The 71031-nt window shown below is 46.0% G+C and overlaps 1 protein-coding gene and 2 long non-coding RNA genes across 3 annotated transcripts; all 3 read left to right on the forward strand.

Moving 5' to 3' along the window:
- Window positions 1–1012: 1012 nt before the first annotated feature.
- On the forward strand, window positions 1013–33325 carry CASTOR1 (cytosolic arginine sensor for mTORC1 subunit 1). Its single transcript, XM_072983682.2, has 9 exons — window positions 1013–1242; window positions 5719–5789; window positions 20833–21026; window positions 23247–23379; window positions 24986–25109; window positions 26503–26616; window positions 27671–27753; window positions 28521–28615; window positions 30305–33325. The coding sequence occupies exons 1-9, from the start codon at window positions 1130–1132 to the stop codon at window positions 30368–30370; spliced, it is 993 nt and encodes a 330-aa protein (XP_072839783.1). The 5' UTR covers window positions 1013–1129; the 3' UTR covers window positions 30371–33325.
- Window positions 11369–17946, forward strand: LOC144584741 (uncharacterized). Its single transcript, XR_013539168.1, has 2 exons — window positions 11369–12044; window positions 12082–17946. It is a non-coding gene; the product is annotated as an uncharacterized LOC144584741 (long non-coding RNA).
- An 18725-nt stretch (window positions 33326–52050) lies between the features above and the next one.
- Window positions 52051–59446, forward strand: LOC110069935 (uncharacterized). Its single transcript, XR_012081893.2, has 3 exons — window positions 52051–52177; window positions 55031–55185; window positions 57146–59446. It is a non-coding gene; the product is annotated as an uncharacterized LOC110069935 (long non-coding RNA).
- Window positions 59447–71031: the final 11585 nt, after the last annotated feature.

Here is a 71031-nt window from a genome sequence, read left to right on the forward strand (position 1 = left end):
CAGTCGTTTGCTTATTACAATATCAAGAAACAAATATCTTAGGGCAACTTATACAGACTAACAAATTATACTCAGGATCAGCCTTTTGATGGATTAGAATCCAGTTCATCACATAAATGGATGGCTCTTTGTCTCATTGGGTAACTGTATTTCTACTCAACTTGGCAAGTATCCCTCTTTTTTTTGACTACATCTCCCAGGCTGCCCCAGGAAAGCATGACCCGTAACCATGGTGGCTGCAGGATTCTGGATGCTGTAGTCCAAAATGGCAATGTTTCCAAGCCGTATTTTAATAAACATTGTCAGCAGGAAAAAAGCAGATGGAAACAGGATCCATGCAAAATAGTGGCCCATAAATAGTGCTGACTTTGCCCTCATTTTATTTAAAAACAAGCCAACTATTTATTTCTTTGAAAAATTTTATTTGTTGTTGTTCTGCAAGGGCTGGGGTAGCCGGAGATGCCAAAAACAATAACAAACATTGTTTGAAAGTGGCACATCTCTTTTAAAAAAATAAAAACAAAGACTTTAAACATTTTTGAAAAGTCAAGCGTAAAAATCGGTTCTTGTAAGCAACACAGGCTGCCCTGCGGGAAAGAAAGGGGGCAAAAGAAAACAAAACAGGGGTTCTCTCCCCCTGCTGCATAGGGACGGCGCCAACACGGGTAGGCCCGCGAAGGGCGCTCTGCACACGCTCAGAGGTGCCAGGATTAAAAGAAAAGACAAATTGGGAAGGCGATGCACCCCGACTTTCGCCCCGTGGAGAGGGAGACGAAGGAGGGGAGGTTTATCCAAAGTCCTTGGGGAGGGGGGGGAGAGAGACTGCCTTGCCCAGAATCCGCAGCCCACAGGGGCCGCGGTGGGGACGATGGGCTTTGTAGTGACGGCGCTTTCCAGAAGGGAGGAACCTGGCCATGGCCCGGGAGGTGGATCCCGGGGCCGGGCGCTCCTCCTCTCCGGGGGCCGGGCCCGGGCCGAGGCGGGGAGGGAGGGAGGGCGGTCCCGCTCCGGGCCCCGCCGGCCTGCCTGCCTGCCTGCCTTCTCTCTCGCCGGGGCCTTGCTTGCTTGCGGGCGCGCCGCCGAGGAGCCAGGGCAGCCCGAGGCCGGGCCGGGCCGGGGCAGGCGCGCCATGGACCTCCGGATCCTGGAGCACCGGGTGCGGGTCCTGAGCCTGTCCCGCGACGGCCTCTGGCTCTACACCCACCCGCTCCTCAAGATGCTGCTCCTGCCCCAGCGCAGCAGGTGCCGTCCCGGTGGATTGGGCCCCTCACCCCCCACGAGGGGGGAAGGGGGGAATGGGGTGGAGGTGGGGACGCTCAGACGCGTGTTCCCGGGGGGGGTGGCCGCAGAAGGGGCGCCGCGGCCTGCGCTGGGTCGGCCCTCTTTGTGTGTGTGTGCATGCGCATACACGTGTCCTGGGCGTTCCGAGGGGTTGGGCCAAGGAACAGTTCATGGACCCGATCTTTGGGGCGCGGGGGTGGGTGGGCGTTTGGACCAGAAATTGGGGTGGAGGCCCAGTTGCTGGCGTGTGTGTGTGTGTGTGTGTGTGTGTACACGTGTATTAGGCTGGGGCATGCAAATATCCTGGCCCAGGTGTTCCCCCCCCCGTCTCCCCGCTCAGGTGAGCGCTGTTGGTTATGCGCCTTAGGTCCCAGGTTGCGGGCACACATGCGTGTCGACGTGCACCCGGGTCTTGGGAAGTGGGTTGTGGGGAGAAATGCAGAGCAGTTTGGGAGGTCAGAGCTTCTGGAAAAGGGGCAGGATCCGACCCGAGGTTCTGTCCCCCCCAAACCAGACCTGGCCTATTTTAACCAACCTGGGGGTCAAAGACATCAGGTGTGCCCCAGAATGTGTGTAGAAATTGGGTATTTCCCCCCTTCTTTTAAAGGAATACTTTTCCTTCTGGTTGTTGCATTTTTTATTGTCAGTTCTTTGATTATTATTTTTTTTCATGGTTTGGTGTGGAATCCGGCTAATGTTTTGATTGCAGCTTGATACTTTTTACCCGGGAGTTTAGTAAATAAACAAACCAATGTTTCTAATTGCTGGCCAGGGTGTTCCTAAATCCTGGCTTCACCCTCCTTCCACTCAAGCTGGCAAAACAGCAATCGGGTGAAAGAATTCTCTGATCTGCTTTTTTTTAATTGCAGAAAAGAGATGCAAATTTTTCCCCCTTTAAAAAAAGAGAGATTTGCTCTTTATAACCCTGGGGATGAGTCTCCACCCTTTCTTAAGAGTTTGATTCAATGACTCACCATCCCTTTTGTGGCCGTCTGCCGTAATTATTAATTAGCAGGGTTTTCCGGATTTATTTGGTTGAAGGTTCTGTCCAGTTTTTGAAATTCTACACATGCAAAATGTTTGCATGGAATCTGATCCCGGCGAGCAAAAATTCGGTTCTTTCCCTTCCCTAGAAATACCTTTGAAACGTGTAGGACGAAAAGATGGAAGAGTTTTGAATTTGCTTAGTTTGTGATGTGAAAGCTACCAAAAGTAAATCGACTTACATTTTAATTTTTTTAAAATCAAAATTTCAGTTCATTTTTTTCCCCCAGAACTGGCCACTCGCTCTGTAACTCCTACAGAGAGATACACCAATTTGCACAGTTTAAAAGAAGGGAGGGGAAACTTTGAAAACCTCCATATATTTGGAACTACAGACCCCACCAGTCCAAACCAATATGACCAGTTGTTAAGGATTCTGGGAATAAATATTCCCGAAATCCGGAAGGCCAAAGGTTTTGCCACCCCCAGTTTCTAGAGCATGAAGTGAGGATGATGCTGTAATTACAGAACTTGCTTTTTTATGGTGTGGAGTCACACTGTGGCCTTTTTCATAAAGTAAAAATATCTGAAAATGGTGCCATAATACAGAGTAAGATTTGCAATCAATGTGATCTTCTATGAAATCTCCAAATTCCAGGGTTCACGTCAAACAGTGTTTTAGATAGAAAATCGTGTTTTGCTGGGACAATGCATGTCTGTTCGAGGAGCTTGCTTTCCTTTTAAGAACTGGATCCTGGCAGAGTAATAAAGAGCCGCTTAACTACACCCAAAGAATTCCAGTCTTTCAGAAACGTGGGGCCTAACTCATCTTTTAGCCTCTTCCAAACAGTTTGGGCTGCGTGGGACGTGGGTGGCGCTGCGGGTTAAACCGCAGAAGCCTCTGTGCTACAAGGTCAGAAGACCGGCAGTCATGAGATCGAATCCACGCGATGGAGTGAGCTCCCGTCGCTTGTCCCATCTCCTGTCAACCTAGCGGTTCGAAAGCATGTAAAAATGCGAGTAGATAAATAGGGACCACCTCGGTGGGAAGGTAAACAGCGTTCCATGTATAGCCGCAGTGGCCACGTGACCACGGAAAGTGTCTTCGGACGAACGCTGGCTCTATGGCTTGGAGACGGGGATGAGCACCGCGCTCTAGAGTTGGACACGACTGGACTCAATGTCAAGGGGATACTTTACCTTTTGGGCAGTGTTTCTCTGTCGGAGTCTAGAGCAGGGCTGGGGTGTGTATGTCTCTGACCTTCTAGAGATCAATGGCAGCAATTAAAGGATTATGGGGATTGTAGTCCTAAGCCTCTAGAGAGCCTTGGGCAGACTTTGCTTTATAGGTGTAGCCACCAGACAATCTGTTGACCACCCCCTTCTTACCAGCCTCTTAACCCTGCTTTCCAGTGTTGGCCCAATCTGTTATTTTTTTAACAATTGCTTTTCCCTTCCCTCCAATTTCTCTCCTTTTTCAACCCCCCCTCCTCCTCGTCGGCCCTTCCTTGATGTTGTTGGGTGAAGTTGGACAACTGAAGTGTGATGGTTTGCAGGAATCAAGCAGGGAGCAACTGTGGGCAGATGGGCTGATTATTAAGATCTTCTTTTGGTGGGGATAATTTTGAATTCCCCCCAAAAAAGAGTGAAGTTTCCTCAGTTTCATTTTTTTAAAAGTTTAGAAATTTGTTCTGCTTTTGTTGTCGAAGGAACAAGAAGCAAAGCCCACAAACAAATTCTGCAACCAGACTATTTCTAGAGAAGCCTATATGTAGATTGCTAGGGAATTTCTGAGAAGCTAGAATGCCAGGTGTAAGCATGCATTTTTTGGACTACAGACCCCATTATTCTCCACTTTCAGAGTCCTTCTTGCCCAATCCAATTCTTACACACACCTAAGTTTGTGCTCACCTGGAGAAAAAGCCCCTCTAGCTAGTCTCACACCTTGGATGGGCTTAACTTCCTGTTTGAAAAGGAAATTGTGCCAATGGTTGCAGCAAAACATCCTTTTCAAACAGGAAGTTAGGCCTACCCAAACCTGGGTCATCTCTCCAGGCGAGCACAAATTACGTGTCTGGGAGATGGAACCTCTGGCATGGAGAATTATGGGATTTGTGGGCCACCTCCACCACCACCCACACCCCAGCCCCCCAAAATATGCATCCCTAGCTGGGTTTGAGAGCTGTTAGAAATTGTTTGGCAAAGACAATTTTAAATCATCCAGTGAATTTTACAATTCATTGAGGACTGGAACCTTGGTTTCTTCCTTGTCCCAATTAATGCTCTAAAAATAGTAGGCCACCCTGACATTTTATGCAGAGCTATATCCATGAATATTTCTAAATGATGGGAGTCGTAGTCCAAAGATTCTCCACTCGTGTTCTTTACGGCCAGCATGGCAATGCAGAGGAGTAGCATCTTATCAGAACAATCGTTTTTTGGGGGGGGGGGAACGCTTTTTCCTGAGCTGATGTTAAAATTAAGCTCTCATTTTTCCTTTCCCACCCTGCTTCGAATTCCTAGTCGCCTGTGGAGACAAGGCGAGTCGCCAGATGTGTCCACCAACAATATATTTCTTGGTCCGTTGCCTGCTCTTTCTTTCTGCCTCTTGTATTTTTCTCAGGCTTTGGGTGCGATTTTAAATGTGAATCTATGAACCTTGGCTTTTCGGTAGGAGTTTTGGCACTTTACGTGGTCCTGATTGTCCTTACAACAGCCCTGCAAGGCGGACCAGCCTTATCCCCAGATAAGGAGCTGAAGGGGAAGGGAAGGAGTCCTATTAAGTGTCAAGGCTGTCGGTGCAAAGAGGTTGTCCTGATTTGCCCACTTTCTTGGCAGGGGTGGCTCCCCAGCTGTCAAAGCTGTGAATGGTCTTGGCTTAAGTCCCATTTCCCTCTGCCTCCCGTCCCCGCCTTCCTGCTAGGATTGCAGGATCGGATCCACACTGTTTCCTACGAATAAGTGAGTGTGCTGTGGGAACGCAGAAGGGAATAAACGTGAGGTTTAAACGTCATTGACATGCGGCTGTTTTGTGCTCTCCGGGAACACTGGGAGTTGTAGTTGAACAATACCTAGAGGGCCACCAGGTGCCCATCCATGCAAAGGGAAATAACCCATCCTTTGGAACTGTAGGTAGGATGATAGTGCAGTTGCTCACCCCACCTGGCTAGTCTTGGTTTAAATGTTGGGCTAAACATCTTAGCAGCCTTAGTCAGAAAAAAAAGGGTGTGATGATCGCAGTCCTGTAGCATCTGTCGGCCTCGTATGGTGCTCATCTCTGATCTAAAACTGAATCATCCCAATTTTAGATCGAACCGAAGCCTCCAGACGCTCCTCCCTTGAATCGTGGGTGGTCCTAGCCGGCAAGACATTTACCTGGCTGGTTTGGTGGCTGGTGAGCCTTCCCACAATTAACCTCCGAAGGGTAATTGGGATTCTTTTTTGTCTCCCTAGGTGCAAATTCTTCAGCTTAATTGAGACGCCTGAAGACTATACCATTATGGTGGACGAGGAAGGCTTCAAAGGTACAGGACTGTCTCGGGCATTGATGGTCGTGGGCTGGTCTCTCTGTTTCCTCCCCTGGGCAGGCCCAAGATTTCTCTGCCCTCTGCTGTCTTCATTTTGTTGCATAGTGATAAGAGCTTTTCTCCATGGTTCCTCAGTTAAAATTTCCAAGGGGGGGGTGTAATGCAATTGAATTAATAGTCGTTGTGAGTTAATGACCTCTGAAAAGTCCTGTTGCAAACAGCTCTGCTCAGCGCTTGCAAATTTTAGGCTGTGGTTTCCTGTATAGAGCTGATCCATCTCATGTCTTCCTCTTTTCCTGTTGCCTTTCATTTCTCTCCCCTCCCCCACACAATTATCTTTTCTAATGATTCTTACCTTTTTATGATATGGCCAAAGTATGATAATCTAGTTTAGACATTTTTGCTTCTAGAGGGAATACAGCCTGGATTTGATCTAACACCATTGTGTGCTATCAAATTGATTCTGACGTAGATCAAGCCTTCTTGGTGTTTTTTTCTTTCTTTCTACGAAGTATTTAGCTGTGGCTTCCCCCTTCCCTTCTTCGGGGGGCGGGGGTTGCCCTGGGACTGTGTGAAGCTCGCCCAAGGCCACCCAGGCTGGCTCTCTTCCTGGGAGGTCCAGTGGGGGGAATCGAACTCACAACCTCTGGCTCCACAGCTAAGCGCTCCAACCCAGAAAGTTGGATCTACAACCTACATACCTCTTTTTCTGGTCATCTGTGATATTTGTAAAATTAACTTTTTCCCCTTTTGGCTTTCCTTACTATCCAGCTTCCTCTTCAGTACATAGTAACGGATAAAAAAAAATAACAAAAATAGAAAAGTGGACAAAGCATTTAAACCGATGCTTAAAGGTGGGCCTCTGTATGGACTTTAAAAGTGGCTTCTCTGGTCTGTCCCCACTTAACCTCTGACTGCATCAAGAACTGGTGGATCATAGCCTGAGATGATGACAAGAATTCAGGTAGTTAAAAAAGAGGGGTAATCTTGTCCTAAACTGTTTAAGGGTCTTTGCTGGTAGACCTGTGGTTAATGACCCCCCTTGAGGTTACCCAGCATCCCTTTAATAGCCTCTGGATTTAAGGGTGAGGAAGGCAGAGGAGACTTTTGACACGGTGGTTAAACTGCAGGACTGCAGCCGAAACTCTGCTCACGACCCGGGGTTCAATCCCAGCCAGCCGGCTCAAGGTTCACTCAGCCTTCCATCCTTCTGAGTTCAGTAACTTGAGTACCCAGCTTGCTGGTGGTGGTGAGGGGCAATGTGTCGCCTGCAGAATGAAGTTGCAAACCGCCCAGAGAGTGCTTGAAGCACTACGGAGCGGTATATAAGCAGCACACTTGGCTTTCATTTAAATAGGGACTTGGCCGCATCTTGGAAAAGTCCTTATTCTGGACAATAGGGCTTCAAATCCTTCTAGCCGATGTGTCCTTTTCTTCCTTCCTGTTCTTATTTTTTATCTTCTGTGGTGGAGTTTTGAGATTTGTGAGCCTGTGGAGTCTAAATTCTGCTTTTAGAAAACAAGAACAACAAGAGGTTATTTAATGTTGGTGCAAATCTGTAAACATGGGCTGTTTGGCTTGGCAGGACCCCCCGGTTGGGTCTGTCAGCAGTAGACATCTGTCCCTCCGGTGCAGGCTTGGCTGGGCTTGTTTTGGAGGCGAACCTTACTGGCGGATCTCTGTAGGGTATCTGAACATCTGTGAAAGCCTGGGCTTATGCCCAGAAGGGTGAGAGCGATATGAAAATGATCCCAGCTTGGCACCGGGTCCAAATGTAGAGTTGCTCCCGTTTTGGGGTATTTCTGCCTTCCCTTGTCTGCAGCTTCCTGTTGCAGCGTACACTGTCACGAGATAAAGGTCAAACAGTGCATCTTATGGGGCCCGGCACCCACTTGTTGCTCTGTGATCAGTCCCTCTTTTCTGCTCCTGGATCCTTCCTCTTACCTTTGAGGTACCTCCCTCTGGCCCCTCTAAAAATACAAAAGACCTGCAAACACAACTGGAAAGATTTTTTGATTGTACAGTGGTGTCTCGCTTAACGGGTGCCTCGTTTAACGACGAATCCGCATAGCGATGAATTTTTGCGATCGCATTGCGATGATTTAGATAGGGAAAAATCGCTTCATGATTATCGGTACCCTGTTTCACATACCGATCATCGCATAGCGATGATTTTCCAACAGCTGATCGGCAGTTCCAAAATGGCTGCCGGGTAAAGAAAATGGCCGCCTACTGTGTTTCTGCCCGGATTCCTCGCTTACCGGGCAGCGAAAATGGTGGCCGTATGGAGGATTTTCGCTTAAAGGTGAGTTTGACGCCCATAGGAACGCATTGAAGGGGTTTCAATGCACTCCTATGGGCTTTTAAAAACCGCACAGTGACGAAATCGCTTTGCAGCGATTTTTGCTGCACGGATTATCATTGCTATGCGAGGCACCACTGTACTAATGCAAAGAGTCTCCTGAGTTGGGTCCAGCGCTCGGGCGTCACTCAGACGTTTTGCCTTGGGAGCAAGAAGAAATGTCTTCTTTGGATGGAGAAGCGAGAGGCTTTTTCCTGGATTGGACGGTTGATTTGCGGGAAGGCTTCCTAAAATCCCGGCGTTCTGTGCGAATCATTGGTTCTCAGTCGCTGTTCGTCGGTGACACCCAGAATCAATCCAGGCGGGATGGAAAGTTTTTGTAAGCTCGGCAAAGAATTTATTCTGTTTCACTCCCTTGCAGTTCCTGTCGCAGTAAAAGTCACATCGGCCAGCAGCGTTGCTGGTTTTCACTCTGATTTATTTTTGTTTTATCCTGCCGCAGTTTTTATATCCTTGCAGCTTAGTAAAATGATAAAAGTAAGAACGGAAGGGCTTTAAATCTATTCATATCCGCTCGGGGGTGAGGGGAGCCTCTTGTTTTTGGCACGGAGACACCCACAATCTTTTATTATAGTGCCTTGTAGTGTCTAAGATGTAAAAGGGTGGGAATGATTGATTGGTAGAAACTTCTTAGCACCTTCCGGCCAGGTTTTTACCAGTCTCGCCCGGAGATGCTAGACCTTCAATCTTCTGCTTGAAAGCTAGCCTCTCAGAAGAGTTCCTTCATTCTGCCATCTCTTTTATTTATTTATATTTATTTATTTACAATATTTTTTAGCTGCACCATTGCCAGTGAGTTCCAAACATCCGTGAGCCTTGTTTTCAGGGTTTATGAGAGCAGGATTCTCCAGAATATGATACCCACCCCAAACGTGGTCCTAGAGAAATGTTTTTAATCATCTTTAGACATACAAGAAATGGTTAGGACTATCAGTTGGGCATTAAAAAGCGATTTCCAGTGCCTTGCCGATGTAGTAAATCACTAGAATACATAAAACAAAAGGATGATCATGGTAACCTTGGGTTCAAGGTTGTGATCAAGGAGTTTTTTCCCCCAATCCCCCGCAAGTCTGAAAGGGAAGAGATGGACAGCAGATCTTGGCATTGTAAATCTGTTTTATTTACCCCGCTCGGGGAAGGGAACAAGGAAGGGAGAGAGGAAGCGGCCCCGGGCGGCCTGGCCAGTGCTGACAACAGCAGCTTCGGTGTGACCGGCTCCTGGATTTTCTCCAGGATCGGGTTTGGCAGCACATTTTCAAAGCAGCTGGAAGGCGCGGCTCTTCCAACACGGTGGGATATATTGTTTTTTGCACCGTTCCCATGGAAGAGGATTTTCGCCCTCGGGAGAAAAGGGATGGGGGGTGGGGAAGCTACCTGGCTAGCACTGCCCGGTGGCCGAAGCCGAAGGCTGACAGGGAACTTCTCTCCTCTTCCTCTTGCTAGGGATGGGGGTGGCAGAAAAGGAGAGCCCCCCACCCCAATGTTCATGTTGGCTCCCAGAAATACAGTGGTGCCTCGCTAGACGATGATAATCTGTTCCACTGAAATAGCTGTTTAGCGAAATCATCGTCTATCAAAAAGCACTTCCCCATTGGAATGCATTGAAACCTGTTTAATGTGTTCCAATGGGGAAAATCGTCGTTGTCTAGTGAAGATCGGCCATACGAAAGCCGTTTTGCAAACCGCCTATCAGCTGTTTAAATAGCTGTCTTGCGAAGCTTAGGTCCTGAAAACACCTGTTTTGTGAGCGCGGAGGGAGCTGTCAAAATCGTTGTCTAGCAAAAATCGGTTTGTGAAGCAGGGACCAAACATTGTCCAGCGAAATTCCCCCATAGGAATCACTGTTTTGCGAATCGCTATAGCGATCGCAAAAAGTTAATGTCTAGCGAAAAAACTGTCATGCGGGGTAACTGTCTAGTGAGGCACCACTGTATCTCATCTCGGCATGGTAAACAGAGACTGAATCTGCATTGAATGACTCCAAAGTCATTATCCAGCCCAGAACGCTTGGGCAACTTTCTCTGTGTTCTAAGGCCTGGGACAAACCCCCAGTGAGCCAATTTTCCATCCTTAGCAGTTTTACCCATCGGATCCCTCTGGGTAGAAGCAGATGTTGGGGGGGAGGAAGGGAGAAGAGTCATCATTACAATCTTGTGCATTTCTTGTTTCAGATTAGCAATTCTGTGACACTGCTTTTGTGTGTGTGTATATGCGTGTTGGATTGTGTCACTCTTTGCTGTTTGTATGCAAATGCTAGTGCCTTCCTTAGCTGCCATTACAATAGGACCTCCTTATCCACGGGATCCGTATCTGCTGATTCACTTACCCACGCTCTGAAAATATTAAAATTACTAAGAATATATATAGCAAAGTCATTACCATAACTGTCCACTAGAGGGAAGCAGAGACCATGATACCGTATTTTTCCGTGTATAAGACCCCCCTATGTATAAAACGTCTCCCACTTTTCTAATCCAAAATTAAGAAATCTAAGTGGGGCTTAGCAAGTGTAGGGGGAAAGGGATAAAATGGCTTTGATCCCTGCTTTCCCCTCCACTTGTTTTTGTTCTCTCCTCAGCTTGCTTCTATGTATAAGGCGACCCTCAATTTTTAGTCTAAAGATTTTAGACAAAAGTATAGTCTTATACACAGAAAAATACGGTATGTATAGTGTTCACTGCGTTTTCAGCATCTGTAGGAGGGTTTGGAACCGATCCCCCCGTGGATATGGGAGTCTTGCTGTAGTTCCGTGCGGCAAGGGGATGATATTTCTGTTTAACTTTAGTTCCTACATGCCTTAGCAATAATTGGTACTAAGTAAGCTGTTCAGAGAAAGTGCATGGAAGGAAGGATAGGGGCTTGTAAAGTTATTTTTAAAGTAATTAGTTACTATAAGTAATTAGTTACCATCTCAAGGCCCCCTGTTTGTATTTACTGTAATAGTTACATTCTGCTAAAAGGAACCCTTGACTTTCCAACTAAGTACAGTGGTGCCCCGCATAGCGAGGTTAATCCGTTCCGGATTAACCATCGCTATAAGAAAACATCGCTAAACAGGATGGAAAATGCCATTGGAACGCATTAAACTTAGTTCAATGCATTCCAATGGCTTCTGTACTCACCGTTAAGCGAAGTTTTCCCCATCCGCAGCCATTTTCGCGCCCTCGGTAAGCGAGGGCAGGGCGCGAAAACACTGCGCGCGGCCATTTTAAGCGAGGCACCACTGTAATATAAGGCTAATGCAGATGGAACAGAAGTTTGCCCCCTTTACTCTGCCATCTTACAAAGAAGTGTGGGGTTTATTGGAATTTACTTTCAAATGTTTCTTTAAAAAGCCACTTTTCTAAGAACTGCATCTCTTCAAGAAATCTTAGATATACAGTACTTTTAAAAATAGGTTAAAACCCCCACTTCCTCGTTGGACCCTTTCTCTGTGTGTGCACGCATCGACATTAATTAAAAGCATCTAACCTGGAGGTTCTGGCTGTGGAAAAAAACCCAAATGGGAAACAGCGTACGGCTAAAATATCTCGCCTGCAACCATCACCACAAGAGATAATCCATGCTCTCAGAAGGCGGAGCCCACTGTTGTGTCAGTGTGTAGTTTAAGGTGTTCAATTTATGTATATTGTTTTTGCAAATCTTTTTTTGTTTGTTTTATTAGACATTTTTTTATTTTGCATTTTTGTTTCTTAAATGAAAAAAAATCAGAAAGAGGAAGGGTTGAAAACCAGGGAAAATGTCTCTTTATGGAGACAAGGCAGACCTGGTTTGCATGGCAGGAAAAATGCAACATCATGAGTGCAGAATCAGGTAAATTAAGAAATGTTTTGTCAGGAAGAGACAAATAATTATTTAAAAATATGAAGGCTACATAGCACTGAACTGTAGTACAAACGTGCTCTCTGTCTGTTCACCTTTTCTCAGTCGACAACAGTGTAGAGTTAAAGCATTAACCATTATTCGAATGGGGGAAGTGTTTATCCTCCACCCTTTTTAAAGGCTGCAGCGCTGAAATCATAAAAGGAGCTGCAATAATTCCATTACTCTGGAAAAGGAATGGGGTTTTCCCTCCTTCGATGGCAATCCAAAAGCAAGGCGGATAACAATCAATGATGTTTTTAAAAGAATCAAATTGACTTAAATCACAATTTAATTTTTTTTAAATCAATTTTTTAATTTGAATCATCAAAAAATCATTTTTTTTCTGCATTTATATTGTGATCACTTTGATTTAAATCAGATCCGCCTTGCCGTAAATTCATTTGCAGAAAGAGTTAATTTCGAAATAACGAGTTGATTGAAACACAATGCCATTTCAAATAACTGGCTACATATAACGTCTTGCCTCCAACTTCTGAGAGAAGGATCTCACACCTTCTCTCGGAATATTTTTCCAAAGTAGGAAAGGAAAATATTTTATAAGATCCACACAGAAAATAGTTGCATGAAAACAATGGCCAGTGAGTTCATTCCAAAAAAAATTTGTTTGAAGATCCTTTCTCCTAGGTCACCACTTCCAGACTCTGCTGGAAATTAAGGCCAACAAAAATCTCTCCCGGCTCTTTTGCTGCGAGATGCAATTGTTGGGTTTTAATTCTCCGAATCTAAATGCTTTCCTGCTTTCTTGCTTTTTTTGCTAGCCAGTGGATTCCTTCCAGGTCCCAGGCTTCCTACGGGCCCAGAGACTCCGCCTGGAGATGATTGTTCTTGTGTATGGCTCCATCCTGTTTCCTTGGAACGGAGCGCCGGACAGACTGTGCAAAAGTAACTCTTTTGTCTGCATTGGGAAATGCTGATTTGAGCAAAAGACGGAATACGTTGCTTTCAGTTGGTATGCTTCCCACCCACCCACCCATGCACGTGCACGCACTCAAACGCAAACATTGGGAAAGTGGCTTAGAAATGTAGACCACAAACGGAGACCTCAGCACGTTCTGCCAGGCACACATGTATCCGTTGTTTTGTTCAGTTGTGTCACCTGAGGCTGGACGCCCTCTTTATTTATTTAGAAGCTCCTGAACCTGCTTTCGCATCCCTTTATACAGCGGTGCCTCACTTAACGCCGATAATCCATTCCAGTAAAATCGCTGTTAAGCGAAAACATCATAAAGTGAAAATAAAAAGCCCATTGAAATGCATTGAAAACCGGTTCAATGCGTTCCAGTGGGCTAAAAACTCACCGTCCAGCGAAGATCCTCCATACGGCGGCCATTTTCAGTGCCTGTATAGTGAGGAATCCGTCCCTAAACACAGTGGGGAGCCATTTTAATCACCTGGTGGCCATTTTGAAAACCCGACAATCAGCTGTGAAGATCATCGTAATACGAAGAATTGGTTCCCAAAGCAGGGAACCGATCATCGCAAAGCGAAATTCTCCCATTTAGACCATTGTTTTGCAATCGCAAAACCGATTGCAAAAACATCATCATGAAGCGGATTCATTGTAATGTGGGGGTAATCGTAAAGCAGGGCACAACTGTATTTGTGCCGAGGAACAAAACAACCCCATGGAACAAGGCAGAACGTGTGAAAACCAAAGGAGTCCCGGCAGCAGAAAACATCTGAAAAATCAAGACATGCCGTGCACAAGCGATCTTGCGTGTCAGAACCGGGACATTTTAGTGCGTTGGTCAGACAGTATGAATGAGGGTCACATGGAGAGGACGCCCCTCACGGTCTTCTTGAGGTCTCCATCTCTCTTCTGGCCGATTTTCCCTCAACGCCAGACAGGACGTGGCGTCTTTCAAATGGGTCATGGGCGTTGGGTCTACCAGGTTGGTCCCGAAGGAGACACTCTCTCGAAGATCTGGACCAGCGCTGATAGGTACCTCTGTGTGCAGAGTGGGGATTCTGGGTATTGTAGTCCCCCCAAAAGTAAGGCTTCCTAAGCTCTGATGGAGACCGTCTGCCTTTGATCTGGTGAGAAATGTTATCGCCGTTGGGATGGGTGACCCGTAGATAGCCTTGTTTTGCATGAATGTTGTTTTTTTTTTAAAAGGACTCTCAAAGATGGTGGCCCTCACCACATCCTGTAGTAGGTGACCCCGTATTTTGTGGGGTACTGTATACAAAGGCGCCTGAAGCACTGTGAAGAAGTTCTTTCTTGGTCCTCCTGCATGCCCCGTCCTTCAACTGTGTCGGTTCCAGGAATGGTCAAGTCGGACTCAAGTCATACTGGCAACTCCCCCCCCCAATGACTCTGTCTTGACTCACAACCCCGAACTCATCCACCCTTCCCTTTTTCTTGGAGGGGGGGGAGACTTGTTTTTAATAGGGATTTGGGTTTGGGGCTGGAGGATTCAGGCTTGCCAACGTCCCTGGTCGGTTCTAGGCATCGGTGTGACCTGCAACTTGGTTCTGTCTGGGACTTGGTGTAGTTCAATGACAAATTACTAAGGGGTAAGGCGATGCTCTTCAAATTGGCAAAAGACCCACCCCTAAGAAAAAATCAGGGTGGCGGAGGCTAATACTTTGGAATACGGGAGGTTTCAAGATGGCCTTTACAGATTAGAAAATGGGGCCAAAACAAACCGAATGAATTTCAATAGGAATAAATGCAAAAAAATGGCATTTGGGTGAGAAAAAAAGGGGTGCACCTATATGAGTGGCATCTCCCTTGGCAGGAATCGGTGTGGAAAGGGTCGAGGGTCTTACCATGAGGCAAGCACGGGTCAGCTGTGTGTGTGTGTGGGGGGGGCAGCAGAGAAAAGGCTGATACCTTGCTAGGCTGCTTCAGTGGACAGAGTGTGTCCAGATTTAAGGAAAGCGTCATGCCTCTGTATTCTGCTTTTCGTCACGCGTCACTTGCCCACTTCGGGACAGTACAGTTTTAAAAGAATATGGACAAGAAGCAAGTCATCCAGAAGGAGGTGAGCGACGTGGTGATGGATACGGAAACCCACAGCTATGAGAAACGGTTGAGAGAACTGAGTATTTTTCGTCTGCCGAATAGAAAAATAAGAGAGGGTGCAAAAAAAAAAAAAAATCAAGCCTTCTCTGCTGGTCTCCAAGGCTGCCTCACGGAAGAGGAAGCAGTCTTGTTATCTCTACTGTTCCAGAAAGTAGGACATTCAAACGACAAGAAAGGACGCTTCCGGAAGAACTGAGGGTGAAAGGGAGGAGGATTTTGGACAAGGCTTCTGGGGTTTGTTAAGAGAGTGGAACCTTTTCCAAACTGGACATTTTCAAGCAGAGGTGGGACAGCCCTTTGCCAGGAACGCTTCGACTTGGATTTCCTGCACTGGCCGGCGGCTGGATGAAATGATCTGCGGGGATCCTTTCCAGACCTCCAGCCCTAATTCTGAGAATTCCTCCTCTGTATTTTCTCCAAACGACACATGTTTTTACAGAGCTCTGCTGTGTCCTCAAGTAAAAATCCCTGCATGTTTTCTTTTTCTTTTCCTTATAGGGCACAGTTTTCCTGCTCCTTTATCCCTCGCCTGCAACCTTTCCGCGCTCGACACCTTCCTTTCCCAGGTGTGGTGTTCTGTACAAGGTGTTCTGAGTCCTCTTGCGGCATGCATTGGCCTAAAGACATAAGGATATATTGGGAAATGGTATTTAATGTTCATAGGTCTATGTTTACAGGGGAGCAGATTCCTTTACTGGAGGACAGGGAGCAGGGTGTGGTCTTTGGCTTGCTGGTGGAGGTGGGGAGATGATGGATCGGGAACCAGAGCCTCCCTCAAGGTCACCCGGCAAATTCCTGCTGAACTGAGATTTGTGTTGGTCGAGAATTGGCTGCTTGTGGCCCCTGGCCTGTTTTCACGGCTCGGGGACATGGGCTGATTTCAACTCTTAAGACTCTACCCGATCTAAATCCAAATAGGAGAGCCACTCATTTTTAACTGGGGGGGGGAGCAGTCTTGGGAGAAAAGCAAGACAGATCTTAAAGAAACAGATGAACTGGTTTTGAATGCAGCTGGATCCCGAGAAACGGCTGCCTTTATTTGGGCCATGGACGTGCTCGACCCATAAGCCGGGTTACAGCTAAAGGAGGCTGCTTTGTAAACCCCTTTCCCCCGTGTGAATCTCAACAGGTTTGGAGAGAGCTTGTAAATCCACATGAATGTGTTTTTGGGAAGCCTGTAGCTGAACGGTAGAATGTTGGTTTTGCTTGTAGAAAGCTCCTTGGACCCATTTATGGCATCATTTTCTTACCAGTGTGATGTACTGGATAGAGTGATGAACGAGGATGCAGGAGATGTGGTATGGAATCTCTGCTTGGCTGTAAAAGCTGATGGGGATGAAACGCCTTAAATATTTCACTTACTTTGAAAGCCATATTAAGGTTGCTGTAAGTTGGTTCAGAATTGACGGCACATCATACACCAGCTATTAATGATAATTACCATATTTTTCTGTGTATAAGACACCCCCATATATAAGACGCCCCCCACTTTTCTAATCGAAAATTAAATCTAAGTGGGGCTTAGCAAGTGTAGGGGGAAAGGGATCAAAGCTCTGCAGAATCACTTTGATCCCTGCTTTTCCCCTCCACTTGTTTTTGTTCTCTCCTCAGCTTACTTCCATGTATAAGACGACCCTCAATTTTTAGTCTAAAGGCTTTAGACAAAAGTATAGTCTTATACACTGAAAAATATGGTACATACCATCCAGCTCATTTTGAAAGTGACCCTTTCCAGGTTTTCTAGGTTGAGGGTCCTTAGAAGTAGTTTACTGTTATTTTCTTGGGGTGGGGGCTCTCTGGAACTGTACAGCTTTCGCAAGGCTACACAGGCTGACTGTTTTTACAAAGCGCAGTGCCCCAGAGCCAGATGCCTAACCCTAGGGCTGAAATAGGTTCTGCCTGAAACTCAGGGTCACTGGGATCTCTCTCTAGAGAGGTCAGGGATCTTACTGGATATAAGGCACATTCTTTCCAATGTATGTGTGCTGTCTTTTCTAAGAAATCTAAGACCTCGGAGAGAATATTGGACCACCCTCTGCCAGATCTTCTTTGACTGGGATTCCTGCCTCGAGCAGGGAATTGGACTCAATGGCCACAAGAGTCTTTTCCGACTCCATGATTCTGTGAGATCCTTGGTCCCGGGTCTCACTTGTGGGCTTTTGAGGATTAATGGACAGCCCATTCTGGAGGGGAAAAGTTGTACTTATTGGGTGGCTCTTTCGCTTCTGATTCCAAGAGGCGCTTCTCTTGGAGGTTCTAAATTAGCCTCTTTGGTGGGAATGGGCAGAGTTCTTTCCTCCAGATCATGTTGGGAGAGCAGCTGATCACATTGGCTCTGCTGGTGAAGGCTGATGGGAACTGTAGTCCGGCCACTCCTTCAGGGGGTCAGTTTGCCCACCCCTGCTTTAAAGCCTAAAGCTCTTTAGGGACCGGGTTGCTCCTGGAATCTTCTCCATCTGCATGAGCAGAGCTTGTAAATCTTTTTTTTTTGAACGGAATGGGGGGGGCGATAACAGGATTCTGGCTCTTGTAGTTACAAAAACAGGATCCTGCCCAAGCACTCCTCCAGCCTGTAAACGAGCCCTTTCGTCCGAGAACTTCATGTATCTCTTCCTTTCCTTTCCTCCCTGTTTTCTAGCCAAGGATTTTTTCCCAAGTCCATTTTGGCTTGGGTTCATTCTGGAGGGGTGTTTTTCCCCCCTCAACTAGCCAACAGTTTATCGTGGGTGGGAGCAGGCGTGTCAAAGGCGTCTGAAGCTGATTGGTCCGGACACAGGCTTGGAGCCAAAAGGCTGCGATTTTTTAACAAACGGAGGCTCTGGATTTCAGGGGTTTGGTGGAAATCTCTGTTCTGTTAACCTTCCTTGCTTATTAAAACTTTTTTTTTTTAAAAAAAAATAAAAGCCGCTAGAGAGATGCTGCACCGTGCCTCTTGGCGGTGTGTTAAAAGAATGCAATTAAAAAAATATATACAGCTATGTTTGGTTTGTGAAACAAGCAGAGAGTGCCAGCAGTGGAAAGTTGTGCCATCTAACCCAGCGCTTGGAGAAGTTACTTTTTTTTCTAGGACTACAGCTCTCAGATGTAAGAGCTAAGCTGGCTAGAAGGTTCTTGGAACTGGAGACCCCAACAAAGCAATTTTCCAGCCAAGTTTGATGTCAAATGCGGGGGTAAGGCATAGTTACCATATTTTTCCATGTATAAGACTATACTTTTCTCTAAAATCTTTAGACTAAAAATTGAGGGTTGTCTTATACATGGAAGTAAGCTGAGGAGAGAACAAAAACAAGTGGAGGGGAAAGCAGGGATCAAAGTGATCCTGCAGCGCTTTGATCCCTTTCCCCCTACACTTGCTAAGCCCCACTTAGATTTCTTAATTTTGGGTTAGAAAAGTGGGGGTGTCTTATATATGGGGGTGTCTTATACATGGAAAAATACGGTACTTTTGGACCATGAAAGGAGTGCACTCTGTAAATGCTCAGAGGTTATCTTCCATTGGAAGGCAGAGACGGATGTCCTGGCCTCCCTTTCCTGTGTTCCTTTGCCACAGAAGCTGCCAGATCACTCCTCTGGCCTTGTAGAGGGTGATTATTTGCCCAGAGCAAAGTAAGAGCCAAATGCTTAGGCTGCTGGTGAAAAAAATATTTCATAAAAGTGTTTTTTTTCCCCAGTTTCTTTTTCCCTCTAAGCCACAGCAGACCAAGGGCCAGGCTGAACCAGGGGGTGTTCAAGGCATTGAAACATAGCTCCCCTGATTATATTTTTAGAAGTTAGGGACCCGTTTTGGGAAGCAGAGTCCAAATGATCCCCCTGACAGTGGGGTACGCGGGTGGGGGCTTTTGCTCCTTGCTCCCTGCTGCTGTCCTGCTCTGGACGAGGGGGGTCTCTGAGCTGCTTCCCCAAATGTTTTGGGGAACTTTGCTGGAATGCTGCCATGTTGAGTTTGGCCCTAGAGCATAGACAGCGTCTCTCTCCCCCCCCAAAAAAAATCTGGTGGTGCTTTCTAGGCACGTGGGATTACAACTCCCTTCATCCTCAGCCGCCACAGCTAGTGGAGATGATGGGATGTGTCATCTGGCACATCTGGAGAGCACCAGATTGGGGAAGCCTCTGTGCCTTGATTTGGATTCCTGCCTTGGGCAGAGAATTGGACTCAACGGCCTTATAGGCTCCTTCCAACTTAGTTATTCTGTGATTTTCCACTCTGGGAGTTCTGCCTACGTTGCAGATACCTTACAAGCACTTAATGCGGTGCGCCAGGGGAAAAGGTTAGAAGGGTTTGAGGTTTAGCTCAAGTTAAGGCTCAAAAACACCAGGAGTGGAGAATTACAGTATTCATAGTCCAGAAAAATCAAAAAATCCAATCCCGAATAGTAACGCCATCTGTCATGTTTCAGTCATCTCCCATTGGCATTGGCTGGAATCCTCCTCTCTTCTCCCAAACGTTCTGTTGGCCAAGAATAGATTTCTCCTGGATTTCACCTTTTTACTTTCAACTTCCTGGATATTTGAACAGTGTCAGTGGCCCATCTTTTGGTGTTCGCATATTTGGGCAGGTCTCTGCCTGTGGTGTTGAGTTCAAGCCCCTGTGGCTTTTGCAAACCCACATCTGGCAACACCCCATCCCTTGATTTTGCAGTTTAAAAAAAACAGGTTATTTTCTGTCTGTCAAAATTTGTCATCTCCTTACATTTCTCCTCTTTAAGAATTGGTCTTTTTGAATTACAGGGTGAAATCCAGTTGTTTGATACAGCCAGAGTAGGCCTATTGAGTCAGAGGGACTTGCATAAATGTTGTGCTTTAACAAGTCCCAGTCAGTGAAGGCCAGGGCAGTGGAGGGGTAGGACTCCGGAGACCTGAGTTCAAATCCACACTCAGCCACGAAAACTTGTTGGAGGGTGGTGATGGGAAAGGTTGGTAAACGGAGTCCCCTGCTCACTGGGGGTGGAGGAGATGAGTAGCCTTCATAATTAAATTGTAAACCACCCAGAGAGTGCTTTAAGTGCTATTGGGCAGAAATATAAGCATCATGCTTTGCTTTGAGAACCTCGTTAGGGTCACCATGATTTGGAAGTGACGGCATATAACAACTGTTGCAGAGTTATGAATTTCAGCTGAACTCTTCTAGCTCACAGTAGAAGTATGGGAAGATACAGAGCAGAATTATTTTCTAGAGTATAGCAGTCTTTAAGGGAGGCACCATGCCTATCATCCCAGCTTCCTTTTCCACTGAAGCTGCTAGCTTGCGGTTTTGCTCAAGCAACATTATTTTTCAATCATTATCATTATCCATGAGAGGCTGAAGCCCGTGTCCCCCCCCCCCATTTTTGGGGGCCAGGGGCCTTGGCTTGATTTGGGTGCAATAAGAATGTGATATTTATGAAGCTTAGGATGAGATTGGACAGCAGGTCTCCGAGGTCAGTTTAAGGAGGTTTATGGTCTTGGGCAGACCTTCTACGGATATGCTGGAGACCTATAGGGACAGTAGCTAACCAGTTTTATAAAAAGCATTGGTTTGAAGCTTAATTCCATTTATACTCCCAAGGTTAGACTTTGACACCTGCATTCTAATGGGAGGTGGAGATGAGTTTCCTTTCAGGTCATGTGAATGCCCTTTGAAATGGCAATTTTAATGGGTTAAAATTCTCCGTCTGCTTTAACGTTGATCCTAACGAGTCAACTTTCCAGTTTCTAACGTTTTAACGTCAACACATCCATTTTGAAGCCAGAAATTCTGAGTTCTTGTCCCACACTTGCCTTTCCAGACCTGCCTCCGTCCGAATTCCTGCAGGTGGTCGATTCGACGTGGTTGGTGCTCAACGTCTCGTCCAGCGGAAGCTCTTCGGCCACCGTTCAACCCATCGGAGTCACCAAAATCGCCAAGTCGGTCATTGGGCCCCTGGCGGAGCACAATGTCTCGGTCCTGATGCTCTCCACCTACCAGACTGACTTCATCCTGGTGAGCACAGAGGTGCCTTTGCCTGGGGGGGAGCAGCTGTGGCACCCCTTGAAGGCCACCCCTTTGAGGAAGGGAGCTCCTGCCCATTGGGAGGCTGCTAAGGTTTTCATGGCCTTCTTGAACAATCACGTACCCAGGAATCTTGTGGACTAAGAGCTGTTGGTAGATTCGCTTGCAGGTTTGCTGGTCTCATGGGTACGATCCCTGGCTGTGGTTATAATGGTTGGGAGGAGGGCCAAACACCCACGCAGACTCTGAAATCTGAGGTGGAAGCTTCTCCCCTTCCAACAGGCATCAGTAGGATAGAGCAATATCCCGCTTACCCTGTTTCCCCGAAAATAAGACTTAGCCTGAAAATAAGCCCTAGTAGGATTTTTCAGGATGTTTGTAATATAAGCCCTACTCCAAAATAAGCCCCAGTTAAGTGAAACCTCGCCCTCCACCCTTGTGCAGCAACCAGAAGAAGATGACAGGACTGTATCTGAATAAACGTAGATGGTTATACTTACTATGCAAAAACTTTTGACTGGACCACAGCAAACTATGACAAGTCCTTAAAGAAATGGGAGTGCTTGACCACCTTATCCATCTCCTGAGAAATCTACATGTGGGACAGGAAGCAACAGCTAGAACTGGATATGGAACAACTGATTGGTTCAAAATTGGGAGAAGAGTACGACAAGGCTGTATGTTGTCTCCCTGCATATTTAACTTATATGCAGAATAATACATCATGCAAAAGGCTGGACTGGAGGAATCCCAAACTGGTATTAAGATTGCTGGAAGAAATATCAACAACCTCCGATATGCAGATGATACCACTCTGCTGGCAGAAAGTGAGGAGGAATTAAGGAACTTCGTAATGAGGGTGAAAGAGGAGAGTGCCAAAAATGGGCTGAAGCTCAACATCAAAAAAAACTAAGATCATGGCCACTGGTCCCATCACCTCCTGGCAAATAGAGGGGAAGATATGGAGGCAGTGACAGATTTTACTTTCTTGGGCTCCATGATCACTACAAATGGTGACAGCAGCCATGAAATTAAAAAACGCCTGCTTCTTGGAAGGAAAGCGATGACAAACCTAGCATCTTAAAAAGCAGAGAATCACCTTGCCGACAAAAGTACGTATAGTCAAAGCTATGTTTTTTCCAGTAGCGATGTATGGAAGTGAGAGCTGGACCATAATGAAGGCTGACTGCTGAAGAATTGATCCTTTTGAAATGTGGGGCTGGAGGAGGCTCTTGAAAGTCCCCTGGACTGCAAGGAGAACAAACCTATCCGTTTTGAAGGAAATCAACCCTGAGTGCTCACTGGAAGGACAGATCCTGAAACTGAGGATCCAATACTTTGGCCATCTGATGAGAAGAGAGGACTCCCTGGAAAAGACCCTGATGTTGGGAAAGGGTGAAGGCAAGAGGAGAAGGGGACGACAGAGGATGAGATGGTTGGACAGGGTCACCGAAGTGACCAACATGAATATGACCCAACTCCGGGAGGCAGTGGAGGACAGGAGGGCCTGGCGTGCTCTGGTCTGTGGGGTCACAAAGAGCCGGACACGGCTTAACGACTAAACAGCAACAGATAGTTGTACATAAAAAATAAGACATCCCCTGAAAATAAGCTGTAATGTGTTTTTTGGAACAAAAATTAATATAAGACCTTGTCTTATTTTCGGGGAAACATGGTAACGATCAAGATGCCTTCTAAGGAAATGGAGCGCTAGCTGAACCAGTGCTTAACAGGGGTCTTGGGGGACGGGGGCCCAGATCTCCTGGAGGTTTTGTCCTCCTTTTTTGGCACTGGGGAGAATGGGCTAGGCTGTTTCCCTGTAGGCGTGGTCTACTTCTAGTACAGGGCAGGTAGACGGGGCGGCAGCTGGGATCCTGGACTGTTGGCTCCTGTTCGGCCTTGTAAACTCTTAAGGGTCCCCCTTTCATCGGAGGAACCTCGTAAGGTGGACTTCACTGCGCGGCCAGTCTGATTGCACAAGTTCAGAGTGTTCCACCTGCTTTTTTCCTGATGTGACTCTTGGGAAAGATTTGGCCTGGTCTACGACTAAATTTATCCCTGTATTCTGGTGTGGGGATTGCTGGATACGGAGTTGCGGAAGGACATCAGAGGAGTTCATGGCGGACGACAGTTTTGAGAATTTCGCAGCTGACGCGACCCTTTGTATCTCGGCTTCAAGACCGGTGCTGACTTTGGGGGCTTCCGTTCCAGGTGCGGGAGAGAGACCTGCCCGTCGTGATTCACACCCTGGCCACAGAGTTCGAGATTTACAAAGAGGTGAACGGGGAGACGGTCCCTGCCAACTGTGAAGATGTGAGCAACGGGTTCCTCAAGCCGAAACCAAGTGAGTGTATTACCTGGGGTGGGGAAGTGGAGAGTCAAAGCAGTATATGTGTGTGTACAGAGCAGAGAGATACATACACTCTGTACGAGAGATGGGCCCCCATCTCCTCCTTCCAATCGCTCCCGGGTGCCATTCTCTTCCCAATCGACTAGCCACTCCTGGCAGAGGGAAGACAAGTCTCGCCTGCAAGGCTGTGGCACTCCGCAGCGACTGGAAGGGAGAGAGGGGCCGCTGGCAGATGTGTAAGTGGAAGATCTGGCCCCAGGGAGTGGGCCCTCGTTAACTCCACCTGTGCGGGGATATTCGTATACAAATACGAATTAAACACACACACCCAATGTCTAGTACAGAGTGTATCTCTTGGCAATATATAAATTAAAAAATGCAACCATGAACTGCAGTGGGGACAATAAATAAATAGATAAAGAAAGAAAGAAATAATAATGTGCCATCAGGTCAGTTCCGACTTATAGTGACCCCTTTCAGGGTTTCCTAGATACAGGATACTCAAAAGAAGCTTACCCTTCCCTTCTTTTGGGGGTTGTCCCTGGACTGTGCAGCTGGCCCAAGGCCACCCAGGCTGGCTCTACGTGCAGGAAGCCCAGTGGGGGAATTGAACTCCCAGCCTCTGGCTCTGAAGCCAGAGACTTAACTCACTGAGCTATCCAGCGAGCATTTCTGTCATGCCCAGATCTACAGTCTTTAAGCAGTCCACCCCCACCCACCCCCTTTTACAGTGGTGGCTATGGGACGAGGCAGAATTCTCCTTTCTCTGGGCAGTGTACAGACTTTTTAAAATTACAAATAGAAACTACAGTATGAAAATAAGTCTAAATCTACATATTTTAAGGCACTATTTTTTTTTCTTTTAGGGAAAGACAGAGAGAACAGGCAGGATAAATAAAATGAGGCAGATTAACCCCAACAATAGAATAAAACCTCAGTACAAACATAAAAGAGTTTTCCTGGGGGGGAAATCATCTTTTGGTTGAGGGAAATGGATAAGCCCCCCCCCCCCAACAGCCTTGTGAAGGGCAGCATGCCCAGCGGACGTTTGCCCACCCTTCTGCTGAAAAATTATTTTGAAAAGATCCAAAAACCTTCAGAAGCCATTTAAAAAGATTGTTGTGGGTTTTTCGGGCTCTTTGGCCGTGTTCTGAAGGTTGTTCTTCCTGACGTTTCGCCAGTCTCTGTGGCCGGCGTCTTCAGAGGACAGGAGTCGGAACTCTGTCCATGCTCTGTTGCTGTTTGTTGGATAGTTGAGGGCATTAGCATGCACACTGGGAACTATCCAGTATGCATGCTAATGCGCTTATGCACACTATCCAACAAACAGCAACAGAGCATGGACAGAGTTCCGACTCCCGTCCTCTGAAGATGCCGGCCACAGAGCCTGGTGAAACGTCAGGAAGAACAACCTTCAGAACATGGCCAAAGAGCCTGGAAAACCCACAATAACCATTAGATCCTGGCCATGAAAGCCTTCATGAATACATTTTAAAAGGCTTTGCTTGAAACTGAAAAGATCCTGAGGGTCAGCGTGAGGTGCCCGAACAGAAGCCGGTGGCCGTGTGGGGTTTCTGATGCTTCCCTCTCTTCTTCCCAGTGGGGAGTGCCACCGTCCACCCAGTGCAGAGCCCCCCCAACAGGTTCTGCATCCTGAGCATCGCCCCCGACACCTTGCCCGCCATTGCTACCATCCTCATGGACGTCCTGTTCTACTCGCCCAGGTAAGAGGTCTGTCGTGATGGGGCCAGGTTGAGTTTTCACTCCCTCCTTTACGGAATGGATTTGGAAAGGATTTTTCATTTATGCTTAAATGAGTAATCATATTTCTTATATCTGTTGGCACTTTTGAGACTAATTTGCTCTCTCTTTTTCTGTGGACCGTGGGCTGCTTCTGGAGATGCATGGAGAGTGGCCTTAGTAGACATTTACACCTCAGAGATTTATGACATTCATGTCTTATTCACAGAGGCTACATCTCCATGCATCTGAAAAGATGGCCACCCGTCCATTAAGGCTTCTGCCAGATAAAACTAGTTAGTCTTCAAGGTGACACAGAGTTCCTGGTTGGTTTTGCTGCAGTAGACTTAAATGGCCGCCTTCTTTTCAACAGTGTTATTAGGGATGTGCGTTTCGACTTTTTGGACAACAGATCCCATAATTCTCCTTCCTGGGGATCCCACTTATAGACTATCTAAGTTATGGTCATGTGGCGAGAAGGCCCAGCTTGGCAGGCTTCTTGCTTCGGATAGGCCTGTCTTCCTGTTTGAAAAAGAAGCGTCTCAGCCACTGTCATGGCAGCTTCCTCTTCGAAGAGGAAGTCAGGCCCGTCCAGGACAGGAAGCCCGCCAGCTAGGCCTTCTCTCCAGGTGAGTGCAATTTAGGTGTCCGTAACATCTGGGTCCTGGTAGGTGGGACTCCCAGAAAGGAGAATTAAGGGATTGATCTGTAGTCCCAAAGAAGCCCAAAATCCAGATCCTTGAGTGTTACTCTCGGTGGTGTCACTCTTATCCCTTTGTTCTTCTTGCAACGCAGGAACTGCCAAAATCGCACCACTTCCCAGCAAACCCAGCCAGAAAGTCTGCTCCGCTTCGCTTTTAGATACTGATTTCCATGACTTTTGGGGCCAAATATTTTCTTACGTACATTTCTGTCCTGTGGCAGGCGTGGGTCTCTGCTTCCTCCACCATTTTCTCACAACCATCCTGGGAGGTGAGGCAGGACTTTTTAGAGAGAGTGGCTGGCTCAAGTTCACCTCCTGAGATTCCTGGCTTCCTTGTAGGAAATGGGATTGCAGTTCTGCCAGGCACCAGGATCTCCACCACAGAGGCTCTATATTGGTTCTCTTACAGAACTCCCCCTTTTCTAATAGCTGCATGTACTTTATAGTTAGGTGCTATGTAGAGGGTCTACCTAGCAGGTAGCTATTTACCTGATCACCTATGGTGAATTAAGAGTCTTCTCCAGGCGAGCAGGCGAGGAAATCTTGGGAAAACGTGGCTCTTTCTCTTTTCTTCTCCCTTTAAACTTCTTGCCTGTGAGGCTATGTGCAGGACGGTGAGAGACAGATGCCCATCAGAAGCGTCAATGGTTGTGTGTCTTTCTCCACATTTTCAGCCTTCCGAAGGAAACCACTCCAACTGGGCAAGACCTTGACTCCATCACGTTCTTCGCCTTCTCGCTGATTGAGGGGTACATCTCCATTGTCATGGATGCTGAGACCAAAAAGAAGTAAGTTGTTCCACCTCCAGGTTAGATCTGGGGCTGGGAGGGATTGGGTTTACTGCTCCAGGGAAATCTTAATCCTGCAACATCTCTGCAGGTTGAAAAAAAAAAAAACAGGGCATCTTATAGGCCACACATTTAATGTTCAATTATTGGACATAACCCGATGAGCCTGATTTTTTCCCTCCTTCCTATGTGTATCACATTTTTAGGAGCAGACAGTGGTTACTGGGGGTGTGGTGCTTAATCAATTGATACTTCAGGCGGCTGAAAAGTTAGGAGGGACCAAGAGTCAAGGATTGAGGTTCAGGGCTAGAGCATCAGCCCGCTTTCTGTGCGAAAGGTTTTAAGTTCAGTTCGTAACATTGCCTGTTAAAACTATATAAGTCTCATCCTTATATAGTTCATCACCAACACTTCGTGGGTGTTTGCATTTAGGCTTACGCACAGCAAAAAGAGTACAACTCATAAGAGTTGGTTTGGTGGATCTTTTGCTGATCAAGTGGAAGTCTTGACTTTAGCATAAACTCATGTATCCAGGTGAGAGTCGGCTCAAGCGTACCAGACAAGACAAATTACGCAATTGCAGCCAGATCAAGGTGTGCCCAATCAAGCAGTAGTTGGAATCCTGTTGTGTAAATCTACAGTTGTGGAGAGGTGATGATGTGACAGGCTGGCGGTGCGGTTTGGTAGTTACCTACCCCTGTCCTGCAGCTTTTCCAGCTTTCATGTAATCCATTTCATGGTGTGGAAGGTGTGGGAGCCGTGGGACAGATGGAGGAAGTCGATTGTTATCAAAAATTGCCTTTGCAAGGGAGGATGTTCAGTCCCTAGGGGAAACCAGACACTGCTGCCTTGAGCTTCATTTTATGGCAGAGCAGGATTGCACCCCAAACCCCGACACTACAGTTCCCAGAATTCCCCCTGCCAGCATTCGAGGAATGGTAATGAAAATGGAACATGTCTTTTTCCTCCTTGGGACAGCCAGGTGTCTTGGGGTTAGCCCCGTTTCTGAGAAGGCACCCAGAGGTGGCAATTAAATCCTCCTGTCCTTTACCAGGTTCCCCAGCGACCTTCTGCTGACCAGCTCCTCGGGGGAGCTTTGGAGGATGGTGAGGATTGGTGGGCAGCCTCTGGGTTTTGGTAAGTGGATGCCTGCAACCCTAACCCTTACCTTTCACGGCCCAAACTCCCCTTTTTCTAATAGCTTCATGTGCTTTATAGTCAGGTCCTATATACAGGGTCTACCTAGCAGGTAGCTATTTACCTGATCGCCTATGGTGAATTAAGAGTCTTCTCCAGGCGAGCAGGCAAGGAAATTGTGGGAAAAGGTGGCTCTTTCTCGTTTCTTCTCCCTTTAAACTTTACATGTGAGGCTGCGTGCAGGACAGTGAGAGACAGATGCCCATCAGAAGGTTGTGCGGTGGGCAAAGCAGTGGGGTCATGCCACTTGCAGGGGAGAATTCCAGACGCATATACAGCCACCAGGGCAAGGAGCAGAGTCAGATCAGCCCAGAGTTAAGCTAACATCGTGCAGAGAAAAGCAAAATCAAGCCAGGCTTTTCTGTGTTTGGGAAGGCATAACACAAAGTGGCTGATGTTGAATATCTCCCCATTATTAGCTCTGCAGGCCCTAGGGGGCACATTTGACCCACTAGGGCCTGCAGGAAGCCTGGGGGCTATATGTTGCCCACCTTGGGTGTAGCCTTATCTTTGTTTTGGATCTGGTGCCCCAGACCGAGGAGACCCTCCGACCGAAATAACTTTGTAACGGGAGACCACTAGCAGTGGGAAGCAACGGCGGGAAATGGAAATTCCTTACGGACCTCCTCCATGTTTTTGGAAAAGAAGGGGGTTGCGTCCTGCAGAGATCTGATGCTAACTTCCCCCCTTCCCGCTTGCTTCCTCAGATGAATGCGGGATTGTGGCTCAAATTGCCGAGCCCCTGGCTGACGCAGACATATCCGCCTATTACATCAGCACCTTCAACTTTGACCATGCCTTGGTAAGTCAGCCCTGTGGCCCTCGAAATGGCTCCCTGCTCGGGGATGAAGAGGCAGGACGCCACAGACGGCAGCCACAGACGGCTTTGCCTTGTGGCACTCCTCGAAAGCCCCATTTGGAATGTCCCCACCAAATGCGCCGGTGAGGTTGTGGGACTGAGAGAAGGGCTTCCCCTGATGATCTTAACACTGATCTGCTAATCAGGCAGATTTTAAAGAAGGACTTCTTGTAATGTAGTCATTCCCAACACATGTCCTTTGTTAAGGTGATCTGCACTTTTGAAATTGCAAGAGAAAGATTAAAAGGGCTTTCTGTTCTAGACATCGCCAGTCCTTTAGGCTTTCTGTTCTAGACATCTCCTGGCCCTACAATGAAGGGACTCCCACGGATCTTACCAAAAATGATCAGTTTATTCCACCGTTGGGCAGAATACTCTAGTCATTGCTCCCCGCTGTTTCCGAAGCTTCCCAATGTCTTATGATGGCCACCCTACCGAGCAGGGTAAACGTCAACAGAATTCTGGCCAGTGGGTCTTCATCGGCCCAATAAAGACCAAGCCGTCCGCAAATTCTAAGCATTGAAACAGAGGTACGAGTTGTTACATCTCGTGAAGTTGTCTCCAACTTAGAGTGGTCCTATGAATTAATTAAAGGCCTTCTCATTAACAGCCCCGCTCAGGTCTTTCAGACTAAAGGCTGAGTCATTGAGTCAACTTGTGTCCATCTTTGGTCTTCCTCTTTTCCTGCTGTCTTCTGCTTTCCTTACGCTACTGTCTTTTTCCAGCGAAACTTACCTCCATGTGAGATGTCCAAAATACGGTAGTCTCATGATACGGTAGCCAACATGAATTTGACCCAACTCCGCGAGGCAGTGGAAGAGAGGAGGGCCTGGCGTGCTCTGGTCCATGGGGTCGGACACGACTAAACGACTAAACACACACAACATGTTAGTCTAGTTTCTAGTGAAGGTGTTGTTGTTATTAATATGAGCTTCTGGTCTCTAGAAGTGGAGATAGTGTGAAACCTGAGGTTAAGGCAGATATCTGGAAAATGAGTCTATTCAACTGGACGTCTTGTTTGGCTGAAACGTTTCGCTGCTCCAAGTAGCTTCTTCTGTCTGAGGAGAGTGGTAGGAGATTCCTGATAGATCCTCCACATTGGCCTTCAGCCCATTCAGACCAGGGGGAAGTGAAACCAAGGAGGAAATGGTTATAGGAATCTATACAGTGGTGCCTCGCTTGATGATGATAATGCGTTCTGTTAAAATCACTGTTAAGAGAAATCGTCAAGCGAAATTGAAAAACCCATTGAAATGCATTGAAAACCATTCATTGCATTCCAATGGGTGAAATATTTCATTGTGCAGCGAAGATCCTCCATAGGGCGGCCACTTTCTGGTGCCTGTATAGCGAGGAATCCGTCCTTAACACAGCGGGAAGCCATTTTGCACAGCAGGCGGCCATTTTGAAACCCAACAATTAACTGTTTTTAGATCGTTGTAATGCGAAGAATCAGTTCCCGAAGCAGGGAACCAATTGTCGTGAAGCAAATTTTCCCCATAGGAACATCGTTTTGCGATTGCAATAGTGATTGCAAAAAACCCATCGTAAAGCGGATTCATCGTTTAACGAGGTAATTGTTAAGCAAGGCACCACTGTATTTCTGAACGCTTCATCCCTTGATCTCAACAGGTTCCGGAAGAAGGCATCGATCATGTCACCGAAGTGCTCCAGAAACGGCAGGAGAGCGGGAGATAGCTGCGGGAATCGCTACTGGCCTATTGGAGAAAAGCGACCTAGTGGATCCTCTTGGCTCGTTAGTGCCCGGCACGAGCATTCCTTGAACGAGGAGAGCACTCCGTACATGATTTGTTCTGGGGAGGGGGGCCTGGTGGTTTTTCCGTGTTCCTTGGCGAGTGGCCCATTTTGCGTGGAGAAAACGGCGCAGTCTCCGGCAGGAGGGACTCCTGTCCTTTGCCTTCCAGAAAGGAAGCTGGTGCCTTGTTTAGATATTTCCTGGAACCCAATGGAGGGGGTGCTGTTGCCCAGGGCAAATCTCAGTATTATCAAAAGTCTGGTCTGGCCTCCTGACCTCGTTCAGTCTTTTAATCTAGAACCGAGGAGGGGGCGTCCCTGTTCACCGCAGCTTCTGCCCGGTGGAGATTTTCAGTTTTTTTTCTTTCTTTCTCTGCACATTTCCTGAGGTGCTTGGGTTGGAATTCCAAGCCTAGAACTTTTAGGGTTTTAGAAAAGGGTTCCTAAAGATGTCCCCTTTGATTTGCAGGTAGTCGCTCATTGTGTTGGAGTTGCACACCGTTCCCTATACGCTGTGGGGGTTGTTTTGTTTTTTATTGTTTCTTTTGTTTCTTTTTTGAAAATGCACAACACTTATGATAGGAAACACTGGAACCATTTCAGGGTGGGAGGCATCGGAACATTAGATGTGAAGACGGTGTGATCTGCCGTCTGCATCCGTCATCATTTTTCTCGTGGAGCGGACCGCTTGCCCCACAGGACGGCCGCCGAGCCTTCTCACGTTCTAATTCATCGGCTTGCCTGTCGGGCATGTGCCATTCGGAGGGTGAAGACTTATGGTTTTGAACTACAACTCCCAGAAGAGTGTGGGAGTTGTAGTTCAAAGCCACCAAGCTGCCCTCCTGAGGTGCCATCCATTAACAGTATTAAGAGGATGCATTGATGGAGCGGAAACATTTTTTGTCAGATGTTCTAAGCTGCGTGGCCGGGGGAGATCTGGGGCAGAAAAGGCTCCCCCCATACACAGACACACCTTTTCATCTTATGTACACTTAAAATGCCTCAGAGTGCCTTATTGTGTTTGGCTATTAAGCTTCAAAACGATATTATGTAAGATAAAGTTCTTTTTCCTGGTTTCTGTTGCGCTAAGGAAGAGAAACCAGCTTTGTGAGGTAGGTGCATGAAGACATTGGCCAACCTTCCCACCTGATTTTTTTCCCCTATACTGGTGGGGTGGATGATAGTTTTTTGAGGCCGTGTCTTCTCAGATCTCCTCAGCGGTGCGGTTAAAAGGGGCCCTTGATGGAAAAAAAAAATAACATCTAAAGAAGTTCTCTGGAGCAATGAAAGATCAGTGGAAAAGTTGGGTGAGGTCCTATCTGATGAATGAATGATAATAAATGAATAAGTCAATAAATAAGTAAGTAAACCAGCCAGTACTATGTAGACAGAAGCCGTACATTTTCTGGAGCTTTATAAAGGCCACCTGAGGCCTCCAGACGTTGGTGGACTACAACTCCCATGATCTGCCACCAGGCTGTCTGGAGTGGGGCTGATAGGAGCTGTGGTCTCAGAACGCCTGGAAAGCCACAAGCCTTGGATCCTTTGGATTCACTCGTTGGTTCTTTCTTGATCAGGGATCCCAAATCTCCCGGCTTCTGTTTTGAGCACCTCTGAGGGTTGTCTGCTGCTAAACCTGCGCCTTGATTAGAACGAGGGGTCGGGAGAGCGACTCTTGTCATTTGGGCCCTCCGGTGGCCTGGGGTGTCCCCCCCCCACAGTTGTGAAGCAGTGTAATGCCTCCTTTTTTTCCCTTCCTAATCCAGGAAAAGTTTCTCTCATTTTAAAAGCAAATGTCTGGATATTTTCCAGAATAGGTGCTTTGTTGTTCTTTTTTGTGATAGCCAGGATTAAGCGATCATTGCCCAGGGGTAGAGAAATCACTGGCCATCCAGATGTCTTAGTGGCTTGTGGTAGAGGATTGAGGGGGGTGTGTGTGTGTGTCATAATCCAGAATACCTGGAGAGGGACAAAAGTTACTACTCGGTATGTGATTTTTCTGAGCTGTGTCCGAGCCTGTTTGGGGAAGGAAATCTCTGCTAATCCTTGTCCAAGCCGTGTGCGACACCAGCTTCCCCATCGCCTGTTACCTGCTCCTGGTTACTCTTCCTTGCTGACGTCCAGCAGTCTTACCTGTTACAGGTCAAGGGAAAAGCAGCGTGGTGGCCCAGACACCACCACATCTCAGACAGCTGAATGGTGGCACCATCGTGTCAGAAGGACGGAGCTGCGTCAAGGGAAGAGCGGATCCGTTCAGAGCCGGGAGGCTCGTTCCCTTTGCCCAGTGGGTGGATCGGCCCAACCCTTACGACGGTAGATCCTTTCATCCACGAATCAGTGTCTCTTCTAGCTTAAGCCAAAAATAATTGTTTCATTCTCTTTAGCGGAGCTGGAAATGATTCTCATTGCCTTTTCTTTCATGGCGAACGTTCTACTCTTTGCCAAGTTTAGAGCAGGGAGGCTTCTGAAGGCGCTGAGCCAATTTTGAGAGCGACCACACTCCCCAGCCATAGGTGATTGTCATGATGACCATCTTTGGTAGAGAAAAGTGGGCAGATAACAACCGTGGGAGATCAGAAATGCAAGGATGGGAATCGGAGCACCCCGTCAGGCAAAGCACGGGAGTGAACCTGCTTTATCAGACAGGGAGCATCATAAGGGGGCAACTTATGGCTACCGAAAAAAACATTTTTTTGGGGGGGGGGCTGCTTATTCAAGTTCCCATTCGGTGGTGAGTGCTCTGTTAAGCTTCTTCTCAATACCTGAATGTAAGCTTCTTTGGGCCCAGCTAGAATTCAGATTCCTTGATAAAGTTCTTTCCCCCTCCCTGTGGTTCTTTTTTTTGGGGGGGGGACGCACAGTTTTAAAGTTTGTCAATAAAGGTCATTTTTTTCAAAATCATCTTCAGGTTTTTTTTTCCCTCCCCCCCTCCCTTCCATGCAAAACTAGAGCGAACTCTGTCCTTATGGAGCCTCTTGCTTGGAGGGTGTTCAGTTCTGAAGGTCCAACGTCCTGCTAGCACATATTTGAAACTTGAATTTGATGCCCCCCTCCGAATTTAAACCATGTCTTGTATTTCTGTAGCTAGCAAGATTTATTTACAGTGGTGCCTCGCTAGACGATGATAATCCGTTCCACTGAAATAGCTGTTTAGCGAAATCATTGTCTAGCGAAAAGCATTTCCCCATTGGAATGCATTGAAACCTGTTTAATGCGTTCCAATGGGGAAGAATCGTCATTGTCTAGCAAAGATCGGCCATAGGAAAGCCGCTTTGCGAACCGCCGATCAGCTGTTTAAATCGCTGTCTTGCGAAGCTTAAGTCCCGAAAACACCCGTTTTGCGAGCATGGAGGAAGCTGTCAAAATAGATGTCTAGTGAAAATCGGTTTGCGAAGCAGGGACCAAACATTGTCCAGCGAAATTCCCCCATAGGAATCACTGTTTTGCGAATCGCTATAGCGATCGCAAAAAGTCAATGTCAGCGAAAAAACTGTCATGCGGGGTAACTGTCTAGCGAGGCACCACTGTATTTACAGTTCACCCAAGCTGTGACCCATCTTTTTCTCCATTAAGCTCTCAAGATGTAGTGCAGGATCTCATCCTCGCCATCCTGTGAAGGAGGCATTTGGGGAAAGGACCGGCTAAGCTTCAGAAGAGCGAGTTTCACGTCTCTGTGAGGACCTGATGCTCAATTTCCACACGACCAGCCATGGGCCTTCCTTATTTTTTTTGCTCTGCAAGCCCCAGCATTCAACAGGAATTCTCCCAGCTGGAATACTGGGAGCTACAGTCAAGAATTTTTTTTTTTAAGGCACCCAATGTCGAGTCTTAATTTTCCAGGGAAACCACCGTTTCTGTAACTCTGTCTCCCCCTCAGCGTAGGCTCGCCTGGCCTTCTTGTGCCCTCAAAATGGAGGTTGCTAAGGAGGCTTGTGAGGGAGTGAAAACACTTCAGAGGATTTTAATTTCCTGCCTGTAGTGGGAAGAATTACTGGTGAATTCTAGGGGTCTGCAGTCCAAAAAATCGTGACAGCCCCATGCCTAAACTGCTAGCCACCCTCGTTCTGCATTTCGCTAAAAGCGTGAATGATTGCTGTTAAAAAAAATGGGACATCGTCGTGTTGGAACGTTTTAACTCAAGAACCCGGGCATGCACGAGGCACTTGAGACTCAACTAACTTAAATGCATCCTGGCATCCTTTCATTAAGGTAAAGGTAAAGGTTCCTCTTGACATTTAGTCCAGTCGTGTCCGACTCTAGAGCACAGTGCTCATCCCCGTCTCCAAGCCGTAGAGCCAGCGTTTGTCCAAAGACAGTTTTCGTGGTCACGTGGCCAGCGCGACTAGACACGGGACGCCGTGACCTTCCCACCGAGGTGGTCCCTATTTATTTACTCTCATTTATTTGCTTTTGAACAGCTAGGTTGGCAGGAGCTGGGACAAGCGACGGGAGCTCCCTCCGTTACGTGGATTCAATCTCAGGTCTTCTGACCCTGCAGCACAGAGGCTTCTGCAGTTTAGCCCGCAGTGCCACCACATCCCCTTCATTACTCATGTTCAACTCTAAGGAGATCCATGTACCGATCTTCCTGACATTCATGGGATGGTATAGAATAATATTTTGGACCAAACTGCCCTTCTGGTACTCCTAATCAGAAACACTGAAAGGCCAGCCCTCCTGAAACAAGAACTAACATGGAAGGTCTAAAAACTACAGGAATTCACATTTATGATGCCTGTGAATCCCCCCTCTGTTTCTTTCTCTTGCTTGCTTTCTTCTCTCCTGCAAAGCTTATTGTTTCCAAAAATTGTGTTTTGTAGAAGTTTGTCGATATTCTAAATATCGTGGCGTCGTTTTTTAATGGAACCATTTCAAATTGCAGGCCAAGAGTCTGTTGGCATGGGATTTTTTTAAAATAATAACCTTTCTGGAAGATCATTAAAGGTTGAGATGGCCAAGAGGCAGGTTCTCTGAGGAACCTGAAGCGTCAAATGCAGCTTTTGGAGTCCTCTTCGAGAGCTTCAACGTAGTGACACCAAAATTTTGTGTTGACAACACAGTTGTTGAGGACCACCACCCCCACCCCCCAAAAATTACAAAACGAAACTGCAAAAAACCTGGGAAGTAAAAAAAAAAAAAACGGATGAGTTGAGGAGGAAAAAGAGAGGAGGAAAAAGAGAATGAAACCAGGAGGGAAAGAGAGAAAAGGAACCTGTCGTAATGGGGGGGAGGAAAGTCAAAGGGGAGGGTGAGAAGAAACCTCTGTCGTCCCCGTCCCCCCGCTAGCCATATCCCGGGAAAGCTGATGAAGAACAGCTTCTGCCCAAGTTAAAAAATACTCTGTAAAATAGGATCCCTGTACAGTGGTGCCTCGCAAGACGAAAGTAATTCATTCCGCAAGTAGCACCGTCTTGCGAAATTTTCATCTTACGAAAAGCAGTTTCCCGTAGGAATCCATTGCAATGCATTGGATTGGAAACCTCCAAGATGAATGAATTATTTTCGTCTTGCAAGGCATCGGTCTTGTGGGGGGGGGGAAATCATCTTGGGAAGCATGGCCATAGAAGAAGCTGTCTTACGAGCCACTAACATCATTGCAAAATGCTTTCATCTTGCGAGTTTTTCGTTCAGTGAGACATTCGTCTTGCGAGGTACCACTGGTATACCCAGCATAGCGAGACAGAATTTCAGTAAGCCCTTTCCCCCCCCCCAACTCTAGAAGCAGACGTTGTTAGTGTTCGATTCAGCTTTAGAATTATCAGAGAAGATTGCTTGGTTGATTTATTTAAAATATTGATAATGATCATCATGTGCCACCAATTCAGTTCTTATGCCTACCCTTTTCAGGGTTTTCCAGGTAGAGAGTACTCAGAAGCGGCTTCCCCTTCTTTTCTTCTGGGGGGATGTTCTGGGAACTGTACAGCTTGCCCAAGGCCACCCAGGCTGGCTCTTTTCCATAGAGGTGAATCAAACTCTCAACCTCTGGCTCCACAGCCAGAGACTGAAAACCACTGAACTATCTACCCAGCACAAAACATTGATAGCCCGTCCTATATCACAAGATACCAGAGTGGGTTACAGAGCTATAGCAAACAATTTGAAAACAACATCTTTAGAACAGTTTAAACACGTTGAAACATTAATTTTGGCCATAAGGCTGAATCCAAAATGGTAATGTTAGTTAGGCTGACTTTAGGAAGTGCAAAGGCCTGCCAGCCTTGCAACCATACCCGGTCTCTGTTGCATTTGATGCCTGCAGCCTCTTTATCGGATGAGACTCTAGGATGCTCTGGCTAGTGTCTTCCTCATCCCAACCAGAGTCAACCTAGTGATTCAAACAAATGGATGTAAGCCTTGTCTGGCCATTCCACAATGATGCATTAAGCATTTGCTCAGCTTCTTCTGCAGCCGTGATGCTAGCACTGCACCCACATGATATAATACAGAACCTAGTGTCAACAGAGTCAAAATGGGTAAAAAACAACAACCCACAAACCCTTGCTTTCCAGGGTTTTTGTTCCGCCTTGTTCCAATTTGATCCAGTGTTCAGTTGTCTCATGTAGATCCTTGCAACGTATTAAATTAAAAATATAAAACTGAAGCTTTGCAGTGAAACTATGGAGGATCGAGAGCCGCAGGCAGGTAAAATAAAGGAAGAAAAAGTGAAGTTATTATATACAGTCAACCTGCCTCCAATCTATTGGCGACCCTAGGAGTGAGTGATTTCCAACACATCCTGTTCTCAGCTGCCCTGCTCCAGCTGTTGTAAGCTCAAGCCTGTGGCTTCCTCAAGGGAGTCCGTCCATCTTGTATTGGGTCTTCCTCCTTTCCTGCTACCTTCCAGCTTTCCCAGCATGATGGCCTTTTCCCTTCTCACAAGGTGCCCAAAGAATGAAGCTGGTAAGAAGAAAGCAGAGAAAATAGGCAAAAAGGGAGGGCGGTTTTGGGGGTAATTCCAGGTGCATGTGAACAGGCGAGACCTGAACAACACAGTACATCCGAATACCTCATGCAGCAATTACGCCACTCTCTGTGTTGACGGCCAAGACTCGGACAATCCGTTCAAATTTTCAAGGAAAATGCCAGAGTGACCGAAGATAACAAGGAATGGGGATACTTGGCCTCAGAGTTGCTTTATGGAATTGGCAGGGATTGGTCAGTAGAGGGCGCCGGGCGCTTGATTTTGGAAGGACCAATTGTGGTTGCTTTGCTACTATCTCTGATCTAGGAACCCTGGTCCTTTTGCAGGCTTGCTGTCTTGCTGGGGGGGGGGGGCAGGTTGTAATTGGGGCCAGCAGGCATCTAAAGTATTTGGCAGCCTGTGACCGCCCTGCTCTTTTCCCAGTAGGTGGTACTTACCTTGCTTAGCTCTTAAGAGGCCTTCCCATAAAATGGAACATAAAATGGATCCGCATTAAACAGGGGAGCTGAATCTACGGCCGGAGTTCCACAGACCCGGTGTCTACCTCCAAACATAGAGACGAGCCCGTCTGACCAGAGGTCGGGTCCATCTCCCACACCACGTGGGGAAATGGGCCCCATGGATAGACTGGGGGGCCCAGGTCTGTTACCTCCTTTGGTGGGCTGGGCCCCTGATGAGAACGCAACCCATTCGAATTCCTCGGTACGGACAGCTCTTGTCTTCCAACAGAAGAGAGCGGGGTGCTCAAGAGGGGAGGCAGTTACTCACCAACCCCTGATGTGGACGGTCACCCCATGGTACAGATGCTCACCCCACTCATGGCCTCTCTGAGGGGAGGGGATCTCGACAATCATTGCACCTGGCGGCCACTGCTTTCCTTTCCATTATAGGAACATTCCTGCAGTTAGCACAAAGCAGGAGAAGAAATCATATATATTCTTCATATACACTATATAGATTTCTTCAAATCATATAGATTTCTTCATATCTGTATCTAGCTATCTAGCTATCTATCTGATTTCTGCTGCTTTGTGATAACTGCAGGAATGTTCTTATAATGGATATATAATGTATATATTAAAATAGAGTGCTTTAAATATACTTTCACAATAAACAACAACAACAACAATAACAACAACAACAACAGATGCTTAGGTTTTTAGTTAAAACTTGTATCTGTTATATAATACCAGTCAGTGCTTTTATAATTTTGATTGCCTGGATTTTTTTTAATCATCATAATCAGATATTTAGGTTGTTGGTTAAAACTTATCTGCTATATAAAACCAGTCAATGCTTTTCGATTGACTGTGCCTGATATTTTTGAAGAAGAAGAAATCATCTAGTCAACTCTGACTTAACGAGAACGTTTTTTTTTCAGGATTCACCAAGCCGAGAGGACTCAGATGTGCTTTACCTTTTCCTCCCTCTAGGGGGAGCCCTGGGACTATTGTGCAGCTGGCCCAAGGCCACCCAGGCTGGCTCCACTCCCAGGAGGCACCGTGGGGGAATCGAACCTCCAATCTCCTAACTCTCTGAGCTATCCAGCCAGCATCTTCACCATGCCCAGAGATGTTTAAAAAACCTATTGCTACTGAAATGGTAATGGTGCCCCCTTGAACTGCCACTGCGGATTGGGGCCACTGGCTTTTTCCCCATTGGAGCAGCTGCTTTTAATCCATGAGGACACATTAAGGGCCTAACAAGTGTGTGTGTGTGTTACAAATCACTATTGTGTTACTTGGAGGCACAGTGAATCTAAGAGCTCTGTGAACTGGACTGATGCTTTCTGTAGGTGGTACGTTTTGGGGGAACGGACACGTCCTGCCTCATGCTCCTGTAAGATTTGTTGAGTTACCTCCCAAGAAAATGGGGGCGATGACGGAAATTCCAGCTCTGTCGCCCGGTGTTGTTCATTCAAGGACTTTGCCCTGTGCACAGAGTTGTCTGCGGGCCAACGGAGCGGCTGGAGAGTGACCTCATTCCGCGTGTCAGTGGCCGGGCTTGGAAAATGCTTTCTCATATTTTGGCAGGTCCCTTCCCTGACGCTGATCGCGTTCAACCCCGTCTCTCTCTCTCCCTCCCCCCCAGCTTGAATGGGACAGGATGTGACTCCATTGTGGGGGAATCTCTCGTGATCTCGACGCAAGGCCTGCTCGGAGTCCCCCCCGGAATCTCAGCCACTGCTTCCCACTCCTGTCTTGCTGGCTGAGGGCGCTCACAACGATGAATTCTGCAAGCTGCTGGGATGCTAACGAGTCTGATCCCTGATTACATTAGATTCCAAGCCCACTCACGGAATGCATTAAAGAGGCCGGGCCTGATCCCTCGCCATCTCAACCTGATTGCTGCTGTTTCAATGTATTTGTTTATGTACAAATGGAAACAACAGCAAAAGAGATATAATACGTATATATAACATATATCTGTTCAGGAAACAGATCCATAGAGGAGGAAGTTGTCTTGCCTTCATCCTTTCTTCAGTCTGCTGCCCTCCAGACTACAGGCCCCATGATCCCCATTTACCTTTATAATGAATGACAAACTTGATAGCCCAACACACCAGGTTAGGGGAGCTGGCAATATGCTTCCCCACTTCTTTTGATTGACTTACTTACATTTTTATCCCACCCAAATAGTGGCGAAGTCACTGCTCTGGACGGCTAAGAAATCAAAATCAAACACAATATAATAATAGAAGCACCAATACCTTTCTCTTCAAAAGGGATGCACAGTCAACTTTCATGATTGCACGATTCTTTTCTGTTTGAAACAAGATCCGGCCCAACATGTTTGGAGGAGTTTTGGTTCTGAATGAGCGATGAAGCACCATTAACTGTACAAAAGACCCACTTCCCTCATTCGCTGAGACAGGCTGGCCCAGCTACTTGCATTTCCGGATTCTCCTTATGGAAAATCCAGAAGTGGCTATGCAGGAACCGCCACGAGGAGTGGCCACATTTCAAAAAATCGTGACAACGCTGTTTACTGTTTTATACAAAAATGTACAGAATAATTAAAAAGACATGTCCTTGCAGAAGACTGGCTTCTTGGTGGTTACAGTCCACATTCCAGGGCAGGACAAGAAAAAACCACTTGAGAGGGAAAGCTGAGCATTGGGGGCATAGTAATTAACGTTGATTATGAGAAAACATTTGCAATTTTATTTCTGTACAGTTGAGGTTTGCTGACCCTGAAGTCATCTCATGGATTCGGAAAGACTGATGGAAAACATAGGAGAAGCTATAGAGATCCTGCTTCCCAAGATGGGTTCCTTCCATGCATGGAGTCCACCCTGTCTAGGAATTGAACTGACTTACCTTTGAAATCAACAGCCGCCTCCCCAGGCTTCCCTTTTCCTTCTGAGCTTAGCTACCGCCCCAGAGATCAGCTCCAAAATACAGGCCTTCAAAATAAGGCTAACACTTACAGGAGCTGGGTGGAAGGCATTTCCCCAAATGCTTTGTCGCAACACAAAGGCTAAGATCCTCCTGATCATGGGAGGGGTGTTGGAGGAGTGTTACTCCAGCTTTGAGATACTTCCCTTGGCAGCTCTGTTCTCACATGGGGTTGTGTATCATTACACAGCAGGGATGCGCGGGGGGGGGGTTGCTATCAGAGTGTGGGAATATTTATACAATCCCTTTCTGCTTGAACTAGAACGTGGTCAAATGTATTTGAAGGTACTTTGTTCTGAACAAGTAATTAAGAGCTGACCATCATTTTTTGTTTAGTCGTTAAGTCGTGTCCGACTCTTCGTGACCCCATGGACCAGAGCACGCCAGGCCCTCCTGTCTTCCACGGCCTCCCGGAGTTGGGTCAAATTCATGTTGGTCACTTCGATGACCCTGTCCAACCATCTCGTCCTCTGTCGTCTCCTTCTCCTCATGCCCTCTCACTTTCCCAACATCAGGGTCTTTTCCAGGGAGTCCTCTCTTCTCATGAGATGGCCAAAGTATTGGAGCCTCAGCTTTGGGATCTGTCCTTCCAGTGAGCACTCAGGGTTGATTTCCTTCAGAACGGATAGGTTTGTTCTCCTTGCATTCCGGGGGACTCTCAAGAGTCTCCTCCAGCACCACAATTCAAAAGCATCCATTCTTCGGCGGTCAGCTTTCTTTATGGTCCAGCTCTCACTCCCGTCATTAGTGCACGGGAGAAAGAATTGTGTCTGATCACACTGGAGAGGGTTGCTTTGTTGAGAGCGATAACCCTTCAAGCGGCTCTTCTGTCCAGGCAGGAATTGCTCCAGTCCGCCCCCTCCCAAATGAATAACCATGCTCCCTAGACAAAAAAAGGTCCAAGCTGGGCACGGATCAGGGTTGGGCTGTTTCGTAGTCTATGTGTTGTGTGTGATGGCTTTGACTGTGCCATAAGGGGACCAAAACACAAACCACATCCCTGTCTAATTGCAACCTTCCAGTATGTGTCAAAGCCTGGGAAGTGTGCCCTCTTTGGGGCTTGTGTTGGGCTGTTTCACAACTTTAAGGTTGGTGCTGTAGTTCGTGGAAAGCTAAATTCTGGTCTCTGGTGCCGTCTAAGAGTTGTGAATAGGGTGAAATCATACAAGAGTTCAGAAAAATGAATGAATGTTTTCAGGGGTGTGTGTGTGTCAAGTGTCACCTTATATGTGCCCTTGTTAAATACTTTTTCCTTGACCTTTCGGAGCAGTATATGAAAGTGACTTTCATTTCTGTCCACTTTCTCTCATAATGAATCAAATTTTGCCCATTCTTTGGGATTGAAAAAAAAAACCTTCAGATTTTAGTGGGAGAAGGCAGGGAAGTAAATCTAGGAGAAACTAAAACAGATAGATTTGTTCAACCGAGACCCAGAATTTGGAGTGTTTATTTTGTCACAAAATCTAGGGTTTCGCTGCGGTGTATTGTATTCAAACTTGTGATTAAAGCTTGATTATGGTTATCGCCCTTTTCCCCCCTGAAAGGCTCCTCTACGCCAAGCTGGTCCACAGGGAATCCTCTGAGAAGAGCCATTCCTCTCAAATCTGGTTGGTGACAATGAGGAAGACTATGGTTCGTTTTTGAAGAATGAATTCCAAATCAGGATGGGCTTCCCCCCACCCCCGAAGAGTGTTGAATAAATTGAAAGAGAGACTCGTGTCTGACTATATTTGGCTGCTCGGTTGTGAGATATTCCTAAGAAGTTTCCTGTCGCTCCCCCCTCTGCCCTTCCTTCTGCTGCTTTCTGCCTTTTTCCCCAGTTGTGAGGCAGCTGTGATATCAGGCCAAGACTTAAACCTAAAGGATGGATAAACCACAGATTCTGATACACGAGGCTATTTTAAACCCAAGTTATGCACAGAAAGTGCTTCCTTCCTTCCTTGATCTGCTTCCAACGAATGTGCCAAGGCTCAAGACGGTCAGCGTGGCAGTGGTGGCACTTCTGCCCACATGGATGCCCGGGGCGTCCCTGTGCGCCACTGTGCCCAAACTCACACACCCACCCCTGATGACAGGAAGGCCGTTTTCTCCTTTCTCACGGCGACTCGAGAAGAGAGCGTAAGAACGAGCATGACGTGGGAGATGAGCTTTCTTGACATCCTTTTCGTTTCTCAAAACCAGCCGCTCTGGAAGGGATTTGGATCGGGGCCAAGGGGCTGAGGAAAGGGAGGCTGTGTGTGTCAGAGAGAGTCACAACCCTCTACTCATTCCTTCTGCCTCTCACCTACACCTCTGTGGGTGTCTGGGGAATTTTCATTAGGGAAAAGGTTCGGGTTGGAAATATTTAACACCTCGTCCTTTTCTTCCAGCCATTATGTGGGCGAAGTGCCTCCTCCAGACATCAGCCGTGAGGTGTTTTGAAAAGACAGCTAACCCTTATCTATTCAGTCGGTTCTTTTATTTTATTTATTTTTATTTATTTGATTCTCGTGGTATTTTGTAGAACACTTGGTTTTAAATTTCATTTTACTCCTTGTTTTTCACTTTGTCGTTAATCAGGTGAACCCCTGCTGATGAAACACAGCGTAAAGCGCTCGTGCGTGTAGGTTGCGCCTTTTGAAGCTTCCACGTGGGCAGCGAGGGTGGTGAATATATCCCCTTGTGCGAATGCTTATTTAGCAACCTGTTGCTTCTCGTTGTTACCCCTTGGGAAGTGGCCTCCGACTTATGGCGACACCAATGAGGAAAACTCAACAGTGGCCAGAGGATTGGAAAAGATCAGTCTACATCCCAATCCCAAAGAAAGGCAGTGCCAAAGAATGCTCCAACTACCGTACAATTGCACTCATTTCGCACGCTAGCAAGGTTATGCTCAAAATCCTACAAGGTAGGCTTCAGCAGTATGTGGACCGAGAACTCCCAGAAGTACAAGCTGGATTCCGAAGAGGCAGAGGAACTCGAGACCAAATTGCTAACTTGCGCTGGATTATGGAGAAAGCCAGAGAGTTCCAGAAAAATATCTACTTCTGCTTCATTGACTATGCGAAAGCCTTTGACTGTGTGGACCACAGCAAACTATGGCAAGTTCTTAAAGAAATGGGAGTGCCTGACCACTTTATCTGTCTCCTGAGAAACCTATATGTGGGACAGGAAGCAACAGTTAGAACTGGTCATGGAACAACTGAGTGGTTCAAAATTGGGAAAGGAGTACGGCAAGGCTGTATATTGTCCCCCAGCTTATTTAACTTATATGCGGAATACATCATGCGGAAGGCTGGACTGGAGGAATCCCAAGCTGGAATTAAGATTGCAGGAAGAAATATCAACAACCTCCGATATGCAGATGATACCACTCTGATGGCAGAAAGTGAGGAGGAATTAAAGAACCTTGTAATGAGAGTGAAAGAGGAAAGTGCAAAAAACGGTCTGAAACTCAACATCAAAAAAACTAAGATCATGGCCACTGGTCCCATCACCTCCTGGGAAATAGAAGGGGAAGATATGGAGGCAGTGTCAAATTTTATCTTCCTGGGCTCCATGATCACTGCAGATGGAGACAGCAGCCCTGAAATTAAAAGACGCCTTCTTCTTGGGAGGAAAGCGATGACAAATCTTGACAGCATCTTGAAAAGCAGAGACATCACCTTGCCAACAAAAGTCCGAATAGTCAAAGCTATGGTTTTTCCTGTCGTGATGTATGGAAGTGAGAGCTGGACCATAAAGAAGGCAGACCGCCAAAGAATTGATGCCTTTGAATTGTGGTGCTGGAGGAGGCTCTTGAGAATCCCCTGGACTGCAAGGAGAACAAACCTATCAGTTCTAAAGGAAATCAACCCTGAATGCTCACTTGAAGGACAGATCCTGAAGCTGAGGCTCCAGTACTTTGGCCATCTCATGAGAAGAAAAGAGTCCTTGGAAAAAACCTTGATGTTAGGAAGGTGTGATGGCAAGAGGAGAAGGGGACGACCGAGGATGAGATGGCTGGACAGTGTCTGCGAAGCAACCAACATGAACCTGACCCAACTCCGGGAGGCAGTAGAAGACAGGAGGGCCTGGCGTGCTCTGGTCCATGGGGTCACGAAGAGTCGGACACGACTAAACGACTAAACACACACAATGAGGGATCTCCACAATCTCTTGCATTGCTCAGGTCTTGCAAACTCAACACTGTGGCTTCATTTAAGGAGTCAATCCATCTAGCATTCCTCTTTTCCTTTCCCAGCATTAATGCCTTTTCCAGAGAATCTGTACAATGTGTAAAACGGATAGGGTGTTCTCCCTTGTATTCCATGATGTTTTTCTGCTTCGTGTGCCAAGACTGCGGCTCAGGAGACCTGCGTTCAAGCCACCCACCTAGCCACGAAATTCTCGGAGTAACCTTGGGCTGGTCGCATCCTTGAAGCCTGAGCTAACCCAGGGGGCCGATGTGAGGATAAAGGGAGGACAGGAGAGCGATGTACATTGCCTTTTGCTCTACAGGAGACCCAGGTGAGATATAAAAGTATTAAACAAAGAAAAGAAAGAGGGAAAAGCAAATAAGGGCGCTCTGCCTCAGGGATTAAAATGCCTTCGGTCAGCCCTGTTCTTTGGCAACCATGATCCCAATCCGAAGGGTGCACGTTTGTGTGTATCTGGTGCTTTTCAAGGATGAAAAACGTTTTAGGAGATCTCCCGTCCCAAGTAGCTCATCTCGAAGAACGAAGCCAGCGGTCCTATCCTGTCCGTCTCTGCTTCCCTCTTCATCTTCTGAAATGAAGCAGCAGTTTGGAGGGTAAAAATTCTGGGGCTGGTTTGCATTTCCTTTAAAACCATGTGGTCAGTGGGGGAAAAAATGTAAATCAAACCTTCCAAAATCCTGGAGCATTTATAGTATTTTTTTTTTACCCATGTAGTTGCATCCTTCGTTTGAAACTTAGATGCCCAACAGATATTTCAAGGATTCTCCAGAAATGCTGATAGCTTGATGCATTTTGAGCAGCAGCTTGAATGTAACTAGTTACAAGTCATATAGTTATTTGTAATTAGTTATATTAGAGGTAACAATAAACAAGTTTCATTTCAAAAACAACATAATGAGCAATTACCAAGTTCCTTCCTTTGTTATAATTTTTGTGTTTCTGTTTTTAAGAGCTACTTTTAAAGGGTATTTAAATAGTATTTTAGAGGCATTGTGCCAAGCTTTTTTTTTTTTAAAAAAATTGGACCATTATCTTATGAATCAAAAATGCCAAGGGAAATCTGCTTTATTTAATCTCTTGTATTTCTTTATTTTGATCGTGTGATATGAGGATGGGCCACTAAAACCTCAAAAGTATTTCCGTGTGTTTTTGTGACAGTACGCCTTAATAATATACAATGCACCAAATTACATTTTCCTGATGGAGCAAGGATAACTACCCCAATCTGCCTGTCTAACCTCATGAGCGATGCAATGATTTTGTTTAAAAAAAGATGGCCTGAGGTCTAGTTTGAACACTTTAAAGTACGCATTTAAAACATGTATTTTTGAGAGAAAGCAGTAAGTACGCATTTCAAGAGGATGTTTTCCCCAAAAGTTACAGATTAAGCAGTGATGGGGCAGCTGCGAACTACATATGAAAGTGACACAGACAGGAAATATGCCAGTTTATCTCTCCTAGTTTAAAGACCATTTCGCCTATGTTTAGGTTTCTCTGGAAGTAGAGCATGGCCTGAATCTAGATGCTGGATTTATTTAAAAGGTTTCAGTAACGCTCCAACATCTAGCATTTTGATGCACGTAATCTCTGACCTCCGGTGGTCGAGCCCATTTTGCAATGCGGAATTTGTTATGATGCATGAAAAATGTCACATATACACAAGTCTCCCTCTGTTTTCGAAGAACAACTTTACACATCTGGAAATAATCGGTGAAATAACATCATCCACTCCATCCCCCAAATTAGTCATCAAACCAGCATCCTCTAAAAGCAAGCCCACATATCCCACACGCCCCCCCCACAGGCCAAGCCGTTGTCCCTTCTGAATAGTTATCAGAAAGTTGTCTCTGTTGAACCTGAAAAAAAGAACTGTCATGACATGACAACTTTGGTCCTGAGAAAGCAAGACTGGGAAAGACAATAATGCCGGGAAAAGCCGAAGGCAGCAGGAAAAGAGGAAGACTTAACATGAGATGGATTGAATCAATCAAGGAAGCCAGCAGGCTTGAGTTTGCAAGAGCTGGGCTGTTTCATAGGGTCACAAAAATCAAAGGCACATAACAGCAACAAACTTTGATCCAAACCATTACCTGGAAGGGAGCTGGTTACATGTAAAGTGGCATGATTATTTCTCCTTTCTCTGTCTCTTTTCTTTGTTTATTTGCTGTGTGTAAGACACACCGGACACTTCATGACCTCCCAAGAAGATTTTCCAGGTATATGAGATCGCACTTAAGGAATGGTTTTCCCAGTGCCATCCTCCAAATGAATTTCTACGACATCTAATATTCTACATGAAGAGGAATCAAATATATCTTTCTGTGCTCCAGAATGATTCCCAAACTGTTGCTGGGCTGAACCGGAAAAGAACTGAAATAACTTGAGTTGCTGCCGGACTTTAATTGAAGCAGTAAAAAAAAAAACAGACAGGGAAAAAAAAGGGACGACAACAATATTTTCACTTTCTACTTTAAATTTGCTACCTGAAAGTGGGCCACTGAATTGGTGATACTCATTTTTAACCCCACAGTCCGGTGTTAAAGACCTCAAGTTTTGTGTCCCAAATATGAAGAATTTTTCCACTTTCGATAAATCCTTGAAAAGTAGACAGAAATGAAATGCTTCCTGATTTGCTGAGACCCATCGCAGTAGAGGACTCTGTTTTCAACACAGAAAGGACCTGAAACAGGATTGAATGGCCAGCATATAAGCCTAGATTTTTAAGCACTAAACACTCAAAACCTTGGATAGAAGGATCAGTTTTATTTTGTTGTTGTTGTTCAAGTCGTGTCCGACTCTTCTTGACCCCATGGACCAGAGCACGCCAGGCCCTCCTGTCTTCCACTGCCTCCCGGAGTTGGGTCAAATTCATGTTGGTTGCTTCGATGACACTGTCCAACCATCTTGTACACTGTCGTCCCCTTCTCCTTTTTATTTTTTTACTGTCTTATTTTACTGCCTCCCATATTTTATTTACAATATTTATTTTATTTATTTACAATATTTTTTAGCCTCACCATTGCCAGTGGCAATTGCTAAGGTTCTTTTTTCCTTTAAATTTCAAGTTCTTTGCACTCTGTTTATGAAGACATTGGGAAAACATTCTTTTCAAGAGTAAACTAAAAGGATATTCTTGGCCATCCCAAATAGCAAGCCACGATGTCTAAGCAGAACTGCTTCCATTCAAATCAGTGGGAAGAAAGGCACCTCCTAAAGGTTTTGGATCCGGAAAGACAGAGCGGTCACACATGTCAAGGTGAGAAGGCACAGCTCCTGGAAAGGGCAGGTAAGTTAACCACTATGCCAGTGGCCATTTCTGGCAAACCAAGAGCCCCTTAAAGTGAGGTGTCACACAGAATAAGTAAGCAAAGTCAATGCAGTCCATGAAGCAGAAGAATATTTGTTTGCTACACAGATAGAGCTAAGAAAAAGGCAAAAAGCGGTGTGCTTCCTGTACACAATCTGAAGACAAGAGTGGATGATGCCTTTATTGGGCCATGAATGTTTTGCAAATAGAAGCCATCTTTCAGTTCTACTCCTCTCAATCCATTTCAACACATCTGGCCATGAATTTGGGCCGGGGGATTTAGAAGGACAGATCCTGAAGCTGAGGCTCCAATACTTTGGCCATCTCATGAGAAGAGAAGACTCCCTGGAAAAGACCCTGATGTTAGGATAGTGTGACGGCAAGAGGAAAAGGGGATGACAGAGGATGAGATGGTTGGACAGGGTCATCAAAGCGACCAACATAAATTTGACCCAACTCCGGGAGGCAGCGGAAGACGGGAGGGCCTGGCGTGCCCTGGTCCATGGGGTGACCAAAAAGTGTCGGATACCATCCTCAGTCATGGGCTGTACTGGTTGGAACTGGTGGCTGTAGTCATCGAAACCATCCTTTATATTGGTTACCTACACAGGATCAATCCAGCAAAAGACCTTTCTAACCATCGCCTCTTGACTTGTTGACGAGATCCCAACCCTTCAGATGCTTCACATGAAAAACATGCACCGAAACTATGCAAACATTATCGACTTTCTGATTTGGAAGACAAAGGGCCTGCTGAGTCTGGATGATTCGGAAGGGCACCATCAAACCCACGCCTGCCCGAGAGGAGAGGAGAGGGCAGCTACATCTCAATGCAGAAGATAAGCCAGCTATGTCAGTTTCTGCCCCGCAGGTCATTAAAGGCTATAAAAATGGGAATGGCGGGAGAATAAAGGTTTTCACGGCACTGGCTCACAAGCTGAGGATGTTTGTTAGATTCCTTTGAGGTGAAGCTTGTTGTGAATACCATGTCCACAATGTGTGTGTGTGTGTGTGTGTGTGTGTGTGTGTGTGTGTGTGAGAGAGAGAGAGAGAGAGAGAGAGAGATTTCCACAATAACAGTCAAAGCAACCATGAAGAAGAGGAATTTCTTTATTTGGGCACCAAGGCATTGAACTTGGGGGAGTTTTCTAGATTTCTGGTGGCCTCCAACTCTTCCTCATCCGCTGGACATCCCAGATCTTAGAGGACTATATACGCCAAGCTTTGCTCAGTGATGGGCTCCCCTTGCCGATAAATAATAGTAAGGGCAACTTTGCTACATGGCCCAAAAGAAAACACGCCATTTATTTATTTATTAAAATATTTTTCACCCCACCTTTCTCCCTAAAAAGGACGCGAGGTGGCTGGAAAGACTTGTGTTTTTAAAGCTGGAAACAATGAGCATGCGGTGGCGGTTTGCATCTTTAAAAGACAATATTTAGAGCTAAGAACAATGCGTACAAAGCAAAAAAGAAAGGTATGCAAATACACTAAAAAGGAACAAACAAATACCACTCTGAGAGATGATGAACATAAGTAGTCCTAAGGACCCAGCCAGAGCAGTCATGCACAACAAGCCATCTAAAGTTTAGTCATGGGGCCGGTCACTCATGTAAAAGCTGTCATTGAGCAGAAAACCTGCCTGAACATCAATTGGAACAGCTCTGTGACTTTATTTACTGTGACTTCCCGGAGAAAAAGCCACCTTAGGCAAGTTCCAAGAAGAAGGGACTGGAAACCCATTTCTGAGCTCCTGCTACCTAGAAAATCTGGAAAAGGTTGCCATAAACCAGAATTGACTTGATGGCATGAATTATTTTATTATTCCTTAACTTTTTAAAAAGAATCTGCTCCTGTTCTTTCTCTGTTTCTTTCATGCGTGCATAAAGTTTGGATGGTCCATGGGGTCACGAAGAGTCGGACACGACTAAATGACTAAACGATGAAAGTTTGGATAGCTACTGTGTTTCCCCGAAAATAAGACAGGGTCTTATATTAATTTTTGCTCCAAAAATGCATTAGGGCTTATTTTCATGGGGAATGTTTTTTAATGTACAACTGTCAAATACAGTCCTGTCTTCTTCTGGTTGATGCACAAGGGCGGAGGGTGGGGGTTTCACTTCACGGGGGCTTATTTTTGGGGTAGGGCTTATATGACGAGCATCCTGAAAAATCCTACTAGGGCTTATTTTCACGTTAGGTCTTATTTTCGGGGAAACAGGCTATTGCATAGCAATAAACTGAGACTGAAATTTAACATAAGATTAGCAGTTGGAAAGCTTCTGATAAATCAAACTTGGTAGTCTTCAAGACCCCATAAGACTTTTTTACTGGCTTTGCAGCTACAGACTTAACATTGTAAAGGCCAGAAACAATAAAGTTTATAGGTATATGTACAGACTGAACATACCTATTTGTTCAGATGGGGCTGTCAATGTGCTTCTCAGCTATCATGCCTCTAGGAGGTTTTTGAGGTATAAGAAATGTTGAAGGAGTGGTTTACCATTCACCCCCACCCCCACTCACTTTGGGTTTCTGTGGCCAAGTAGGGATTCAAACCGAGGTCTCCTAGATTCTGGTCTGACGTTTGATCCAGCCGACCACCACACTGGCTCAACGTGGTCATGTTGTTTTTATGGATTCGCAAGTTTTTTCCCTCCCTTATGTCAACCCTACCAGGGTTTGTGAAGTCCCTCAGCTGTTCAAGGAGTGGTTTCACGCTCACCAGCCGCTCGCAGGCTTCCTTGGTAGAGAGTGAAGATTTGAACCCAGGTCTCTCGGGTCCTAGACAAGCCAAAAGGCTTCTATATTTCTTGAACATAATACCTTCGCTGTTACATCTCATGAGAGTTTTAATAGCAGGTATCCTTTTCCAGGGTTCCTTGGGGGGGGGGGGGAGGAAAGCCACAATAACTAAAACAGGAGAGACGGGGCCTTAAAATCCACCCTTTCCCCCCACCTTAAGATCACAGATTTGAATTAAGGCAAGAAAGAGCTGGGAGAAACTTCTCACATTCATATTGTTACTTTCTGCTTTGAATGAGGTGGGGGGGGGAGTTTTGGTTCATTCATTCATTTTTATCATCCTGAGGTTTATACGGGTTTTTTGTTGTTGTCTAGCGTGCATAATTAAATTGTCAACCCCACAGAGGATGCATCAAGCGCTACGGGGCAGTATAGAAGCAGCACACTATGCTTTTTTTTGCTTTACATTATTATTATTATTATTATTATTATTATTATTATTATTATTATTATTATTATTATTATTATTATTATTATTATTATTATTAACAACGACAACGACAACGAAATGACAATAATAATAATAATAATAATAATAATAATAATAATAATAATAATAATAATAATAATAATAATAATAATAATAATAATAATAATAATAATAATAATAATAATAAAGCCTTTTCATTTTACATCCAGTCAACAGAGCCCAGTCCCCACGGGAAGCATCCACACAGCCTATAACCAGTGGAATATATCATCTGTACGGCAGAGCTGGAAAGGGGTCCTCGGGATCATCCAGTCCAGCCCCTCTCAAGGAGTCCCCATAGGGGAATCGAACTCCCAACCTCTGGCTCTCCAGCCAGAGACTGAAACCAAGGAGTTCTCCAGCAGTTCGTGAACGATGCCTTTGCCTTTTGGGAGGCTGCCCAGCGAAACCATCCGTGGGCCCAGTTATTTATGGCGCTTTTCATGCCTTTGACCACCGCCTCCCACAACCACACCCCACGAGATGAGTTGGGCTAATCAGCACGCCGGAGCCGGAGGGGTGGGGTGGGGGGGGGAGAGAGAGGAAAGAAAATAAGAGGAAGAAAGGAAGTTCCCCGTCATCAAGCCAATCGCAGAGGAAGTGGTGGCATTCTGTCTGACGACGTCTCCCGAGCATGGTGCAGAAGCCACGGGGGCTTGGCGTCCGTCGTGGTAGGTGATGCTCTTCCCCCTTTCTCTTGGGACACTGTGGTGGGCGCGCTTTGCTCCTGGACGTTCCTCTTCAGATCCTCTGCTGTTTAGATCTGGCAGCTGGCGGGGAAAGGACTAGAAGTCCAAAGGGACAGACAGACAGACAGACAGACAGACAGACAGACAGACAGACAGGCAGGCAGACAGACAGACAGAGAGGGAATAGAAACTGGTATTTACTCTAAGCATGTGGGGGTTCCTCGGCTGTACTTGTATCTGTTGTTGTTCTGGTCCAGCGTTGTGACTCCATGGATGATCGTCTTCTAAAATGTGCTGTCCTCCAACTCTCCATCTCAGCCTTTAAAAACTCACGCCTGTGGCTTCTTTTAGGGAGTAGTCGATCTTATATTTGCTCATCCTCTCTTCCTACGGCCTTCCACCTTTCCCAACATTGTCATCTTTTAGAAAGAATCGTGCCTTCTTCTGTTGCGCCCAAAGTAGGACAGCCTCCGTTTCATCATTTTGGCCTCCAGAGAGAGAGTTCAGGCTTCATTGGATCCAGGACCCACTTGTTTGTCTTCCTGTCCGTCGAGGGTCTCTGCAAAACTCTCCTCCAGCACCACATTTCAGATGGATCAATTCCTTTCCTGCCCTCTTTCTTAACTGTCCAGCTTTTACATCCATACCTGGTGTCTGGGAATACAAAAATGTCTGGATGGTCTTGGTCTCCAGTGACACATCCTTACACTTCATGATCTTTTCTCATTCCTTCATGGCTGCCCTTCTCTATGGTGCTGTGTATTTCTGATAGGAGGATAGTTTGCCCCTTAGAGTAGGACATGAGAGACCCAGATTCAGGTCCCCAGGTTGACTCAGGTCTCCCTTTTCCTCAGGCTGGTCTACCTTGCTGGGCTCTTGTAAGATAAAAGTGCGGAGAAGAGCCATGTATGCTGGCTTGACGCCCTTGGAGGAAAAACAGGATATAAATCGATTGAATGAACAAACAATGAACAATCAATCAAATGAACTCTTGACTAGATGGTTCGTTGGTCCTCCCTGCCATTGTTATGTCCCATCAGTATAACGATGCTGAAGGTAGGCGACATAGGCGGATATCCTTCTTTCTAACTTGTGGGTTGTTGTTCTAGCAACAATTCTGAATCGTCTTCTGATGAAATAACCAGGAATTGTATTGGTTTAACCTGGACTGCTTCTTAACTCTGAAGTCCCAGTAATGAATTCTAAAAGAAAGTCAGGTTGTAAAATTCAGTGTTTTTCGACGTTCCTCCTATCCCTAAAATTTGACAGCCTGTGTACATCACTAGGACGGCAGGAATGAAAGAGTGTGGCAAAACTATTGTTCCTGAATTTCCACCAGAAATGTCAAAAGGCAGGAAAAATATCTGTAGAGTTTTCTCAGCAGAGGTCCTGTTCTCTTTCCCACGACCTCAAGAGATGTCTGTGATGGGTAGACGTGTATGTTTTTCTTTTCCAAGTTTAATTGGTTAGTGTATGTCTCTCTTTATTTTCATATGATCATGATGCTTATGTGTTTATTATTTTATGTTGCTCTTAGTGTTTTATTTTTTTGTAAACCACCCAGAGTGGCCCTGGTGGTTGGTAAATAAATTAAATAAATAGTAAATAAACATACAAGTCAGCTGACCCACACAGTCACAACCTAACTAGTTCCCTGATAGTGGTTGTAAAATCCAACAAGTTTGGTTTGGAGAGAATCTTCGCGCCTTTTATATAAAACCTTGGCCGTCTTCATGGTCCTTCCTCCTGCCACCACTCTCTTGCTGTTGTGATTGGTGACATGTATGGGTCAGTTTTAGGGACGTGGGTGGCGCTGCGGGTTAAACCGCAGAAGCCTCTGTGCTGCAAGGTCAGAAGACCAGCCATCGTAAGATCGAATCCACGCGACGGAGGAAAGTGACTTGAAAAAGTAATTAGCTACAGGCAGAGCCTGGAAATGTTCCCTTCTGGACTACCACTCCCAGAATCCCTAGAGAGGAAATCCTGGGAGTTGCAGTTTAAAAGATAACATTTCTAAGCTTTGTTATGGTTACGGTTCACAGTCCCAAGCAAAGAAATTAATAGTTGCTACAATGTTTAAATGTAACTTTTTACCCCCCCTTCTGAAAAGTAACTAAATAGTAACTAATAAAATAACCCATCAGAATTCCACAATCCTTTAGCCTTGGTACTAAACATGCCTGCCTCCTGCCCTCCTTGTCTTCACATGGACATGTGGAACAGGGGACAAAGATTTAGTGTGAGCTGGCACTTGAGCTGTGTGATATTTCTCCTCCACCATTTAGTGAAGCTGTAACACCACCACCCCCAATAACTGGATAAGGAAACAAAAGTGACAAGCTTTCCTGCAAAAAAAAGTGATCCAGTGTGAAAATGGGCATCCCGGCATATTTCTCTCAGATCTTGAGTGGCCTTTCTACTGCTCCTATAGGCTGAGGCATAACCATCTATGATTCAAGATGGAGAGAAGTTGACTTAATGGTCCTCAGCCACAGGACAGTTTCTATACCATGGCAAGCAAGAGTTTTGTGGCATCTTAAAGGCTAGTCAGGCTTATTTGGCATCAGCCTTTGCAGGCTGTAGCCCCTGGGGCCTCCATAAACATCCATGCTTTGGCATTTAAAGAATCCCTTTTCGATTAATTCAGGAGCCCGGCATTCACAATGAGAAGGTAGCACTTGTCTTCATCGGATTCTCTGCAATTCCATGCCTTTTCTTTTACGTTTGCACAGAATCCCGGATGTAACAGGACGGCCCTCCCAGCCTTGAGGCTTTTCAACCGGCCGCCTTTCGCTGACTGTGACTAACCTTTGCGTTATCTATCTTTCTCTCCAGCCTTAGCGCCTTCTCTCGCTCTCCTGTTCGTATCCGTGGTGGGCTCCGTCGCCAGCTTCTGCCCCAAGTGTCCGGCAACTTCAGATTTCCTTAACAAAACAAAGCTACAGATAATCTGGATGAAACGGTCCGTGCAGGAACTATATGTCTCCTATGTAAGTTAATTGGGGTTCATCACTTTGCCAACATGCCCTGGAATTACTCTGTGACTTAGTGATAATGCTCTGAGCTTAAGTTTCACACCAAACCATGATGTGCACAGCCATCTACTGATAGGGACGTGTCTATCGACAATCCGGCCCTGTCATTAGGTAGATTCGCAGGCTGGCCTTAACACGAGACAATTGCACCCTGGTTCTTTTCAAAATCTTCATTTGCTTCCCTGTGTTGGAAGATAAAGTTAAACCGGCTCCCTTAAACTAGCTTCAGGGTTATCCTGGTATTTATATACTTTGCACCACCTCTTTGAACCCTGGAGCTGGCTTCCATGCCAGGACTTTTGATCCAGGCAGGTTTTTCAGATGAATAAAATAAAAATAAAATGCCACCTATATCAATGTACTGTAATTATATTATAATTTGGTGCCTTTAAAAATGTAGTGTGAGCTGGCACTTGAGCTGTGTGATATTCCTCCTCCTCCATTTAGTGAAGCTGTAACACCCCCCCCAACTGGATAAGGGACCAAAAGTGTCAAGTTTTCCTGCAAAAAAAGTGACCCTTTATTAAGATGTAAACACACATTCACTTTACTCTGCATTGGCTGCTGGAGAAAGGAATTAATTACAAGGGTTTAAAAATGGAAACCCATACTCACCTTTATTTACTCACCTTTACTCACCTGTCCCAGGTGGACAGAAGGGACTGGATTTGAGGTTGGTACAAGGGCAGCCCGTCCGTGGAAAGCCGCAACGTGCTTCTACTGATCTCAATCATCCAAAAAAGTTTGCATATCCGGCCAAAAAAAGAGAGGTCCTAGAACAATGATTCCCAGCCTTGAGACCCCAGGTATTCTCAGGCTAAAACTCCCAGGAGGCCACAGAATTATCTGTGCTGGCCACAATTTCTGGAAACTACAAATATCTGGGGACCCAAGATTGGGAAGCACGGTTCAAGAAGAGGAAGTGTGACTCTCCAGATGTTGTTGGACATGGCATCAGCCCTAGCCAACGTAGCCAGTCATGAGGAAGGCTGCTCGCCAACCACATCTGGAAGGCCATCATCTCCTTTTGATCTAGTCCAATAGTTCCCAAACTTGACTTCTTTATATGTTTTGACTTCAGGCACCATTCAGCGTGGCCAATGCTGAGATAAATACACATTTTCCTCTTCTTGAAAACTGATAGAAAAGACAAGGGTAAATGTTCAAGATTTACACAATAACGAGATGGCTAAGACCTTTAACATCCAGAAGAGGAAAATAGCAAGCCAGCCAGCCAAAACAACTTGGGGGTTTTATGTAAAAAAAATTTTTTTTTCAGGAAAAGCCTAGTGTTTTGCACAAAATACATGGCTTTCTGCTCAAAATTAAACATTTTCTGTGTACATCATAAGGCTTTCTGTGCAAAACAAGGGTTTGTTGCGGTTTTTGGGGGGTTAATTTCTTTGCAAAAAGTGTCACTACATGAACAATAGATAACACATTCAAAATGGAGAAAAATCCTTGAGATGTTTCATTTTTGCCTTGTGGGAACGAAAGAAGCAAACTTTTACAGAATTCACCAATGGTTAAGGATTCTGGGTCTGGACATCTGGAGGGTTAAGGATCCTTGACCTACAAGATATTAGTTTCTCAAGACATGCCTACCGGTTTTCAGCTTGGGACTTCCACACAGATTTAGCAAATGACCCTTGCTGTTGCTACTGGCCCAGAAAGCCGAAACGCAAAGAGACAACGAAGCCAGTGTCCCGACCACAACAGGAAATTGCTCTCAATCTTTAGTGACATATTTCCTGTCTACCCATCATTGTTGCTGATCCTACCGACGTCAATGGTAGAGATGATTTGTTTCACTTCACATTTTCGCCTTGGGCCACTTGTTCAGGGATATTATCTGCTTAAATAATAACCCTTCAAGGATTATTCTAATTCCACCTCTCTGATTTTTCCCATCTAGGTGACTTATATGGATTTGCTCAATCTGCGCCCAGTTTGTCAGTCGGCACTAGTTCCTGGGTTTTCAAGCAAAAATATAACTAGGGAGCCAGAGAGTCTGATGCTGCAGGACCTGTACAGGACGTTGGCAAGTGCGCAGGATTCCCTCCTAGTCCTCAAAGAGCACCAACTTTCAAACAATCCAGAGCACGAGTTGTATTACGAACTGGAAAAGTCTTCCCTGTCGCTAGCTGGGCTTCTTTCCAACATCCGTTGCGCCCTTTGCCTACAGGGTGTTACTCCAACCAGGTTAGTTCTCCCTAAGAGGACTCCCGCCGTTTCGGGATTCTCTCGGAAGATTGAAGGATGCCGCGGGCTCTGGAGCTACTCTAAGTTCATTGGTCACTTGGCTAGGCTCTTCGGAAAGGAGTTTGCTAGAGGGAAAAGGCCAGGACAGCAGAAAAAGAGAAGTAGAGAGAGACATGCCACTTCTTTCAGACTGACTCATCAAAAATGACACCGTTCGAAGGATGAAACAGAAGCGCATGGATTTCATAAGTCCTTCACAGAAACAATAATAACCAGAGATGCATTTGCATGCGGGTCCGACACAAACAACAATGACGCCATGGCCTCGAGACACCTGGAATTGAAGAGACCTTCCAATGACCCGGGCAGTTATTGTCTTCCGGTGCTGACTAAACTCTCTGGTCTTCTCATTTTGCCTCTGCCCGACGGGTCCTGCTTCCCGGTTTCTGACTCTCCTCGGACAGCTGCCCACCATCCAGCCTCCCCAGATGTGCTTCATGGGGGAAACAACCATAGAGGGGGGGGGAAATAAGTCCTCCCTGCGGTCCTCACTGGCTCCTTCCTCAGCTTCTGTTGAGAAACCTCTTCCTGTTGACATTTCTTGCCCAGGGGTTGACGGTGGCGACACATGGCCACCGAGCTGCTTCTCCTGTTGGTTTTGGCAAAGGGGGCCACCAATACAAAGGAGGCCAGGCCAAAGCGCTTTTGCTGCCTGAGGCAAAGAGGGTGCTCCCTTCCCACCATGTCAACGGCAAAAGCCCACCGGAGGAGCCGTTGAGCAGTACCTCAACCCTGGTCATGGATCAATAGGGGCCATTAGGGAAGGAGTCCAGTTCAGGAGAGTCAGAGGAGACATGGGGCATAAAACGGTCCACCCAGCAGAGGGGGACGACCCGAGGAGACTGGCCCCTTCATAGCGTCTGAAGCAGGACATGCCACGAACTTTCCTGAGGTCCCGGGAATGGAAGGAGGCAGAGGGCATCGCTCCGTACAGGAGTGGCCAAAGTGGGCTGGGGGTCTTGATCTGTGAAGGTCTCTAGCTACCTGGCCACCCAGCGGGGCTGGGTCACCCCGTGTGGCAGAACCAAGTCCCTATGGCTGGAAATCTAGTGGAACCAGAGATCAGCTCTGTATTGGGGTCCAAGCAAACGAGGTCACGGAGCCCCGTCCAAACCTTTGGGCCGAATGTACGGGAAACTATTGTGCTGCTAGGTGGGCTCTCAGCTCCCCATCCTCCTGAGTAAGCAGTCAGGTGCGAAAGGAGACGTTGGCCTCCTGCATCCTTTAATGATTGTGCGGTTGGGCGTGGGGTGGAGCAAGCTGTAGCTCCCGGAGTCTTCCAGGCAGAAGACTCCCCCCCCCACACCAGCTGGTGCATCTTTGAGCCAGGATTTGGCCACTTGTCAAGCACAACTTTCTCTGGCAGGTTAAACTAGTGAAAAGGCCATCTTCTGCATCACTATTAAAAAAAAAAAACAGGCAGCAAGTCCTCTTGGCTGTCTTAAATACTAAACATATGTTAATTTAATGGAATACTGACATTAAATTAATTTTTTTGCACATTTCTGCTGCCAATAGGCCTTGCAGTGGAATTGCATTGTGCTTCTATTATTTATTATGGGATATAATTTTTGTAAAAACTATTTAAACTTTTGCTACCAGTATATAGACATATATAATATAATATATCCATCAATGAGAATTTGTTTCAAGATCCTTTAAAAGGTTTATTGCCGTTGGTTGTCCTGCTGGTGGGACACGGCTCATGTATTTTCCCAAGCTTATTTATGTGTATTTGTGTGTGCGTGTGCGTGCACACACACACGTGAAAAGAAACAATGAATGAAATAATATTTTTAATCACATTGAACTTCAGTCAGGTGAATGAGAATTGTTTTGCACAACACTGCCCTTTGTTCGTGAATCCGACATTTCATATACATTCATTGCCTTTCTGTAATTATTATTGGTCCGTAATGTTTCTATTTTTGCAAAATAAATAAGACTATTGTTATTTATTGTTTTCATGGGTATCTATGGGGGGGCAGCAAGGTCGGTGCCTCTCCCCAAATTTATAATTTTGTTTATTATATTAAGTGATGCGTGTATTTTAATAATGATCAATAAATGAGATTGGGTTGGTTGGTTGGTTGGTTGGTTGGTTGGTTGGTTGGTTGGCTGGCTGGCTGGCTGGCTGGCTGGCTGGCTGGCTGGCTGGCTGGCTGGCTGGCTGGCTGGCTGGCTGGCTGGTTGGTTGGTTGGTTGGTTGGTTGGTTGGTTGGTTGGTTGGTTGGTTGGTTGGTTGGTTGGTTGGTTGGTTGGTTGGTTGGTTGGTTGGTTGGTTGATATCCCACCTTTCTCCTTGAAAGGACCCAATTCTTATTTCAGGGTAAAATCATTTTATTGGATTGGTAATTTTTTTAAAAAATTAGTTGGGACCATACCGGCTCCCTCCCTTCTGAGAAATCCTTCCGCAAAATTGCATGTTTTTCTGTGCCTGATGATCTGTTTTAGCATAAGTATGCCATAGCCATAAGAATCACTGTGTGCTGTAAAGTCAGTTCTGACTTATGGAGATAGAGAATATTCCAAAGTGGTTTCACATTCCCTTCTTCTGGGGGTGGGTCCTGGGACAGTGCAGCTGGCCCAAGGCTACACGGGCTGGCTTTTCTCCTAAGAAACACAGTGGGGAATCGAATGCACAACCTTTGGTTCTGGTGAGAAGACAAATCTCTTCCAATTTATGTAGGTCGTAGAAATGGTTAGCCACCACTATATCCCATTGTGTGCACAGAAAAGATTATCTTAGCAAAAGGTACAATGCATGAGAACAGTCTTGCTAAATAAAGCCCAAAACTTAGCAAGCCCAACATGCCATTCAGCGTTGTTGTTCTATGCGGTCATGTCTCCTCTAAATTATGAGAACCCTGTGAACGAACCATCTCCAAAAATCTCCTGCCCTCAACAGCCCTTGCTCAGCTCTTGCAGATTCAAGCATGTGGCTTCCTTTTGGAAGTCAGTCCATCTTGTATTGTGGTCTTCCTCTTTTCCTGCTGCCTTCCACCTTTCCCAGCATGATTGCCTTTTAGAAAGAATCCTGCTTTCTCCTGATGGGCCCAACGTAGGACAGCCTCAGTTTCATCATTTTGGCCTCCAGAGACAGTTCAGGCTTGATTTGATCTTGGACCCACTTGTTCATCTGTCTGGCAGCCCAGAGTATCAGCAAAGCTCTCCTCCAGCACCATATTTTGAACAAAGCATTTTTTTCCCTGTCAGCTTTCTTTACAGTCCAACTTTCACACCCGTACACTATTCAATGGTGGCCAAATTTCCACTTCTCGGCAGGACTCCTCCATTTTAAAGGTTGCTAGAAATCCACCCTTTATTGAAGATCTGTTTCTCCCTTTCATAGCCTGTTCGGTCAAGGTCTGATTCCTGCACGCCTTTACACGAACACCAGTCAGATCCTGGATTGATTCTGTTTAAATTATAAAAACCGTTCCTAATGTTGCATCTATTTCCGTACCCTTAAGTTCTGTACTCCTAAAGACATGCAAGACTGTGTTCTTCTCCTGTTCCTCTTTTGAGTGATGCATCTCCTCCTTTCTGGTTGTGCATACGCAGCCGCCCCGTTCCGTTCCTACAATGGCACACCAGAGTGGGAACAGGGAACCAGCCCTGAGAAGATCACAAACAGGAGATGAGGAAGAAAAAAAATCAAAACTGGATGCTGGGACTTTCTAATATTATATTTCGGATAAGATTTCTCCTTCAAACTCACGCTTAAAACCCCAGGTTGTTATTTCACAAAAATCTGTAACCAAAATAAGGTGCTGACTCGCTTGCACTGTCTGATTGTATGTTTCCATTCCAGATTCAAGGTTTTAATATTGACATATAAGGCCCGTAACCGTTTGGGACTTCGTTACTTGTCAGAGTGCCTCTCTTTGGGATCCCTGCCACATGTGGGCCCTCATGTTGCGAGCGGCCATCCGGAGGGAGGTCTAGAAATTTATGACCAGGAACTGGGTCTTCTTGGTGGTGGCCACGACACTGTGGAACCCCCTGACGGTGGTGGTGCAACAGCCCCCCCCCACCAGCATTACAAAGTACAGTTTAAAATACAGCTTTCCCAGAAGCCTTTCAGGATAGAAGCCTCCCCTCGTGACGGCTTCTATGTCTATGTCCTATCTCTGATTTTGGTTTTTTGGCTGCCTTCACCACTGAGGCTGCCTTTTTGGGATTACTTTTTGGATTTTCTGTTGGTGGGCGGATGGGTTGGTTGTCCTGTGGCTAATGTTTGTAAACTGCCCAGAACTATTATACAAAACATTTTGGCTCCAGCCTTCTTCAGTTGCACTATTATAAGATAAGACAAGATGCAATGCGATGCAATGGAATATAGTGGCTGAAATCCTGTTGCACAACGTTATGCCAGGAAATACTCATGATGTCTGTCAACCACTACTGTTTTTTTGGAGAACTAAATGTTCCTAATAGTGTGGTGTAACAATACCACTGATGAAAACAGGACAATAGAATTCCACAGAAGTTAGGAAGGGGGGGGACAAACTTTCTTGAAAACGATCCTTTCCTGTTTCTCATTGCAGCGTTTGAAAACTGCAAATCATTATTATTTCTCACACTGTCGCGAATGTAACTTGTTACATTACTAGTTCTGCTGTTCATTACATTTCTGTTCTTTTCCACTTCCTTTGTGGTGCAAGAACCATAACATTGGTAAGAGAATGGCCTAAAACTGAAAAGATTCCACTCAAAGGCCTCTGAAGACGGCTTTTAGAAAGTAACTAGCTTTTGGAACCGTCCCCTGGACTGCAAAGAGAACAAACCTACCCATTCTGAAGGAAATCAACCCTGAGTGCTCCCTGGTAGGACAGATCCTGAAGCTGAGGCTCCAATACTTTGGCCATCTCATGAGAAGAGAAGGCTCCTTGGAAAAGACCCCGATGTTGGGAAAGTGTGAAGGCAAGAGGAGAAGGGGACAACAGAGGATGAGATGGCTGGACAATGTCATCGAAGCTACCAACATGAATTTGACCCAACTCCGGGAAGCAGTGGAAGACAGGAGGGCCTGGCATGCTCTGGTCCATGGGGTCACAAAGAGTCGGACACGACTAAATGACTAAACAACAACAGCAACAAAGAAAATGTTACCCCAATAAAAGCAACCCCATTCCAAATTCCTTTTAAAATATAATGTTATTACCCCTTGTTACTCAAAAACGTAGCTAGTTATATCCAACAACATTACTTTGCAATTAATTGCATGGCTCTGATTTCCTGATCTTGTGGTCCCTAATCTGTTTGCACTTTGTTCCCTTCCTCCTCTGGGGTTTTGCAGGCCTTTGTTGTTTTTGTTGTTACATGTTGTCGAGTCTCTTCCAACTGATGGCAACCCTACAGATAGATGAGCCATCTCCAAAATGTCCTGCCCGCAACCGCCGTGCTCAGTTCTTGCAAAGGCTTCCTTAAGGAGGCAGTCCATCTCACATTTGGTCTTCCTCTTCTCCTGCTGCCCTCAACCCACTCAGAAATGCACAAATTATAAAAATCCAGCCATCAATGCGTACGTATCCTCCTCGTGGGTTCTTTTACAGAGAAGTCAACAAACTGATGGTGCAGGTATGAGATGGGATGAGCTTAAAATGGAAGAGCCAATCCACTGACAGAAATGAAATGGCCAGATTGGGTTGTCTTTATTCTATGCCCTGATCCTTCAAATGATGATTTGTTGCCTGTTTCCCACCAGAGGACTCCTCTGAAGCCGTGCTGTGGGAGAAACCTCAGCCTGTGGACGAGCGGGCTGAATGCGGGTGGAGACTTTATGGACTGGCCGTGGGGCAGGTGGACGGGCGTCTCAGACTGGAAAAGTCCCTAGGTGTCCAGAGGTTGATCATGAGATCAAAGACACTCACTTCTTCCCCTCTTGCACGGCTGGGGCCTCCAGGCAGAGCCCAGGAAGCGAGCAGAGCAAGAATCAGCTGGCGTTGTGAGTCAGTCTCTTGGAAGGTCTTGCTCTTAGCCAGCAGCCACAAGAAAGGGATGTGAGTTCCCGTCTCTGGGGGGAAAAGCGCTTTTTCTCCCACCCCGGTGCCTGAATTGGGGAAAAGGGATGACTTGACCCGATGGATTGTCCTCTCTTTGGTGTCTTGGCCTCTTCACGGAGCTTGGTAGCCCGCCCTGGATTCAAAGAAGGTTTCGGCAACAGCGGGCGTTCCTCTGGACGCTCGACCTTCTTGAACTGAGAGAAGAGGGGTCTTGGCTTCAGAGCACACGGGCGTTTGGCATCCCCTTCCTCCCTGACAGCTGGATAGCAGCCACCCCCAGGGTGTGGATGCGTGCGCTCCGTCCTGCGGTGGCTTCCTTCCAAGAGAAGAGCTGAGATCACAGGCAACCTCCAAGAGGGAACGGTTCTCCATGAACCCCAAGGACCACCGGATGGTGGAAACGGAGTAGTCCCGCCTTGTAGCCGCACTTTGGCCTTGAAAAACATGAAGGATACAAAACAGGTAAAGTGACACCTTTTATTGGAATTATTTTGAAGCTGGGGGTAGCGATGGCGGTGGCAGGAGCACGCAAACCCCTAGGGCATGCAGAAGTCCTTGCTGCACATCAAGAATTCTGTGTAAAGGTGTTATTGTTTGCTAGGATGATAATGGGCAAATGGCACTTAAGTTTTTTTTTCCTCCAGGGCTTCCAGTCTCTAAGGCAGGATGCTACCATCCGGATGGGCTCTAGCTGGGCTGTGCACTTCACATAAATGGGCCCTTTCAGTGAACTTGGGCTGCTACTTATACAACTGCAGTAGAAAAAGCTACGAGGTGAAGACTGTATAATACTGACAAAGGGGGGGGGGGTCCAGTCTTTGCATCACCTGCAGAAAGGTTGTCATGATATGTCTTATTACTGCTAACACCAGTTCCTATGACTGATAACTTGTTCAGGGCCGGCCCTACCGTTGGACAGAGTTGAGGCAATTATCTCATGCCATCTAGAATAGGAACGGAAAGAAAACGATTCTGACCCAAGGAAGTTAACCATGTATTCGCGAAGGCTTTCACGGCCGGGATCTAATGGTTGTTGTGGGTTTTTCGGGCTCTTTGGCTGTGTTCTGAAGTTAACGATCTCAATCGAAAGAGAGACTTTTTTTCTGAGAGGAGGAAAAAAACTAGGTTAAGGTAGTGAGAGATAAACACAGCAAGAAGAATTTGAAAGATGTAGTTCCAGTGGAAAGATCCCACTCCCCAGTAAACAACTGGTGGGTGGGGTGGGATACTGCCCATGGGCCATGGAAGGCAGCAGCAGAAGCAAAAACTGATAGCAGAAGCCCAGTCTGGAATATCTGGGGTGCTTGCCCGCCATTTTGAATTTTTTGTGCAACTCTTCCAGGTACTGGTTAGCTCAGAGCGTTAGGGGGTGCGGACAGAAAAATGAGGCCAGCTAAGAGAGCTCCATGGAGCAGTGGCTTCCCGTTCTGACACACCAAGCTGTCATATTTAGGGAAGAAAGTCTGATGGTCTGCTTTTAATCTGGTGACCCTTCATCAGTGGCAGCCATGATTTTTCAGATTATCTTGGACTGGGAAAATTGGGGGGGAGGGCTCTTCAAAAGCTTTGTGGGGGTTTCCTTCCTTGGGCAATCAGCGATGATCAGACCTTGGAAAAGCTACTTTTTGCCGGAGGAGAACTTCCCCAAAACTCCCCTCCAGTTGGGTGGCAGAGAAGAAAGCTCCTGCCTAAAAATGTACCGTCTAAGAGCAGTATCGTGGGATGTTGTGTTGTGTCCTACGTGAAAGGTGATTGTGGAAGTGGGCAAGACTAACATGCTCCCTCTTCTCATAGATTTATTCAGCAGGTCTGTTTGGCTGGATAGGTCAGTGGTTGAGGCCTCTGGCCGTGGACCCAGAGGTTGGGAGTTCGATCCCCCCACTGGGCCTTCTGGGGAGAAGAGCTAGCCTGGGTAGCCTTGGGCCAGCTACAAAATCCTAGGGCATCCCCAGGAGAAGGGAACGATGACCCATTTCTATTCTCTATCTAGGAAACCCTGAAATGGGTCGGCATGAGACAGAATCGACTTGAGGGCACATCATTATTTTTGTAAGGTCGATTTGGTGTCTGTTGTTCTCTATATTTATCTGTCCGTCTGTCTGTCTGACTCTTTATCTCATGGAAATGGAATGCTGAAACACAAATTATCCTTCATTTTAGGAGACCACGAGGGCTCTTGGATGGCTTTCTGTTCCATCTCAGAAACTGTTTTTTAACAGTTAAAAGACCGATGGATCCCTGGAGGCTGTGGGTCGGGGTGGAAGTGGCTGGGAGATGTTATCTCCCCAGTGCAGTTGCACCTTTTCTCTGACCGGTCAGCTCCTGTCCACTGCTTACTTCACATATACTTAAATGCCACCGATAACCTTTCCTCCATGCAGCTGAGGATCTGGAAATGACATTGGAATACTGCAGCTCTTGACTACTCCTATGTCTGACTTTGCCAATTCGGCATGTCCGATGGGATGGGCTACAAGGCCCATCACCCTCAGTTTGGAGGGTGTTCCAGCAGAATTAAGAACTAAGTTTTCCCCTCCATATTCTTTGCTAATTAGAATAACAACATTTCAGCACCACTTCTGAATTAGCCTGGTGGTGCAGTTTTTAAATTGCAGTACTGCAATCAAGACTCTGCTCACATGAGGTTGATCAAAGTTGATCCAGCCTTCCATCCTTCCTAGGTTGGTAAAATGAATATCCAGCTTTCTAGGGCGGGAGTGTGTGTGTGTGAATATATAGTTTGCATAATTAAATTGTAAAGTTGAGGTTGATGCGGAGACTAAAACTGGTTCAGAATTCGGCGGCCAGATTAGTAACTGGAGTGAAGCAATTCCAGCACATCTCTCCCATTCTGGCCACCCTTTGTTGGCTACCGGTTCATTTCTGCATGACTTCAAGGTTATGATGATAACATTCAAAGCCCTAAACGGTTTAGGACCTCGGTACCTAGCAGAAGGCCTGCTCCCAGCCGGATCTGTCCATAATACCCGTTCTTCACAGGCAGGGCGGTTGAGGGCCTTGACCCCGAAGGAGGCCCGGAAGGAAAGGACACACACAAAAAAAGGCCTTCTCGGTGGTTGCCCCCCCCCCACCTACGGAACAACGTGCCTATGAAGATCCGCCTGGCACCCTTGCTGGATGAGTTCAAAAGAGCATCGAAGACCTGGCTCTTCCGCCAGGCTTTCCCGGAGCATCAAGTTGCTGATATCTCTGCTTCCCTTTTATCATCCTTTTTTCCATCCTTTCATCATCCTTTCTACCATCTTTATAGCCATCTGTTTTAATTTATCCTACTAGTTATTGTATCTGTTGAATGTTTGTATTATTTTATTCTTATTGTGTTCTAATATTGTGTTGTTTGTTTGTTTGTTTGTTTGTTTATTTATTTGATTTATACCCCGCCTATCTGGTCTACTCGACCACTCTTGTTTGTCTTATTGTTGTTAGCCGCCCAGAGTGGCCTGGCTGCCAGATGATGCAGGGTATAAATCTAATAAATAAACTACCCAGAGAGAGCTTTAAGCACTATGGGGTGGTATATAAGCAGCATACTTTGCTTTAAGGAAAATGAAAGCAGACATTTCATGCTTTGATGTTTCTTGGTGGTGGTGGTGGTGGTGGTAATATTAATATTAATATTAATATTAATATTAATATTAATATTAATATTAATATTAATATTAATATTAATATTAATAATATTACTACTACTACTACTACTACTACTACTACTACTACTACTACTACTACTACTACTACTACTACTAATACTAATAATAATAATAATAATAATAATAATAATAATAATAATAATAATAATAATAATAATAATAATAATAATAATGGTGATGTTTTTCATGGTTTTCTTGGATGATAAAAATAGGCAGGTTGGGAGCCAATACGAGGCTGAGCCTCAGAGCTGGCACAGTTGAAATCAAAATATTTACCAGTGATTACACAACGTCAAACTAAGCGCAAAGAAGCCTAGTCTTTTCCACCGGGGAAGTATTTCTGTTTGTGCAACCAGCACAAAGTGGCAAATTTTGCTCCAGTTCTGGATCGGGCAATCCCCTGATCCAATGTGAAAGGGTGGGATATAATTAATGTCTACGGTGACACTGATTGTGGTGTGCAGTATTACAACATTTCCCTTCAACTAAGTGTCTATTATCTCCCTTTTTTTAAAAAAAAATGCTCACCCAAATTAGCACTGTATCAGCTAAGTGCTATGTCACTTCAGAAAAATAAGAAATACTGTAATTTTTAAGATATGAAGGGAAGTGTTGATCTGGGTGGAAATTGCTGATCTCAGCAAAGATGGCTCCTTTTTTCACAGTATTTTTTTTCTTATTGCTTTCAGCCTCTCTGTATGTGTTTGTGTGTGTGACCTCTGAGGCAAAGGGAAAAGGGGAGAAACTAGGGGAAAAAACACAGCACCTTTTAAAATGAAGGGCTCCCTTCCATCACCCCCTCAGCAAAACTGTATTTTAAAAACTAAAATCTGAGAGGGGATTCTCTCTCAGCTCTGTCAGGTAGATTGGGATTGTCATTTCTGCTTTTCAATGCAAATAGGAGAGCAATTACTTTACTCATCAGTGAGGGAGGGAAGAAGTGCTGCGGGGAAATGTGGTGTCAAATCTTGCAATAAGAATGCACTTGTGTGGACAGCTACAGCAGTTCGGCACGTGGAAACCAGCAGGGACCCAGTCTGGAAAACTTTGAAGCAACTGGGGCATTCCTCGTGTGTAGTTGTGTAGCTGTATCCTGAGTTACATGATTCAGAACTACAACAGATAACATTTGCGCTGACTTTGTAACTTATATGATCAGCTTCCAAAAGTTACACCGTTTGCATTAGGCTCATGGGGTGTAACTAACAGGATTGGGCCGTATCCCTCTTCTTTTTCTTCACTTTCGTGGAAATTGACATTGAAGGAATACAGGGACGCCCTAAAATAATTCAAGTGAAAGAATGATCTGCTGTCAGAAGATCTCTTTGCTCCTGTCTGATCTGAGATGATCAGTGGGAAACAAAGCTGGAAAAATGGCTCATGATGATGACGATTTTGAAGCCCAGAGGATGGTTTAAAGAATGTCGTCACTACACCTCTGTGAAGTATGCCAGGGTGAAAAGGGAGCAAGATTTCCCCAAGTTACCTTCGTAAATGAGTGGAGATTGGCAAATGGATCCCTCATTCCAAGTCTAACTACTACACGGCACTTTCCTTTCTGTGTTTTCGCTCATGCAACGGAGAGTCTTCTTCTAAGGATGGGCTGCTGGCAATGAAGCTTTGCCAAAGCAGAAAAAATACATAAGATTTATTGAAATCTTGGTGGGCGAGTGGGAGATGCTTCTTTCGTTTGGCTTAAGAAATATAGACGGGGGGAATGAAAGATATGGTTATGCATTGTTTATTTTCTCAACCAAGCTGAGCCTCCTTTCAATCATATAAGAAGCATGGGTTGGAATGCTGTTGGTCTTTACACTGCGGCTAATTAATCAGGTGCCAGGTCATATCTCGGTTGTGCAAGAGGGCGCATGAGTCCTGGCACCCTGTCCATTGACTGCAGTTAGCAGCAGCAACTTTAACTCCAACGTGACTCAGCACCAGTAAGATTCTGGCCATTAGGCGTAATATTAAGCCCTGTGCATTACATATACCATTAAGCATCCGACTGTGTTGTTCCTTGAGCCAAAAAGTGAACTTTTGAAGGGAGGCTCAGAGAAATAGCTAAACGAGATTACGTCAAGGCACCGAGCGAGCCTTTTCCCTTGACTTGAGCAGGACAAAAGCTTATCTCAACCCACTCTTTATTCAGCTCTTCTGTGCAGAGTTGTCTGGGTCCCCACCCAACTTTTGTTTGTTTTATGACATCTGTTTGGGCGATTTTTCTCTTCTCTTGTAATCTTCAAATTCCTCTCCTTTCCAGATTGCAATTCCCACCCACTGAAGTTTATCTAAAGGTTATGCCTCCCCTTTATCCTTGAGTTGGACAAAACACTTCTCTGCCCTAGAGTGGGTCTTGTTACTCTGCTTCTTTAATGCCTTTGTTCCCCCCCCCCAGTGACTGTGGAAGGACCACGGTTAAGATCATCACCACGCTGGCACCCTTCGCGCTTCCCTTATATTTGGCAATCCGCTCACCTCTGCTGGTATAGAAATCTCTGTTTTCTGAGGCTAGAAGCATGATGTCACCTGGAACATTAAGCACCCGCATTGAAATATAGCTGGCTGGCTAGCTCTGTGAGATGGAGCAAGTAGCTCTGAAGCCGGTATTCGGGAGTTTGATTCTCCGCTGTGTTTTGGAGGAGTCTTCTGTGTGACCTTGGGCAAGCCACACATTCCAGGGTACTTTCAGAAGAAGGGAATGGTAAATCCCTTCTGATCGCGGTTGTTATAAGCCAGAGTTGGTTTAACAACATGTAATTACCACTATAAAGGGACATGGTGGCGCTGTGGGCTAAACCGCAGAAGCCTGTGCTGCAGGGTCAGAAGACCAAGCAGTCGTAAGATTGAATCCACGCGACGGAGTGAGATCCTGTCGCTTGTCCCAGCTCCCGCCAACCTAGCGGTTCGAAAGCATGCAAATGCAAGTAGATAAATAGGGACCACCTCGGTGGGAAGGTAACAGCGTTCCGTGTCTAAGTCGCACTGGCCATGTGACCACGGAAGATTGTCTTCGGACAAAACGCTGGCTCTGTGGCTTGGAAACAGGGATGAACACCACACCCTAGAATCGAACACGACTGGACAAAAACTGTCAAGGGGAACATTTACCTTTACCTTTTTAATTACCACTATAATGCTATAATCTGAAGGTCTATATCACCCCATATGAACTTTCTGTTAAGATCTTCTGGGGAGGACCTTCTCGTGGCGCCACCACCTTCCCAACCTTGCTTGCGGAGGACCCAAGACGGGGCCTTCTCGGTGGCTGCTCCCAGCCTTTGGAAAGCCCTGCCCCAAGAAGCCAGATTAACCCCCTCCCTCTTGCCCTTCCATCATCAAGCAAAGACCTCCTTCTTCAGGCAGGCCTTTAAGGAATAAGTTATTTGACTGGTTTTTAACTTACAAATTTTAAATTTGCAGGTTTGTAAATGTTTTTTTTTTAATCTTAATGTATGTTTAATTCTTTTTAAAGTGTGATATTTATACAATGTTTCTATAAAAATTTCTTATTTTATCCGTTGTGATCTGCCTTGGGTCCCCTCTGGGGAGAAAGGTGGTATATAAATAATTAAATTATACTTGATGGTACCTATGAGTATCTTAGTTCCAGAGCATGCAAGTAACTAGTACAAGGAACGTGTAACATGAAACTGATTGCTTTTGGGTGTTGTGTAACGGAACTAGTAGTTGTAACATCAGTTTTAAAGTGTAGAACTAATGTATTCTCAAAGGCTTTCACGGCCAGGATCTGATGATTGTCATGGGTTTCTTGGGCACTTTGGCTGTGTTCTGAATGTTATTCTTCCTAATGTTTTGCCCGTCTCTGTAGCCGGCCTCTTCAGAGGACAGAAGTCAGAACT

This window comes from Pogona vitticeps, chromosome 14 (genome assembly GCF_051106095.1).
Source record: "Pogona vitticeps strain Pit_001003342236 chromosome 14, PviZW2.1, whole genome shotgun sequence".
Taxonomy (NCBI): domain Eukaryota; kingdom Metazoa; phylum Chordata; class Lepidosauria; order Squamata; family Agamidae; genus Pogona; species Pogona vitticeps.

What these genes read in the sequence shown, in the direction of transcription:
- CASTOR1 (XM_072983682.2), top strand. Translation starts at nt 1,130, where the DNA reads ATGGACCTCCGGATCCTGGAGCACCGGGTGCGGGTCCTGAGCCTGTCC. An exon ending in GGACGAGGAAGGCTTCAAAG is followed by an intron (nt 5,790 to 20,832) that starts GTACAGGACTGT and finishes TTGCCTTTCCAG; the next exon opens with ACCTGCCTCCGTCCGAATTC. An exon ending in TCAACTTTGACCATGCCTTG is followed by an intron (nt 28,616 to 30,304) that starts GTAAGTCAGCCC and finishes TGATCTCAACAG; the next exon opens with GTTCCGGAAGAAGGCATCGA.